Below are 72,089 nucleotides of genomic sequence, written 5' to 3' on the forward strand. Positions count from 1 at the left end.
TGTCCAAGAATTCGAAAGAATGGACTGGCTTCCTTTCATTCAGGTTGATAAGTACTTTTTTCCTCCACTCGTGCGTAAATTCTATAGAAACTTTCAGTTCATTAATGAAGATACAGTGAGGTTTCGACTCTATAACGCTCAACACGAGTATACTCTCCCACAATTCGGTGCACTATTGGGCGTTCCATTTGATGGTAGAAAGATCTATCATCCCGGTTTTGAACTTCAAGGTCTTCCTGATTTTATTCCAAAATATGAAATGACCACACTTCTATGCCATACTGTTGTTCCATACAGGACCATAGTAAATACGGGCATCATTGACGATTATCTTCGTCCTGAAGTTGTCACAAGAAATGCAATTATCACGAGTAACATGTACCACCGTGAACCAGATGTTGATAATTTATCAATGACTGAAGCTTGTATTCACTGGTGCATGACTCACAATATTAGAGTTAATATTGCTCATTTTGTCGCTTCCAGAATGAACGGGCTTTATAACTCAACAAGACCTCTTCCATATGGAGCGTTTCTGAATCGTTTATTTACTAATATTGGTGCAGTTAATGGTCGTTTAGGATCTCGTATGTTAAGTACGGTACCTATTACTGCTGAAACTACGACAACATCGAGCTTAGGTTCTGGAAATTCGTCCACTCGGTCGGATGCTCGTAGTCATCCTCGTCACCGTCGTTAGTAGTGTGATTTAATTTGTCATTCACAATCTTTGTATAATATTTAATTTCGTAGTGTGTTTTAACTTCATTGTGTGATTTATTTCCGGTTTGTCTTCTGTAGTGATTAATTCACAGTCTTTGTATAATATTGAATTCATGTGTGTTTACATGTGTGATTTAGATTTATTTAATTTCGTTTGTCCAGTGTTAATTATAGTAAATTGAAATAAAATGACAATTTTATTTGATATGTTATAAAACGATACATGGCCTACCAGAAAACTAGAAAATGACAATAAAACAAATGATACAACATAAAACGATACTAATATTACTAAACTTAACTAAACTTAACAGTTTAGTTGACCGAAATTAAAATACATTTCTTCATCTTCGAAAATCAAATGGAGAGAAATGCGATTGGAACGCCAGTTCAGTGTCTCTTTTATACCGTTCCACTGCTCTTCGGTACGGAGATACGTAGCGGACAATTCCGGAACATAGTCATCTTCGTAATACAACACATCCGTGTGTTCGAACGGAACCATTTCCTGCAAAAAGAAAAACAAGTCCTCTAAACTTGCGTGGCGAACGTCAATTTCTCTGAATATAGACTGAGAACTACGGGCATAATCGTAAACTCTCCTTTGATTACGGAATTCTCTTCCGTAATACACTTCCAACGAGACAATCATCGGCTCAAGGGTAGGCATTTTCGATGTTAATTTCGTATTTATATGGATAAAAATGATTTAGATATGTGTTTGTGTATAAAAATGGTGTGTATATATAGCAAAAAATTGGACTGATGAAGCTGATCGTCCGGAAAGGGTTTCCCAGACGATTTATCGTCCAGAAAGAAAAAGGAGCCAAAAAGGAGCCAAATATTTTCCAGCCAAAAAAAATAATAATTAAATAATATCTTCCGGGACTATTTGGAGTCGTCCGGGAAAGTGGGTCAAACATGCAGGTGCTAGTGGGTCCGTTTTTTGGCGTGTAGTAGCTCATATCGGACGATGGCCATCGTCCGGAAAAACCTCCGTCCATTAAAATCGATTTTCTAGTAGTGGAATAGCAGCAGCAGTTTCACCATGGTAACGGTTGTTTTATGGGATTTCCTCGGACAGAAAATAGAAGTGAGTATGAGGGTGGTGGGTTTGGTTTACAAGGTGGTAAAGGTGACCGTTGGTGAGTGTGATGGTGGGTTGATGGTTGAGTGGTCTTTTCCAGCGACATCAATTAATAGAAACGGGTAGATTGTGGGTTGCACAAGGTGATGGTGTTTGGTTGTTAAACTTAAACGTGTGAGGGTGGTGATCAAAGAAGGTGGTGAGGTGAGGGTGGTAACCGGCAGTTTAAGGTGGAGAGGGTGATTCGTGATGGAGGTTTATGGTGGTTTAAGCGGTCTCTCAAATTAAAAGAGTGGAGTGTGGAGTTGAGATTATGTACGTATGTATATATATATATATATAGAGAAATAGGTGATTCTTGGTTACAGTAAACATAAACATATAAATGATTTATTGGTTCATTTGGTGGGGTATCTTTTAAACATAGGAAACAAATTTTTTTTGCAAGTGGGTGTGAGGTTGGTTCATGAATGTATATATGTATCTCTAGTTGTGAGGATAAATCAAAAACAGTACTCCTAATCAATCTCATATACAAGTGGATTGATGATACAATATAAAAATATAAATGAAGTAAACGTGTGTTTAAGTTAGCCGTCGTCTATTACGGACTAAATTTCGTGATCCGTTGATAATCAGGGGCGGATAAAAGTCTTTTAAAAAATTCCATATTTTTAAATTAGCTATATTTATTTATTTTGGTCATTATGGTATAAAATTCGATCATTAACTATTAAATAAAAATTACATTAATTATTCACTCCCAACTCCAAGTAAAATATAAAAAGTTTTAAAATTCAACAAATAGTTCCTAAATACTTTTGTAAGCCTAAAATTTATATTACTCATTTTTGGATCACCGTTTATTTTAAAATCACCTAAGTTTGAACTTAACTTATTTAAATAACCATCGAATGATAAACGAGTGCTTCTATCGTTTACTAAATAAATTCTAAATCATATATATATATATATATATATATATATATATATATATATATATATATATATATATATATATATATATTCAATATACTTTTCATATATATATAGATTTATAGTAATATCATATATTATTTTATTTACACATATGAATTAAATCATATAAGTTTCTATTTATATTTAAATATATATGAATTTATTTACAGATAGTGGTTCGTGAATCGTCGGGAATAGTCGAAGGTCAAATAAATTCATGACATAGTTCAAAATTTTTGAGACTCAACATTACAGACTTTGCTTATCATGTCGAAATCATAAAAAGATTAAGTTTAAATTTGATCGGAAATTTCCGGGTCGTTACAAAACACAACTCCGATAGAGATTCTGGTCAGTATCGGAATTAATCTGTACTCTAAGATATTAACTTACTAGATCCAAATCGAATAAGGTTAATCCCATCGATTGTTTTACGCCCTTGAAATCCAGATTCTAAATCGGGGTTTGCACAATTATTAGAGATAAAACATTCGATCTACTCTTTTCCACAAATCACGCACTCAAACTCGAATCCATTTCTTCAATTACAATTTTGGTTTGATCAATGGGTTACTTCCATGTGTGAGTCAAATGGGTTGGGCTGTCCTATCATTGTTGTTTTAGTATTTATGAGTTATGATTAGTTATAGTTACTATTACTATTAAATATGATAATAAAAACAATATTATTGAAATAATGTTATAGTTTTATTAACTTAAAAGAAGGATTTTGTAGGGTTGTAACTTGTAAGCGATGGAATGCACTTTATTAATTTTTTGTTCCATTTGACCTCCAACCAAGGTTGAAAAAGACATAAGACGGAGATGAGTCGGTCAGGACCTTGAAAGGTCAAATTTGTGATCCGTCGATATGGACGTTGACCAACGTTGACATTATAATAAAAATATATAAATATAAATATTTCTAACATAAATATTTTTATTTGGATAAAGGGTTTTCACCCGGTAAATTTCATTGATAATACAAAATTACATGAATGTGTACAAAAAACAAACTTGCAAACAGGCCACAAACCAAAGCTACATCAAAGCAAACCAAACAACCACACAAAACCAACAACATCACACGAAAACTATATTTGCCATCTCATCCTCATTTTTCGAACATAATGTAAATCCTTAAACTTCACTGACATCAACTATAACCGTACGGTTCCAAAGATGATGTTGAACAGCTTGTTCCTGATCACGAGTCTCTTCTTTAAAAAGCCTAGCATTGCGCTCTTTCCAACTAAAGCAAACAACAGCTGCAAATAAGAATTTCGCCAACATAACACGAGCAACTCTTCTATGCGCAACAGGAAGCAATTGTTACAAAATTTCCTTCCAAGTGTCACCAATACCCGGAATCATGATATACCTCTTAATCTTGCACCAAACTTGCTTTGAAAATTACATTCAAAAAATAAATGATTATGAGAGTCTTGTTGTGACTTACAAAGCGTGCATAAGAGATTGCCTCGATTTTGACCACCAAAATCCCACGACCGCATCTTATCTTGTGTTTTCAGTTTTTCACCCGTTAACAACCACATGATAAACGAGTGTCGAGGAATACACTTGGGGAACCAAACAACCGAGAACCATTCAGCCGGTTGAGCATGTGACCTTAACGATTCCCATGCATTTTTTTTCAAAATTCTACCAACATAAATATTTTACACCTAAATTTTTAAAAAAATATATGATTTACAAATAAGATGATGTGGTGTAAGTTTAAACAATATTTTCTATAGTTATAGTGTAAAAATATGGATATGGATGAAGTTGTCACCTTAAATCATATATATCTGTTTTTTTTTTTTCTCTTCCAGGCCTCCGCTTTATTGGCTCTGCCTGTCTTCTTTCTGTTCCGAATTTTGTCGGCTTGTAAGTTTTTTAAATCTCGCATGTTTTATTTGTATATTAAATGAAATACTAATCACTTGTCCTGTTTTTTCTTCTTCTTATAATGCAGTGTAAAGACGAAGAAACCCACCAGAAATAGCAAGCCAACACATTCACGTCGCAAGGCTAAACGAGTACATTCAGACAAATAGTGAAAACTCTTATTTATTGAATTAAATTATTTAAATATTGTAAGAGTTTTTTGGTGGGAAGTTTTTGGTAGGAGTTTTTTGGTGAGAAATTTTTGGTGGGAGTTTTTTTGGTGGGAATTGTTTTGGAGGGAGTTTTGTGGAGGGAATTTTGGTGAAATTGTTTGACTATAAATATGTAGTCATTGTGTAAGAAGAGAAAAGTGGAGGAGGTAGAGATAAAAATAGAGAGTTTATGAGAGTCATATAACTCCATCCCGTTTGGTGGTCTCGGTGATTCAATAACGATGGGAGTGAATTCCGTTATTGTTTGTGAGAGTTGTTGAGAGGTACGTGATAATATTCAAGAGTGTTGTAATGAGCGTTCATTCTTGTAATCATCTCGAAAGTGATATGTGTGCGGGTTCGATCCCAACAAACTGGTATCAGAGCGGGGTTCATGGAGAAGAATCACATAATCGGGAGGAAGTCAATACGTGAAGAAAAAAGAGTTCGGTTCGTCACACACTGCGCAGTGTCATAAGAATTGACGGTATGGGTTCGTTAACCGTTGGATCGGTGTGAAATTTGGACTGTACGTTCATAAGAGGCAGTTACACGATCTGACCATTGCGATCTTTGATTAGAGTGTTCGTTCAAGAGATAATATTGTCTGAAGCCTGCTACAGTTAGGTTCGTCGATTTCAGCACAGTTAAGAAGAAATGGGTGCTGCAGATTCGTTAACCGTTAGATCGTAGTGATTTTTGGACAGCGGGTTCAAAACACTTCGATTTATATTGTGATCGATTTTTGTGGTGATCAAAGGAGTAGATTGGGAGATACATGTGTCTGAAGTTGCTGCTGAAATTGTATGAAATGAAGAGTTGTTGAAAAGAGGTTCAAGGTGAAGAGGCTCGATGGAGAGTTGATCATGGAGAGTTCCTTGTGTCGAAAGTCTTCCTAACAATGAGATTGTTTGGTGGCGTGTCCCGATTGAGATAAAGTCGGCGGCAACAAGATGAAGACTAACAATCCACGTTCGAGATCGAGATTTAAAGAATTTGATTCAAGGGGGGATATGTTATTTATTGAATTAAATTATTTAAATATTGTAAGAGTTTTTTGGTGGGAAGTTTTTTGTAGGAGTTTTTTGGTGGGAAATTTTTGGTGGGAGTTTTTTTGGTGGGAATTATTTTAGAGGGAGTTTTGTGGAAGTAATTTTGGTGAGAATTTTTGGCTATAAATATGTAGTCATTGTGTAGGAAGAAAAGTGGAGGAGATAGAGATAAAAATAGAGAGTTTATGAGAGTCATCTAACTTCGTCCCGTTTGGTGGTCTCGGTGATTCAATAACGATGAGAGCGAATTCCGTTATTGTAATCAACCGCTGTGAGAGTTGTTGAGAGGTACGTGATAAGATTCAAGAGTGTTGTAATGAGCGTTCATTCTTGTAATATTGTTCGTATATAGTGAAATTTAAGTGGCCGCTGGTCCCGTGATTTTTACTCTCCCTTTTAGAGGTTTTCCACGTAAAATGTTGTGTGCGTATTACTTTTTGTTTTGTCGTTTATTTTTGACTTATACATGGTTGTGTGGTTCTTAATGTAATGGGGATCGATCTCGAAAATGATATGTGTGCGGGTTCGATCCCAACAAAAACTAGAGGCTGACATGGCTGTATATTACATTATTTTTAGGTATGTAGGTTCCAATTTTTAGGTTGGTAATTAAAACATTTTCTTACCAAGTTACGAAGATCCTAAAGCTATATCATGATGTGATGAATTTTTTTGTCGCTTTTTTGGGTTACTATACTGCAGAGCTGACGTTCTATGTGATCTTCAACCGCAGCTGTCTGCAGATGTCTTCAACGTCTGCTTCACATAGGAAAAGAAAAAAGAAAAAACATCGTAGAGGCAAATGGTGTTTAAGAAATACGAGTTGGTTAGCACGGACATGTGTGTATTACTGCTCCTTATGTAGTTAATATGTTTGTACTATGTAACTTATCGTACATGATGTTGATTTTACCTTCACTAACATTCTTTTAATTTAATGTATGTATATATATGTATGTATTTTATCCTCTTATATGCTTGGTGCCTTGCTACAAGTTATCATGGCCAGGATCAATGAATTTCTAACTAAATTTTGTTAAATTTGTTGGTTGTTCATCTCCTCTATCATTTAAAACAAAGTCATGAATACTTGAGACTTTCCAAAATTTCATTTAGGAACAAATCCTTTAGCCTTTGGACAGTGTTCTAAAAGTAGAATTATTATTATTTTTTTTTTTGGCAGAAAAACTATAATCTCTTTTCTCTTTTATCTATTATAACAAAACTTAAAATACATCACATTTTTTCAAAAAATCCTAGGTGGCAAAGTAATCACCCTTGGATGAAAAATTAATTTTATATCTATACCGTTGATCTACATTGTTACGTATCATTATACGCACAAACGTCACTAGCAAAGTAGTTTTACAATTATACCCATCACAAACCAACCCTTGCTCTACTGCTAAACCTACTGTTCCCAAATTTATTTCACGAACATATGTTTTCAGTTTTCACCATGAAAGCGATTCTGAAACATAAATTTCTAACGGTTGACACTGAAATCCCCTATACAATTATCAGATCACTGCAAATTGGATTAAAGAAGAATATGTTTCATTTGTAGTATTACCCATCTTCCAATGAAACACAATGAGTTTTTCGTCGCTGATTATAAAGCATTTCGTGCCTGTTATCGACTAAAAGCTACCAAAGTTTAGAAATTGAGATGGAAATACAACGATTTCGATGCAAATCGTATTCATAACAACAATTTCGGTTGTCTATTATACCTATACTCTAAATGGCATAGGAAAAGTGAATACTCCACTTTCTAAATCTCACAAAATTACACTAAAGTTTTACCTCTTTACACTTCAAACACATAACATTACACTAAAGTTTTACCTCTTCACACTTCAACCACATAACTTCCAATTGTAAAAAAAGGTAACACCGTCTTTTCACCACCCCATCTTCCACACCCTTCCACGCCCTTCTTAAAATACTTTACCCACACTCACCTTCCAAAACTCTCTCTTCCTCCTCAAAAAATTCCTCCCACGCCTGCTAAACATTACATTCCATGGTTTCATGTTTAAACTCTAACTACGTTTCTTGCAATTACATGCCTTTAGCACGAACGTTGCTGGGTTGGAATTCTGCTGATGGATTTACTTCAGGGTCTCTTCCATCGACGCTTTCTTCTGCAGCAATCGTTATCACCATCGTTGTCGCCGTCTTCGCCTCCACCTTCCTCGCCATCTTCGTCAAACCAAAGAGAGGAAAAAAAAAATCCCTTCGACCTCCATGAACTCAGGTATGTTTCTTCTTTCTGATTTCGTCCTATTTTGCCTCATCCACCGGTACCACAATCTTTCACCCTCATCTGTTTTTCTGATTTCGATTTTTCATAGAATCAAATGAGGATTTCAATCAAAAATTAGGTTCTCGGGCGATGAACCTTTAATCCGCTTAAATTCCAATTGTTTATAGTTCGTGGAATGGATCTACGATATTAATTGTGATTTCGATTTCCTAATAGTTTTATTTATTTATTTATTTATTTATTTATTTATTTTTCAATTTTCAGAATCTACTAATTAAGAATCGACTAATGGTTATGGATGCAATATATTATGGGACTGATAACGATAATAAATCCTACGAAATTTGTAAATCAACGTCTTCCTGTTGTGTCCGACAAAAAAAGGTACGTCTCACGGCTGTTATTCCATTTTTTTTTTCTTGCTATTTTTATTAAACACAATCATGTTATATATTGCTGATTAAGTATTAGTTTCTGAAAGAGATAATTTATATGTAACCGTCAAGTGATTTAGTTACTTTATGAAAGCATCAATCTAACTCATTACTTTTTGTCTCTCAGGTTCTTCTTGCTGATTTTCGAGGTCTAATTCAACGGGCAGAACAACCATCCGCATAAAATGGTATATCTTTAATTTGTTGTGTTAATTCTGGAAGTATAATTTGTTTATATTTGTTTGTCTACTTATTATAGCTTCAGAGATATAGAGATCAGATTAAGACATGGATACAATCCAGTGAGATCAAGGATAAAAAGGTATTTTCCATTCTCTACTTCATTATTATTTGTTTTACTTGAAATTTTGAGTTTACAAATGTAGCAGCTTTTTTTATTGGATAGTTGTACTTTACTTCATTACTATATTCCTTATTGACATCAGGTTTTGCTTTCTCATACATGTTTACGTAGTTTAGTGCTTCTTATGACCATGCTTTGATGGAAGCTCGAAAGGAGAAAGACAAAAGCTTTTTCAAAGGAAGGCTTGGGAAAGCAGCCCAAAAAGGTGTACCTATTACTTTATTTTCCATCACAATGCAAGGATCTATATATACGTATACTATTGATGACTTGCAAATCCGTCGCAACGCAAGGGTTGCACCACTAGTTCGATTGAAAGGACGATAATCTTGAATTTAGATATCTTCATTGAAACCTTAAATTATATATGAGTTATTGTTGCTTATTGTCTATTAGAGTATTAAATTAGGCTAAACTGTACTTTTTGTAGGATTATTTGTTGAATCGATTAACTGGCCTAATTCATGTTGATTCTTACTTTTTGTAGGATTATTAGTTTAAACTTTTTGTATGAAATCGACTCTGATTATTTTTTGTGAAATCTTTGCTGTCTTGATTTGTGTGTAGGAGGACTTGATTTTATGATTAATGTTACAGGGTTCATACTGATACGTTGCAACACGAAAATGTCATCAAGGTATGTAAGAGTTTTTATGTTTACAATGTAACTTTTGCATTTTCATAAGGGCGTTTTGAAAAAACATGTCACAACCTTTCTTTTAGAAAGGCTACAACAGCAATTTCTTTTTTACAAACCGTAAATAATCACTTTTTTGCTATATTTTTTTTCATTTACTATTAGGGGTGACAGTTTGTAGCAGCGTGTACACAACCACCTACCTTGTGTTTTATCACTGAATATCTTTCAAAGGGTTCTTTGAGGGCTTACTTGCATAAACTCGAGGAAAGTAACGTAGAAGACAAGAGAATTTATCTTTCGAAAAGGTTATTAGGATGGCAATAGACATTGCTCATGGGATGGAATATGTTCATTCACAAGGCGTAATTCATAGGGTTTAGAGTCTGAAAACATACTAATCACCCACGATTTTCATTTTAATGTTGCAGATTCTGGAATAAGTTGTGAGGAGAGGCATTTTGATGTTGTATTTGATGATCCAGGAACTTATCGTTGGATGGCACCCAAGATGATAAAAAGAATCTGTATGGTCGTAAGGTTGACACGTGTGGATTTGGGCTCATTTTATGGCAAACGGTGGCTGGGACTATACCTTATAACAAATCGATTTGTAATCATCTATCTAGAAAGCTATTCGATATGTAACTACGAGTTCTTTTGCAGTGTCTTTTTCTGATTTGGGTTAGTAATAACATTATAAATGATAAAATAAAATAATGAAGCTTATATTTCAATAAGCAGGTATGTAGTAGTAGCTAATTTTAATAATTAAACTGGTCCAGTTGATTAGTGATTGTGTTAATTGGTCATTTGGGTCCTCATTGGATGCCCTCTTCCTGTCTTGCTGCAGCTATGTTTCTAATTTGTAGAAGTTGCTTTACAAAAAAAGGAGACTATCTTTTATATTCAGTTCAAAAATGTGTATTTACTATTTTTCATGCTACTTGACACCTTATGAATAAGTTCCGTACCTGACATGTGTTAGGTAACATATAGTTCAACATTTTTAGTGATATATTATAAAAGATATAGATAGTTACCAAAGTTTCTTAAAATCTTTACTTTATGCAGTGGATTTGTAGAATGTGCAATGGTTGATTATGTTGGAGAGCTATCCGTTCTAAATTTCAAGTAACTTTTCTAAAGCTTGATTAGCAGCTCAACTTATTGTCACAACTCTCACTGCTTACTACATATAGTAGAACTTTATGGAGTTATATGATAATGACATGTACTCAAACCTGGGTTATTCATTTTACAATGTTCAAGAATACATTTTTTAAACGTCCATGCAAATTCACCGATGTTTAAAAATCACCAATATTTAAGTCCAGCGAATTCGCGGGTTATAAACTAGTTTATATAAAAACTTGAAGAAAATCAACGAAAAGATGAAGCCTTGAAAAGAATACAACCAAAGGCATCAAAGCCGTCCAACGAAAAAACAACTCAAGCTACAAATACGACCACATTAAACTACCCGAGTCCTACGCTAACTAAGAGAATAACTGACCAACGCAAGAAAACCACTACCATCTCACAACATAAATACGTGACACGAAACAAAAACGCCAGATAACAACACAAACAAAAAACTATTTGATCACTCGTTAATGTGTCAAATCCTTTCAACATTAAACTTCCTGAACTCCTCACCATGAACCTTTCGGAACTTAGGTCTTCTTTTTTTTTTCTTCTTTGCTTTTGTGTTGACACCGCTCTCAAACTAAGCACTTACCCTTCAATCCAAGTATCTTTGAGATCTTTTCTAGCTTCCTCGAAAAAGTTAGCCTCTTTACCCAACGATGTACCAATGCCATATCCTCTAGGCAGCACCTCCAAAGAATCACCTCTGTTACGATCAACAACAATTACATCACTCATAGGCCCACCATCAATCGACCAGGCCTTCAGGCCCACAGTGTCAACCCGTCCATCCTCAGTCCTAGCACCCGAATGTCTCTCCCTTGGCTCTACATGGGCCAAACATGCCTCATGTGGGCATGATTATAAGCACAAACAAGGAATGTCAAAATCGGAGGGATTAATGCCACGTCCATCTTCAATCTCCTGCTCTTGACTCCCAAGTGAAGGAACCTCAAACTGAATCGAACCAACTTTAAACCGGGATTCAACCTGGATCTAATTACACCATTCTGATAAGTCGAAAGATAACTGTCATAAACCATTAACATCAAGTCCTGACCAGAGTCAAAACAAAACCATCATCATTGTTAACCTCTTCACTAACATGTAAACTATTCTACATCACCCCATCATCATTAAACCCGGCATTTTCAGGCACCTTCAGAATCGAATCGATGAAAGACTTAAAAAAATCCTTAGAAAAGGCATCCTTCTTCAATCTCTCAATGAGCGCCGCACATGCGACCTCATTAACCCATATGTGACCATTAACCAAAGAATATGAAATCATTTTTTCCGGCACAAGTTCGTGCAAATGCTTCACACATTTGGGTTTCAACGACAGCAAATGAGGATTTGGTGCTTAAAAGGGAACCCGAATAGCATGCCACCTTCAAAATCACACCAACGCGGCTCGCAATTTTCTTGATGCTATTGGCCGACACGAATTTTGTGGGAATGCCCCGTAATTCAAGCCATACAAAACGTAAGTAAGAGCACCACCAACTCGAAGTCTGAACCGTGGCATGAGCAAGAACCTTAAAGTAATTAACCAAATCACTACATATCGCAACACAACCATGGGGACCAAAAATTTAAATATTACATTATTTTTAAAACAATATATTAATTCAAATATATTTAAGAAATCCGATTATATAAATTAAAATCTCCTAAAAATTGTCTTCGAAATAAAACGAATCTTGGCTCAATTCTAGAAATCCATCACTATCGTACTCACGTTCAAGACTTTCATATATACATAAAAGATATAACTCAATTCTTTGATAGCGTAGCTTGACGCTTTATATGATTTTTGAGCATTTTTCTTTATACTTAGGAATGTTGAAGACCTTCGTGTCTTCTTCGAAATACAAAACATCCGAGCGGACGAAAGGTATTTTTCTTTAAGAAACTCGAACACCTTCGCTAAATGAAAGTCACGTAAATCAAAACCTTCAAATGATTTTGTTGTTCCATCTAAGTATGACTTAAAGTCATTATCACACCTCTGTAATATATGTCAATTGAAACAATAATCGGATTTAATACTTTATCCGTTTCAATTTAATATGTTTGTTTTCCTTTTTAGATAGCGTCAAACTAATAGTTCACTTTTAAAAATAGATAAGAATAATAAAGTAAAGTTCTTTTATACTATTACTTTATGCATGTAATATAAAAAAATAAGTAAAAGATAATGGTAAAAATATAAAAACCAAACAAAAGTAGGTAAAGACTATTAAATTAGTTAATCGAGTTGTATCGGATGGATTCCAACGCCGTTGGATCCATCGTGGCACCTAAGCAACGGGACAATTTGGAGTATCGGTGTGTTGGTTTAAAGCGTTGGTAAAGCTTCCGTTGGAATGCTACGGAGAAAGCAACTTCCGTTGCTTTGATTTTATTAATTTTTTATTATTCTAAAAATATTTTTTTTACTCCATTTATAATATTTACCCAATCATATTTTAACAACTCATCACAATACTCCTAACACATAACAAAAATCCATACCACCACTACTTCACACAAAAACCCACACATTCTAGTCATTAAAAAGGTACAAAAAGCAACTCACACCACCAACCCACGCCCCTCATCACTGAGAGTAAAGTACCATATACAAAAGATAAAATTGCGCGGATAGTCCATCATGTTTGTATCAAAATGTACGGTTAACCTTTATCTTTTTTTTCGACCTAGATGACCCTGAACTATCACTTTTCTGCACGAATGACCCAACCATTAAACCCGGTTAGTTTTTGGACGTTAAGTCCGTTCACGTGCCAAGCATGTGAGGGTAATTTTGTCCACACACGTTTTATTTGCAGCACATCTTCAAATCAACAAAATCTTCAATGAATTCAAGTCATTGTCATCTTCTACGTCATCATCATCAGATCCATCACTCTCATCATCATCTTCCTCACCTTAAACACATAATCATTGTCTGATGTCTGATTACAAGACGTGTTGTTTCAGTAAATGCTGTTTTTTTTAGGTCTGCATAATGATCTTAATAGAAAAAATGACCATTTTATCCTTTCTTCAAATCTTAACAAGATAATCAAATACAACAACTTAAGAGTTGATTCAAATGTTATAATACCATTATACAAAATACGAATAAAGAAATCAAAAGGATCTGACAACAATAATTATTACCCCTTTCATCAATTACTAAAAAAATTTTGATTTTTACTACAGATTGGCACCACAATCAAATACGAGTAACAAAAAATGTACAGAACTTTTACATGAAGACATTTAACAAATCTTTGAAGCTCAAAGTGAAACCTATAAAACTCGCAAAAAGTGTTGTTCCTTTGTAATCAATTTTGGATGTTGGTGGTGGTGAAGAATGATGATAACAGCGTCGTGAAATACATCGAGGATGTTATTACCGTACAGGACGAAAGATGGTATAGCGATGATGCCTTCAAATATAGTGACTTCGAAGATGGCGTTGAGAGGAAAGCAGTGGCGATTCTAGGATTAAAACGCAATGGGGTCCCGAAATTTTTTCCACTAATAATTATATTTGAATGTTGTTTTAGTGGTAATTTACTTTCAAAAAACATAAAACTCGAAAAATATATGGTGTCCGAGTAGTTAAATTTAGTGGTGTTCTAAACAATTTAAAAGAAAAACTGTAAATTTGAAAAATATATGGGGTCTTGCGTTTAAATTTAGTGGTGTCCTATATAATTTAAAGGGTATTTTTCTACTAAAAATTTTCAGACTAGTGGTGTCTCGTAACCCCGTAGCTATACAAATAAACTCGCCACTGGAGGAAAGACGATGGTGAAACGGTACAGAGAGACAAGTGAAAAGGGTTTGTGGATTTCAATGTTAAGGAGATATGAGTGAAAAAGGATTCTATTGTCAAAAAGTGGGTCTGTTTAGGGAGGACCGGAGGAGTGCTATTTTCGACTCCTTCCACAAATTTTTTTTTTTTTTAGGGTTAAGTGTAAGAGGGTTCTCATCGGTCCGCCTTCCCATCCGTCTTTGCCATCCGTCATCAAAGACTCCAATGTTAGCAACCCGTCATGGGGTTAGTCTTTGATGACCCGTGCTTCTGATTTTCATGGGATGACAATTTGGAGGACGGATGGTGTGTATTAAATTGTTGTACATTTTGCCTCATTACTTGTACCCGTAAATAATTAATTAATTTAGTGGGTGTAAGGAAGTGTGTGATGAGTATGTCATGGATGTTAGCGTTTAGTCTTTGGTATGTTATGGGATGAAGGAGGAGAGAAGGTGCTGATGTGGCGTTGATGTCACGCACTTTATCCATGACGGAGTGTCATGGATAAGAGTGGTCTAAAAGAAACAAGAATTTATTCATATATGGATATGGATGAGCTGGTTGTAAAAACTGCAATAAGTGAAAAAGAAACGGCCGATGAAGTAAAAAAGATTTTTTCTTCTCCACTATTTTGTGCGACAAAAAAAACGTGTGTGGACAAAATTGCCCTGACAAGCATTGTCACGTGAGCGGACTTAACGTCCAAAAATTAACGGGGTTTAATGGTTGGGTCATCTATGCTGAAAAGTGATAGTTCAGGATCATTTAGGTCGAAAAAAAAGATAAAGGTTAATAATGCATTTTGATGCAAACATGATGGACCTACCACACAATTATACTACATATCTAATTGCGATAGTCCACATGAATAGTACTATTTGGACTATCTCAATCTCACACTAAAGACCCCAAACTTTGATCAACGTACAAATATTCATTTGGACTATCTCAATCTCACACTAAATACTCCAAACTTTGATCAACGTACAAATCGGCCCCCTCCTCAATCTTACTAAAAAAAACCCCACACCCCCTAGAAAATACAAAAATGGTATTATACTACATATTTAATTGACATAGTCCAAATGAATAGTACTATTTGGACTATCTCAATCTCACACTAAGGACCCCAAACTTTGATCAACGTACGAATCGGCCCCCTCCTCAATCTTACTAAAAAACCCCACACCCCCTAGAAAATACAAAACACCCCCCAACTCTACCCCTTACCCCGACCCGACCCGACTTGCCTCTCCGTTATTATAACTATAATAATATTACTCCGTATATAATATATTTCGTCCTTTCACATTTTTTTATTTTTTTTGTTTTCACATTTTTTTTCCTTTTTCCAAAAAATCCCCAAACTTTGTTCAAAAATTAAAACCGGCTCTCCAAACAGGGGGTAAAGTGTCAAATAACCATTTTCATAAAAAAAATCTTTACTAAACTCCACCAAAATATTCAAAGGGTCATATCTTCTCGCTCCCAACGAGTTAAATTTTTCCGACACCATCGTTAAACTCGAAATAATTTTAGGAACACAATGTCACTAACTATAAGCAAAATGGACTCTTTTTAAAAGACGCTAAATATTTGAGGTACTTTTCATACACGTTGATTTTGCGTTAAATTTTTAAAAGTCGAAAATTCCATAGCGAAACGCAGAGATGCACATATATAGTTAATTTAAAATAACATTTAAATCTTTCACGGATTATACCTTTTAGTTCGACTCGAGTTGCGCTTCAACGACATCACTTTAGCCACGAAATAATTTTACAAACTAAACGCACTAAAATACATTGAAAACCGAACCCCGGCGCGAAGCGAGGGTTCTTTTGTCTATACAAAATATATAAAGGCCACAGTCCGTAGCCCAATAGAGAGGTTTGGATGGATATATTCGGGTTGAGTTAACGGATCCGGGTAACCGGGTTAACGAAGCCTCTAGCGTAAAAAAACCCCAAAACTTGTATAGGGAAACAAATACACATTCTCACGCCTCTCTTTTTTTTCTCATATAAATACAAACAACGCTCTCAAATACACAGACACACACAGTCGAACCACCCAATTCACATTCAAAATCAATAAATCGCGCAATTCGTTTATACACATCGATTAATATATCTATTTTTATTTTTTTCTGCTTCAATCGTAACCTAATTTATCACCTGAACACCGTATTTCTTGATAATGGAGGCGGCTGCCGACGATATTCAATCACAAGGACCAGCGGCGCCACCGCCACCGGAAGAACCGATTCCGGCGGTGGAAGAAGACGAAGATGACGAGGAATACGAAGGGGAGGAAGAAGAAGAGGACGATGATGATGATGAAGATGAAGAAGAGGAAGCTAATAATGAAGATGAAATATTGATATTGAAAGCTCAAGGACTGATTGATAAAATTACGGCTTCTCCTGATAACCCTAAATATACTTGTCTCCATGCCTTAGCTACTATTCTTGAAACACAAGAAGCCAGGTTTATATATATTCATAATTATAATTTATATTTATGTATAATTGTTTATATTTACGTATAATTGTTTATGAATAAATTAGGTGTGATGTATTATATTTATAGTGTGTTCCTTTTGTGGCTAATATGAAAGCCAATTTTAATTAGTTGTTTATTTCGTCTGCCTGACCTGTGTTTAACGCATTTTAAGAAAGAGAGCTATATGTTACCTGAATATTTGAAATTCAAGCATTAGATTACATTTTATTGTTAACTAAATGAGGGGAATTTGCACATTCAAGGACCAGCGGCGCCACCGCCACCTGAAGAGATGTTTACGTCATTTTTTCTGCACATTCAAGAGAAGGCGAGAAGCTAAATGAGGGGAATTTGCATGAAAATTGTTAGTAACAGCAAAAAATACTCTTTAAGTACAGTATCTAATAGGCTTTCTGGTGTTGCTGATGTATGTTATGAATATATTAGTTGATTATCTTGTTTTAAGAAGAAACATTTAATAACTAGTGTAAATCTAAAGGTATGTTATAATGTATGTATATTTGTTCAATTTTTGTGTGTGTGTGTGTGTGTGTGTGTGTAAATGAGCGCTTCTTGTTGTTATTCTATTTATTCAGTGTTATAGAACTGCTATGTTGTTTCGTTCTCCAGCACATCTGCAGTTTTAATGGTATGAGTAGAAGTAAGCAAGATTATTTTAGTACTTTAGTTCAAGATTTCTAGCACGAAACAGGTACAATATTTGAATACATTAAGAAATCTGCAATTGAGTGTATTATACAGCTTGTGAACTTGGGTGGGCGCATAATTTTATGTAGGTTGCTAAGACCACTCCCTATGGTTCCATTATCTGTCATTACCCGCTAGTTACCCGTAGTTATCCGTAATTGACCAAGGCACGGCTTAGTTACCCGCGTTAGTTACCCGTTTTCACCATGAATCTGGCGAGAGCTCTTAGATATAGTGGGGTCCATTCGCTTTCAATTGTTTTTATTTGATGCTTTATTGCTTGTACATTGTATATAAAGAGGAGTATTGTTTTAGCCATGATAGGGAGTGTTTAGTTATGGGTTAGTTACAGGATTTTGGTGTTGATGTGGCGCTGATGTGGAAGGTTAAGAGGATGAATAGCTTAGCCGAGTGGCTTAATAGTTATAATCTCATATTGGGTCTATGATAAAATAGTGACATGTCATATAGAGATTGATATACCTGCTAGGTTATATTATATGTTAAGGAAAACAACAGTTTGGATCTTTGAGAGGTTTTCTATTAATGTGAATTATAACAATTTTGGTGACTTTTTGATATGTAATAGTTATAGTATTTTGTTAGTGAGTTCTACCTCCATTTATGTTATATTTGAGCCCAAAATGTTGAAAGACTATTATTAGTTGCTAATAAATTCTCATGCATTTGTATGTGTAGGTACATGGAAGAGACTGGCCATACATCTTTAAACAATGGTCGGGCTTCCCATAACATAGGACGTTTAGGGAACTTAATTCGGGTATTTTATGTTCTTTTTCCTTATTTTTTTTTTTTTTTTAGCATTTTACAGTAATTTTTATTATTCTAACTGCCGTCTATGGTTATCCAGACAAAGTTGTGCAGTCTGTTTTCATTAAAGTATTTTTTAGTAAGTAATTATTTCATTTGAGAAAATGACCAAGTGTTTTCTACAGGACAATGACGAGTTTTTTGAATTGATATCTGTGAAGTTTTTGTCTGAAACTCAATATTCAGTTGCTGTTCAGGCAGCTTCATTACGACTTCTCTTCAGTTGCTCGTTGACTTGGATGGTATGATCTATAACTTTAAAGATGTATATTCTCATGATTTAGTTTCTTTATTAAACGTTTTCTAATGTGTTTTGTTGGAATACCTAGTATCCACATGTTTTTGAAGAAACTGTTCTAGATAAAATAAAGGGATGGGTTATGGATGGATCAATAAGGCCTTCTACTGAAGGTAATAAGGGAAAGAACGGGTCTGGTCTAAGGCAAGCATCAGATTCTGAAATGTTGAAGACTTATTCTACTGGACTTTTGGCTGTCTGTTTGGCTGGGTATGTTTTTGCTTTTACTTGCATGTCATCTGCTTATGAATAACATATTTTACCTGATAAACTTTGTTGACTTTTTGCAATGTTGACTTTCTGTAATGTTGACCGCAGTGGAGGTCAAGTAGTTGAAGACGTTCTTACATCTGGATTATCAGCCAAGCTTATGCGGTATCTTCGTATCCGTGTTTTAGGAGAGCCAAGTCAAAAAGAATCTAACTATCACTTAGAAAACAAAAGTTCATCAGCTGCTACTTCTGTTAGATCTAAAGAAGATAGTCGAGGTAGGTTCAGACATGTTTCTGAGACATCTCAGTTAGAACCTCCTAGAATAATCGAGGAGGGATCCTCAGACGATCAAGTTTCTGAAAGGGATCATATTAAAAGGTGGGCTGAACCTCCTGATGGGTTCGATGATGATAATGAAACTTATGAAGCACATGATAGCAAGATAAAGGTAAGTGACAGAAGTAAATCTGTACGTGAAGATGAATACAGGGCGAATCGTGGGTCAGTAAGATATAGAGGAAAAGGGAAGATTAATGAAGGTGTTACAGAGAATGAACACATACTGAGCTCCCCTGTATCTGGAATTAGATTTGGAGGACAAGGAAGGAGTAATAAGGATAAAAGTTCAACAAAAAGTCTAGAATCAAAACGTGGGCCCGACATCAAAAAGCCGTTAAAGATAGGATCTGAAACTGTGATTCTTGAACGAGATGATAATGATGATTGTTTTCAAGATTGTAAAGTTGGATCAAAGGATATTTCTGATTTAGTGAAAATGGCTGTAAGAGCTGCTGAGGCTGAAGCTAGAACAGCAAATGCTTCTGCAGAAGCTGTTAAAGCTGCTGGTGATGCTGCTGCTGAACTTGTTAAAACTGCTGCAACTGAGGTGTGTTTCTTAAAGTTATTATTTTTTTATTTTTGTTTCATTTTTATTATTTTTTTGTTTTGTTTTGAAGTTCGTTTGCTTACTAATGTGATATACAAAACTAGGAATTTAAAAAGACAAACGATGAAGAAGCTGCGGTTTTATGTGCTTCTCGAGCTGCCTCTACGGTAGTAGATGCAGCTAATGCTACCGAACTTTCTAGGTTGGTAATTATTGTTTTTTTTTGCATTGAGGGCATGTTTGACAACAAGCTTTTTGGAGCTTTTAGGAGCTATTAGCTTCTAGCTTTTATAAAAAAAGCTTCTATCAAGTAAAGTAAAAAGCTCCATTTGGTTACAAGAACTTAAAGCTTTTTGAGGGAGGGAAAAAGCTAGAAGATAAAAGTTAATTGAACTCGTTTGAGAAAAGCTCCTAGTTTTTTGTCATTTTACTATTTATTTTAATTGATACAACTAGTGCCAGACACTTAAATACATATAAAAAGCTACCAGCTACAAGTCAACAGCTACAAGCTAGTTTTGGCAAACATACCCTTAATGATTTCATTTTTTAGATTATAGCAGCTTGATGGGATTTACTTCAATTTATTGTTTTTAAAAAAAAAAAAATATTATGGCTGATTGTAGGACTCAAAGTAGTGGAGTGGGTGAGTCAGGTAATTCAAAAGAGCCAGAGCCAGAGCCCGAGGACAATGAAGAGGTTGAGGAGTACATTATTCCCGATAGTGAATCATTAGCAAAGCTAAGAGAAAAGTTCTGTATTCAGTGTCTGGAGATTTTGGGAGAATATATCGAGGTTCTTGGTCCCGTGTTACATGAAAAAGGGGTAGACGTCTGTCTTGCCTTGCTACAACATAGTTCCGATCTTAAAGAACCATCACAGATTGCAGTCCTTCTACCCGATGTATTGAAACTAATCTGTGCGTTGGCTGCCCACCGGAAATTTGCTGCCTTATTTGTGGATCGTGGCGGTATACAAAAGCTTCTTGCACTCCCGAGAGTGGCACTCACATACTTTGGCCTCTCTTCCTGTTTATTCGCAATTGGTTCACTTCAGGTACTCTTGGACAAAAAATAGATACAGCTTTTTTTTACACCTTGTGGTTTGTAAATTGGGCCAAAATCTGTTCGTGTCGAAACAACTAGTTTTTGGGATGCTGTGAAACAGAAGTTTGTTCAGTTTACCTGGCACAAATTTTCCCAGTTTCTGATTCTTTTTTTTATAGAGATAAGTGTGTCAGTATTAACTATTAAATACAAAAGTTAGTTATGCTATTAACAATCTAGTTCTTTGATAATTTTATTTTGGAAATTAAAATACATTTTGGGCTGTTACTGTGTTTGGTTAACATTTTTTATTCTCTCCGTTTGACCAATAGAGATATAACATGAGCCAAATTCACCGATTGTAAAGCAACCGGGTTGAGATTACCATCTCTAGGCGCATCTAATACTAGATTCTCTATGTGCATCTTGATTTCTGTCTGCTAAATAATATGTTGATTATGTATTAGGGAATCATGGAACGTGTATGTGCTCTACCTGAAAAAGTCATTGATGATCTAATCGAATTAGATCTTCAACTTCTAGAATGTTCTCAAGACCAAGCAAGAAAAAACGCAGCTTTATTTTTCGCCGCCGCTTTCGTTTTCAGAGCTGTATTAGACTCTTTCGATAAACAAGACGGTCTTCGTAAACTATTAACACTCTTAGGTGAAGCAGCATCCGTAAGATCAGGTGTCAGCTCAGGGACAGGGGCCCCTCCCAATTCAGGGGCACTTCGAAACGACCGAACCCCTCCAGAGGTGTTGACATCATCAGAGAAGCAAATTGCTTACCACACTACTGTTGCACTGCGCCAGTATTTTAGAGCACATCTTTTAATGCTTGTGGATTCTATTAAACCTAGTAAGAATACTCGAAGTGCTGCCCGGAATATTCCGAGTTCCAGGGCGGCGTATAAGCCACTTGATATTAGTAATGAGGCTGTTGATGCTGTGTTTCGTCAAATACAGAAAGATCGTAAATTGGGTCCCGCGTTTGCGAGAGCTCATTGGCCTGTAGTTGATAAGTTTTTTGCTTGCAGGGGGCATATTATCATGTTAGAGTTATGTCAGGTGCTCTTTTTTCATAGTTTTAGATTTTGCTTTATTATTTCTTTATCACATACTTACTGAGATAGTCCTTGTGGTTGCACCAAGTTGCTGAAATAGTCCCTAGGGTTTTTTTGACCGAGATAGTCCTCTTAGTTTTCAAAATGTTGCTGAGATAGTCCTTTTTTGGTGAAACCACAAGGACTATTTCAGTAACAAAAGGACCATCTCATCAACATTTTGAAAACCACGAGGACCAAGTAGATTTTAAAAAAAAACCCTAGGGACTATTTCAGCAATTTGAGTGAAACAACATGGACTATCTCAATAATTATGTCTTTCTTTATTTTCTTCCACGTTGAGATGATTAACTCTTTCTATATTATTACCATCAGGCCCCACCTGTCGAGCGTTATTTGCATGATTTGCTTCAATATGCATTAGGCGTTCTGCACATCGTGACATTGGTTCCGTCCAGCCGCAAACCGGTTGTAACTGCTACTTTGAGTAACGACCGTCTGGGTATAGCAGTCATTCTTGATGCTGCAAATTGTGCTGGTTTCGTTGACCCCGAGGTATGCACCTTTATAAATCATGAGTTTTCGTTTCTTTTTTTTTTCTATGATGGTGACAGATGGGTGGGCAAAAGCCAATATCGGGTATGAGTCAAAATAGCTTAGGTTGTCCAACCCGGGACACTTGCTCTCCTTTTTCTTCTAATTTATTCCTGAATATAAAGTATCTAGCGTGTCATCTATGATTACATGTTCCGTTTTGAATCCAATGACATCGTTGGATATATGCTTCACAAACATTTTGGACAACTTTTGCCTAGTTGACCCATCACTTAAAATGAATGTGGAATTAGTCTTGTCCTATTGTTCCTCATACTTTCAACTCATACATTGTAATGATGTATATCCACAGATTATTCAACCAGCACTGAACGTTCTAGTCAATCTTGTTTGCCCTCCACCTTCAATCAGTAATAAACCACCTATGCCCGCACACGGACAAACATCTTCTAGCCAACCGTCAAACGCTACTACCGAGATACCCGTCAGTAGTGTCAACAACCTTAACGAGCCACGAGAACGAAATGGAGAAACTAGTGCGGTTGATCGTGGGATCAGTAGCTCATCTACCCCGTCTAGTTTAGTCGGTGATCGTAGAATATCTTTAGGTGCTGGTGCAGGTTGTGCGGGCCTCGCTGCACAAATGGAACAAAGTTTCCGTCAAGCACGAGAAGCGGTTCGGGCCAATAACGGTATCAAGGTCCTACTCCAACTTCTTCAGCCACGAATAATAACACCGTCCGCTGCGTTAGACTGTTTGCGTGCTTTGGCATGCAGAGTCTTACTTGGTTTAGCAAGAGATGATACAATTGCTCACATTTTAACCAAACTTCAGGTTTTGTAATTTATCCCTTCTATACAAGGCTAGCATGATGTTTGTTATATGATTTTTTTTGGGATTTATTTAAATTATTTGTTTTGTTTTAGGTTGGGAAGAAGTTATCGGAACTTATAAGGGATTCTGGCAGCCAGACGCCAGTTGGTGAACAGGGTAGGTGGCAAACAGAACTTTCTCAAGTGGCAATTGAGTTGATGGCGGTATGTATATTATTAATATTAGTCATTAATTTTCTATGATCATATATTAATAATTGGGTCGGTTGTAATGGTTTTGTTCTTATTTATAATTTTGGAACAATCATGTTTACTTTTTGTATTATAGATTGTAACACATTCAGGGCGAGCAAGTACATTAGCTGCTACTGATGCTGCCACTCCAACTCTCAGGCGTATTGAGAGAGCCGCTATTGCTGCTGCCACGCCTATCACATACCATTCTAAGTACCTTTTTTTTTTTATTTTTTTTTTAAGAAAACTTTTTTAAAATTTTCACACCCATCTTATTCTTCTCATAAATTTTCTGATATATTGTGACCGATTCTTTTCGAAATTTTGTAGGGAACTTTTATTGCTGATTCATCAGCACCTACAGGCGTCTGGTTTATCGACAGCTGCATCTGCACTTCTTAAAGAGGCTCAATTAACACCTCTTCAATCATTATCCGCTCCATCATCTATACCATATCAAACATCTGGTCAGGATAACTTATCAGTGCCGATTCAATGGCCCTCTGGGCGCACTCCTCGTGGTTTTCTTGCGTCCGAAAAATCTAAACCGCAAGAAGATTTAAATTTAAAACAGGATTCATCTTTGTCAGCAAAAAGACGACCCTTAATTATATCATCTGCACATGGAGGCCAGTCAAAAATGACCTCGTATTTCCACGAGCATCCTTCTCCATCGAGCAACAGAATCAATAATTCTTCAAAAAAACCACCCACGGCTCCTGTCACACCAGAAGAAAACCAGGTCGATTCAGATAGTGTTATAAAAACTCCAATCATATTGCCTTTAAAGCGTAAACTGACCGAATTTAGAGACGTTGGGCAATCACAATCGAGCAAACGACTAAACACTGGCGAACTAGTTTTCCGTTCTCCCGGGTGTCCAACGCCAAACACGGTTCGTAAAACCGACACCCCTCTATTCTCCACATCAAGTTCATTTAAGGATCATTTGTGTAAAACACCAGCAAGTATCGGTATCGGTGTACCCGACAGTTCAGACGAAAATCATAACGTACAGAACCACGGTCTTTCACTCGACCCACAATCGTTTAATCCCGAGTCGTTAACTTTGGATTCAATTGTAGTGCAATATCTTAAACACCAACACCGCCAATGCCCGGCTCCAATAACCACATTACCACCCCTTTCTCTTTTACACCCACACGTTTGTCCCGAATCAAAACGTAGCCTAGATGCACCTTCAAACATAACCGCGCGTCTCAATAGACGTGAATTTAGAAACGTGTACGGTGGGATCCACGGCAGTCGTAGGGACCGCCAGTTCGTCTACAGTAGATTCCGACCTTGGCGGACATGTCGGGATGACACCGGTGTCCTGTTAACCTGCATTGCGTTTCTTGATGATTCGTCCCAAATTGCTGCCGGTAGCCACTCCGGGGAGCTAAAAGTATTCGATTCGAATAATAATAATTTGTTGGAAAGCAGCCCGGGCCATCATTTTCCTTTGACTATGGTCAAATCGTTCTTTTCTGGGGACACCCAATTACTTCTTTCTTCAAGTTCACATGATGTGCGATTGTGGGATGCGCCTTCGGTGTCGGCGGGACCCAAGTACTCGTTCGATGGTATCAAGGCTGCTACGTTCAGTCATTGTGGGACCATGTTTGCAGCGTTATCTTCTGAGTTATCGAGACGTGAGATTTTGTTATATGATGTGCAGACGTGTAAATCTGATTTGAAACTTACGGACCAATCTTCTGTTGCTTCTAGCAAAGGACATGCTTATTCTCAGGTTCACTTTAGTCCTTCAGACATTATGCTTTTGTGGAACGGTGTATTATGGGATCGTCGAGTTGCAGGCCCCGTTCACCGTTTTGATCAGTTTACTGATTATGGTGGTGGTGGTTTTCATCCTGCTGGTAACGAGGTATGTTTGAATTGTTACTATAAAATAGTTTTTAACATTACATGTGCTAATTGGGCAATCGTTCAAAAAGAACAATGTGTTGAATTTGATTACAATTATTATATCAGTATGATATTCATCTAATCTTCGTGTCATCTCCAAAGTTTTGAGCCATACCGTAAAATATCATTTTTGTAGTTATCAAGTTATATGTTATAGGGATTTCAAAGTTGGTTCGATAATTCAATGTTAGTGGTGTCTTTTTCTTTAAGTTTTCAGATTAATTTGCTTTAAGGTATGAAATTTCTAACCTTCTTGTCATCTCACATAAGTAATGGCAACATAAACTTATAAAATTTAATATCTCTCTCTATTTCCCCCGTTTATATATCTTGTTTCTCGCACGTGTATGTTTTCGTATGCCACTGCATAATGTGATCTAGAAGGATGTATAGATGAAAGATACACTTAGGGTTACTTAAAATTTGTTTTCTTTGTTAACTTCTGATTCTGGTGACATTATTTCCACCTAATAATTAACTGTGCATTGCTTGCATCACTTGTTTACATATAATTACTATTCTCTAAAGTTGACTCTCTTAATTTCAGGTAATTATAAATTCAGAAGTGTGGGATCTTCGAAACTTTAGGCTTCTTCGCAGCGTACCATCATTAGATCAAACAGTAATAACTTTCAATGCTAGTGGTGATGTCATATATGCAATCCTAAGGAGAAATTTAGACGAAGTTACAACCGCATTCCAAACTCGACGTGTTAAGCATCCTCTCTTTTCCGCTTTCCGTACATTAGACGCGGTCAACTACTCGGACATTGCCACTATTCCCGTTGACCGTTGCGTGCTTGATTTTGCTAGTGAGCCGACCAACTCGTTTGTCGGGTTGGTAACAATGGACGATCAAGATGAAATGTACTCTTCCGCTCGAGTCTATGAAATTGGTAGACGAAAACCCACAGATGATGATTCGGATCCAGATGATGCTGAAAGTGAAGAAGAAGAAGATGAGGATGATGAGGATATTGATGAAGATGTGTTATTAGGTAATGATGAAGATGGTGATGATATGAGTAATGATGAAGACAGTTTGAGTGATCTAGATGATGATGATGATGAGGGGGATGATGATGATGATGGTGACTTTGTGATGGATGGTGTTGACTTTGGTGGTGGTGGGATATTTGAGATTATGAGTGATGGTGATGACGGCGGTGATGATGATGACGATGATGAGGACGAGCTGATCGAGTCTTTGAGCAGTGGTGACGATGGAGATTTTTTTGGAGGATTTTAAATGTGTATTCTTAAATGAGTGTGTATTATAGTTATATTTATTTTGGTAAAACCGTTCTTAGGACAGAACTATGTGTGTATTATAGTTATATTTATTTTGGTAAAACCGTTCTTAGGACAGAACTAAACATAATGCCTTTCCTGTCTCCAATTTTTGACACATGGTTATGAAAAAATGCAGATGTTTAGAACCTTTGGATAGATGTTTAAAATGGTCTTTTAGACAAAAAAGGAACTTGTAGATTTTAGTCTACTGCTTAAGTTTGCTCGGTCTAATTAGCCTGATCTATATTTAATGTAAACAGTCGACGAACATTTTGGTCTATCTATGATGGCTAAACTCCTACTTTGTTAAAGCAGTTTAACCAAAGCTCTGTAGCAACAAGAGTCAAGGTGCAGCTCATGAAATTGCAGCAGATGCAACAATCTGGATACGCTTCTGTAAACCGGGTTTAGTTAAATATCAAAAACGAGTTTATATATAGTTTTAAAAGACATACTTAAACTCTCGTAAGCTTTTTCAAGTGTTGCAAGCCCCAAATAAATTTTTGTAAACCTGGTTGGTTTCTATGAAGTAGATCTGTAGTCTTAAAAGAACCATAGTTTTAAAGCATAAGCTTAAACTCTTGTAATCTTGTACTCCATTCTCTCTCACTTAAAAACCACATAATAAGAATACATTACTATTTATATCTAATCCAAAAGAATTGTTTCTCACTCAAAATAACATTGAAAAGCCGTTAAAATTTTAACTATACACTATAAATGGAAATGTAATATCCCTTCCGTCTCCAAAATTATTGTGGGGTTCGACTTTGTTTAATTTAAAATAGATTTGCTCTTGATTTAATGAATTACTAGATTATAACCCGCGATTTTGCGGGATCTATATAAAAATCAATTTGCACATATTTTTAATAACTTTTTGAATACGAATAAAAGTACATGTGAAGTTTAAATTGAGCGATATTACATAATCATGTAATCGAATACACCATAAAAATAATATGTAAAATGGTTTGAATTTTGACTTTTAAAAAAACGCTTTGATTATTGTAATTGTAATTCTACAATATAATGTCTCTTAAAGTAGTCTTTTATAGCAGTATTGATCAAGTGCAGCGGCGATGATATATTCATGACCCATCTATGACCCGTCAATGAATAAAATTCTTTACTCGACCCGTACCGATGTTCAGTGGCGGACCTTAGTGTTATCCAAAGGGGGTATCCGCCCCACCCGAATTTAACATGAAAAAAAAGTTTACACTAAAAATAAAAATTCTACTAAAAAATGAGGTTTTTATTAGTGTTTACCCCCGTTGGAAATGAAAACTTTATTAAATATTCGCATCCGCCCCATCTGTTTTTGAGTTCAAGTTCCGCCACTGCCGATGTGTAATATTTTTATGTAAACTGTTAACATACGACAACATTTTAAATATTAAGTAAACATTACATATGTTAATATCACGTAACCTATGATATTATTATTGTTATAATCAAATATAATATTGTGTGTATATATATATATATATATATATATATATATATATATATATATATATATATATATATATATATATATATATATATATATATATATATATATATATATATTAGAGGGATCAAATGGGAACATTTTTAGAATGAGAACTCTGAGAACTAAGGTAGTCGAGCAAAAATTTGGACGCGGCCGAACAAAAATTGTTCTAGCCGAACAATTTTAATTTTTTGTCTTTTAGATGCATTGTTTCTTGGTTCTACATTTTATGTAGAACATGATGTAGAACACATGTAGAACATGCTGTTCTACACTTGTTTTACATCAATTTTCATCAAATTAAGTTAGGGTTTAGATTTAGGGTTTAGATTTTAGGGTTTAGGGTTTAGATTTTAGGGTTTAGGGGTTTAGATTTAGGGTTTAGAATGAGTTTTTTACACGAACGGTTTAGAGTTTAGGGTTTAGGGTTGAGGGTTTACGGAACCCTAAACCCTAAACCCTAAACTCTAAATCGGGCTAAATCAAAAAAAAAAAAAAAAAAAAAGAAGAAGTTGATTTTGATGCAGAACGTGTGAAATTCGAACAAAAATGGTGAAATTTGAACTAATTTGGAGAAATTTGAACTTATTAATGTTCTACAAAATTATAATTAGAAGAAAATCAGGTCTAATTTGAAAAAAAATGAAAATTTGAACATGTGCTACATCTTTCTATTCTACATTTTCCTGTTCTACATGCATGTTCTACATGCATGTTCTACATTTTCACTAGCCAAAAAATTGCTCAACCATGAAACTTTTTGTTCGGCCGCGTACTTTTTTGCTCGACTATGAGTTCTCAGGTTCTCACAAGATTGGAGTTCTCAGGGGATCCCTTCCCTATATATATATATATATATATATATATATATATATATATATATATATATACAAGGTTGAAAAAAAAGCGAGACGGGGCCGAAACGGTAGCAACCTCAAAATGTCGCAACGGAAAAAACGGAGCCGAAACGAGGTCGAAACGGATGTTGACTAATGTTGACTTATATATATAAATATATATTTACACATATTTTAGAGCTAAAAAACTTTGTTGACAAGTTTGTACCTATAATTACTATTAGCGTTAATATAATACAAAATGGAATACTAAATTAAGTCAATTTTGATTGATTTGACCGACTTATGACCGATTTTAACAGAATTTCTGACTTTTGACCCAATTTTTCCTGCATTTGACCTGACTTTTGACCGTTGACCGGCTTATAAGAAAACGAGACGGGGTCGAAACGGTTTAGTCACCAAAACGCCGCAACGGATGCAACGGACGCTGTCTACAACAGTATGTATATATATATGTGTATATATATATATATATATATATATATATATATATATATATATATATATATATATATATATATATAATACGGAGTAATTGTTAATGCTATCTAACATTTTATTAATTATTTAAGAAGATTTGTAGAAATCTACTATTACTTACGTGAGTATTAAATTAAATTTTTTATTACGTGAGGGTGTATAGTTGATAAAATTTGACTGTGTGTTACTAGTAAAAAGACCCGTGAAATCACGGGTTTACTAAATGACAAATCTTTAAATAGTCAATTTTTTACAAACAGCACAACATTTGGTGTGCCAAAAAACTTGCATCATAATGCATCTCATCTCATCTCATAAGAGAAAATAGAAAAAAAAAAAAAAAGTAAAATAAAAATTACATCATAAAGCATCTCATTACAATTCATGTCATTAGGTTCATCCTCGTCTTCACATCTCTGCAATCATAATTTTTACCCATATATCCACATTCCAAATTTCCCAGCAAATCACAATACATCTCATTTGCACTCTCTTTTTATTGACTCTAAAAAGTCAAACCTGCAACATCTCCTTGCAGATCATTGATCGCATTGAATATATACTTACAAAATTCTATAATTTTCTTACAGAAACATGTAAAGTTAAAATGGGTTAAATTGATGGTTAAAACTTAAAAAATAAATTACAAAAATAAATACATTAAACTGCAAGATGAATATAATTGGAGGTAAATGCATGCTAAATTTAGAAAATACATATCTAAATCCATCTAACTTTTGGTAGTCACTTATGCTTGTTTGCTATACGACATTTCACCAAGTCGGAATCGAGAATAATCACTTCAATATATCCAAAACAATACTTTGCAACACTATTAAGCACAAAAGAAAAAAATGAAACTAACAACCATAATGGTGGTCAAGGCGTAGATTTTCACTTTACTAAAAACCACTTATCAATTTTGCAAGGACAAAAATGAGGTTTCTTAATGAACACATAATCCTAATCATTGGTTTGTGCTCAATGGTAATAATGATGGTCAAGTTACTTCTGGTACAATGGGTAAGATTCAATATTCGTAGATCATTAAAACCAACATTTTTTGGTCTAGTTTAAAAGTTGCAATTGTTACTAATATACTTCCTAAAAATCGCTCACTTTACACTAATAAAATTGCATTTTACCTGGGATCGTCTCTAGAAACAGTGAGCATCATCCTAAAAAGAGTAACACGATTAGATTGTATAATACCATATAAAACTTATAGATAATAAAAAGAGCAACACGATTAGGCAAAAGTAGCACTGCTGAGAGGAGGAAGAAAACCACTATACTAAGTAGAAACTCTGCAATATTGCATTACTGAAATCTGAAACTTAGACATGATGTAACAAACTCAATACAAGTGTAAAATTGCATACCTGTTGAAGTCTTCCTACACGGGTCAAATTGATCAATACACCACTGGCTTCACTGCGATATAGAACTCAGAAGTTACTTATACGAAGTGGAATTTTAGTAAAATGTAAATGATGAAGAAACACCACAAACTGTTAATTCGTGGTAGAGCTGTTTCAATGGGAAGGCCAGGCAACATGTTAAAGTTTGTTCAAATTGATACATTTCATTTCGATGTAACATGCAAAATAATATGGGCCGGGTAAGGTTGAGTCGTAGATACTTTGAAGCCCATTTTCTATCTCTGCTAAGAATATTTATAGCATCGATAATGTGCACAAAAGAATCAAATATTACTATTGATTTATATGGTCTCGACCTCTTCCATAAAACTCAAACCAAATCAAATAGAAACGTAAAACTGACTGAGAAATAAACTCATCCAAAGTAATGAATTAGACCGTATTTTTTTTATAATTTGTATGTTCATGTGTGTCTTTTTAAATTGTAGATTCGTCTGTACAATGATCACAACCTTGCAGTTCCAAGCCATAATTGTAATTTTATAATATACTATATTCTTAGAACAAATACTGGATAGGTGATCATAAGCATTAAAATTAATGAACACACTATTTAGTGAAATGAGTCCGAATGTACCTGCTTACAGATTGGTTTACGCTTCTACCCAATTTGTATATAATGTGGTCAATGAAATTGTCTTGTGTCCCGGTCCATCACTCATATATAACCTTCAATATAACACTTGAACAATTATAAATTTAGTATTCATCACTCAAACATAACCTTCAAGACAACATTTGAATATATAGTCTAATAAATTATAAATAATATACGTACATGTATATTCAGGGGCTGTTTCGCCAATAAAATTAAAATTGCATACATAACATAATCTGAACCCTCAAATTAGTCAAATGCACCAAAGTCGGACCCATGTAACCTGTAGTATTTAAAAGATAATGCCGCAATTGAATTACAGTTCACATCTAATTAATTAATACGTTCGTAGAAAATATAATTACATACAAACAGAAAGCGGAAAGTAGTGTATGAACACCATTGTAACTCTTTTGGTTATTTAATTCTTCGTAAGCTACTTATACCCAAGTTACACTTTGGATTAATTAGCATTGGCATCTAAATAAAACAGAGAATATAACTCTGTGGTAACAAAAAGCCATTATAATTAAAAATATAACAATAAACTACCAAACTACAATGAAAATACATAAAGCAACTGATGAAATATGGTTACGATAATCAAGTACTAATTACCTCCACTGAATTAAGCTCACCAGCATCCCAAAACACTTGCGCCAAATTGCTGACGTAATATCATTTCTTTGAGACATTTCATGCAAACGCTTAAACTTCAAACAACAACAACAACAATAACAAATGAAAAAACCTAAACTTTGAACCAACAAATTCAAACGAAAAAACCTAAACTAATTAAATCAGAAAAAGAAATATGGGATTAAAACAAAGATATATAGAGTCCAAGATAAGATTTTTGAAGTCCCGATTACAAATTCACGGATTGAAACCCTGGAAATCACCAAATCCAATAAATGTTGAAAGAAAACAAAAGAAGAGTAAATAAAAACCAAAAATCGGATCTGAAAAGAAAATTACCTGAAGAAAAACTTGATTATATCCAGCCCATCATTTAATCTGAAGCAAAACATATTCTTCTTTTGAACATCCATTCAGATTCATTCTAAAAGAATAGGCATTTTCTCGAAGCATCAAAAACAAATATAAACACACAACTAACATATACAAACAAAACTTCAAATATAAATAGATTGGACTTTGAATACTAACCTTGATTATGCAAATCGCAAAAAATCCTATAAATGCATACGCAGAACGGAAGCAGTGGTGGTTTAGGCGATGATGATAGTCTTGAATTTTTTTTAGGGTTTGATGAAAGAGGAATGGCGATAGAGATGAAAGAAAAAAGCAGATGAAGAATTAGTAAACCCTAATTTGAGAAGATGATGTGTGCGAAGGGATTGAGGTTGGGGTTTAGATAGAAAAGCAAGCGTTTCAAATGCGGGGACTAATGGATCCTTAGCAACCATGCGCAACAATCTAGTTCCACAAAAACTTGGCATCTCCATTTGGCGTTCCAAGCTTAATAGGTTACCGGTTCTTAGTGAGTTAGACAAACGAGGAGTGGACCTAGATTCGGTGCTTTGTTCAATTTGCAGCAGTCACATTGAAACCTCAGAACACATACTGTTTCAATGCACTTTCGCGGTCGATATTTGGTCTCGTGTTTCAAGATGGTGGTCCTCTACTCCTTCTTCTACTTCGAATTACAGTGCCTTGTTTTCGGGTACCGCTAGCTCGTCAAATCCAAACATCTACTCCAAACTTTGGCAAGCAATCGAGTGGATCACCGGCTACCTATTATGGAAAAATAGAAACGACATGGTCTTTAAAAAGAAAAAAGGTAACGGTCCCTTGTTGCTAAGTGAAATTCAAACCAAATCTTTCGAATGGATCTCAAATCGTTCTAGAAAACTTTCGTTAACTTGGCTGCAATGGTTGACAAATCCGAGCTCATTCAACGATATAGGATAAATGTTCAGTCTTTAGTTTGCATGTTTCTATCGTTTTCTAGTTTTTTATGCATCTGTTTCTCTTTGTAAATGGCATTATCTAATATGCCAAGTTGTATCCCTTTCTATTTTATTAAAATTTCTATTGGTCTTTCAAAAAAAAAAATGCGGGGATGTAAAAAAGTAATTATTATAAATATATTAATTCTTTATAATTAATGACATCACTAACCCATCTCAAATTTTTACTTTTTTATTTTGATTTTTTTTTATGAAAGAAAAATGTCTATTTATGACATCATCATGTTAGTATTTTAATATAATTTATAGATATATTAGCAAATATATCATCAAAATTTGATCTAATGGTAATAATTCAAAGTTACTTTTCAATCTAAGAGTTATCTCTTTGCCATGTAATGATTTGATCAAAATGCTCACTGCGGATGTGTAATATTTTTATGTAAACTGTTAACATACGACAACATTTTAAATATTAAGTAAACATTACATATGTTAATATCACGTAACCTATGATATTATTATTGTTATGATCAAATATAATATAATAATCTATATTAAAATAATACGGAGTATTGTTAATGCTATCTAACATTTTATTAATTATTTAAGAAGATTTGTAGAAATCTACTATTACTTACGTGAGTATTAAATTAAATTTTTTATTAAGTGAGGGTATAAGGTATAGTTGATAAAATTTGACTGTGTATTATATATTAGCAAATATATCATCAAAATTTGATCTAATGGTCCTAATTCAAAGTTACTTTTTAATCTAAGAGTTATCTTTTTGTCATGTAATCATTTGATCAAAATGCTTTCCTAATATTGCTTTTGTTATAATATATATGGAGATATGGAGATATGGAGATGGAGATGGAGATGGAGATATATGGAGATATATGGAGATATATGGAGATGGAGATGGAGATATGAAGATGAAGAATATGGAGATGGAGATGGAGATATGGAGATATGGAGATGGAGAAATGGAGAATGGAGAATGAAGAATGGAGATGGACATGGAGATGGAGATATGGAGATGGAGATTTTAGTAGCGTAAACTACAAATAATATGATTGATTTTATAAAAAGGGATAAATATAATATTAACTAGCTGTCATATTTAATTTAATTTAATTTTGATATATCCAATAATAGAAAAGAACATGATTAAAACTTTAGTGGATTTTTATTATTATTTTCAAAAAAGAGATTTTTTTAGAAAACAAAAATAGTAAGTTGGACAATTATTTTAGAACGTAAAGAATAATTACATAACCATATCTTTTACATAGCATTCCCGCGAAAGAAAAGTAGAAAAATTGAAAAAATATAATAAAATAACACAATTTTATGATTATATCATTTGCAATAATTCAACTAAATTAATTTGTAAATCAATTATATGATTAGTTTATCGTATATATAACATTGTGGTTAGTTTGAGCCTCATCGTAGATAAAATGATAGTATGTGTGTATGTGTTTGTCGTTCAAAAAAATACATGACTAAATATTGACAGTTCTTATAAACAAATTATTATTATTATTATTATTATTATTATTATTATACATATTATCAATTTGGAAAGGCTTGAATATAAGCTTGGGTGACAAGTGGCCGGTTCGGATTGGTAGATAAGATTTGGAGTTACTATTTCATACATCACATCAAGCTATTTTTCTTAATTCCGTTATTTACACTTTGTCCCCTCCGACTTTGTCCGGTTTTAATCCTCGCTAAAATTTAAGTTTCAACCTCGTTATTTTTTAACCGATTTTAGCCTTCCATATTTTTCAGTTTTTCCTCCTTATTTAAAAAAAATTAAAATCCTCTCACTACAATAATTTTTGCCAACCTTTTTTATAATTTTTTAACAATTTATTTTTAATTTTTTCTTACCCACATTATATACCTATATCTAAAAGATAATGGCCAAATGAATAGTACTATTCTTTTTCTCACTTCTCGCAAACTTAACCCCCCAACTTTTGTTAAAATACAAATCGCACCCCCACTTTATACTCTTATTAAAATACAAATCGCACCCCCACTTTATATGTATATTTTTTCTCAAATTTCACAAACTTAACCCCCTAACTTTTAGGCAAAGGCCAAATGAATAGTACTATTCCTTTTTCCACTTCTCGCAAACTTAACCCCTCAACTTTTATTAAAATACAAATCGCACCCCCACTTTATACTCTTATTAAAATACAAATCGCACCCCCACTTTATATGTATATTTTTTCCCAAATTTCACAAACTTAACCCCCTAACTTTTATTAAAATACAAATCGAACCCCCACTTTACTAACTTTTTTTTTTATTACTAATATTCAATTTTCACAAACTTAACCCCCAAACTTTTATTAAAATAGAAATCGAACTTAACCCCCAAATGAATAGTACTATTCCTTTTCCCACTTCTCGCAAACTTAACCCCCCAACTTTTATTAAAATACAAATCGCACCCCCACTTTATACTCTTATTAAAATACAAATCGCACCCCCACTTTATATGTATATTTTTTTTCCAAATTTCACAAACTTAACCCCCTAACTTTTAGGCAAAGGCCAAATGAATAGTACTATTTCTTTTTCCACTTCTCGCAAACTTAACCCCCAACTTTTATTAAAATACAAATCGCACCCCCACTTTATACTCTTATTAAAATACAAATCGCACCCCCACTTTATATGTATATTTTTTCCCAAATTTCACAAACTTAACCCCCTAACTTTTATTAAAATACAAATCGAACCCCCACTTTACTAACTTTTTTTTTTTATTACTAATATTCAATTTTCACAAACTTAACCCCCAAACTTTTATTAAAATAGAAATCGAACTCCCACTTTATACGTATATTTTTTTCAAATTTCACAAACTTAACCCCCTAACTTTTATTAAAATACAAATCGAACCCCCACTTTACTAACTTTTTTTTTTAAATAAAACCCGGACGCTAAAAGAAGCAACTTTCACAAAAGGAACAACCCTTCAATGTTAGATGTCGAAATTTTTTTTTTTTTTACAAAATAGATCAAGACTTTTTTTTAACTCGCATTCAAAACGGAGCCCCCACCGCGAAGCGAGGGCTCCACATCTAGTTAGTATCAATTGGGAAAGACTTGGATATATGTTTGGTTGACAAGTGGCATGTTCGGATTTGTCTACAAGTTTTGGAGTTATTATTCCATACATCACATCAAGCTGTTTTTTTTTTTTTTTTTTTTTTTTTAATTACAAATTGCCCCTTCTGACTTTGTCCGGGTTTACTCCTCTAAATTTTCAGTTTCAACCCCCATTATTTTTTAACCGGATTTTAGTTCTCCATATGTTTCAGTTTTTCCCCTTCTAATATTTTTAAAAATTTAGATCCTCTCACTACCATGATTTTTGTCAACCTTTTCTATAATTTTTTAACAATTTTTTTTTATGTTTTTACTCATATTATATTATAGTGTATATATATATATATATATATATATATATATATATATATATATATATATATATATATATATATATATATGTATATATATATAAATAGTTGGTATATAATCAAAAGGATAAAAACATCAACTTTTTACAATTTTTTTAAACCTATTTTTTTCTTTACCCGCAGTGTGTGTGTATATATATATATATATATATATATATATATATATATATATATATATATATATATATAGTGGTAGGATCAAGAGGGAAGTAACCAATTGGAGGGAAGCAAAAACTTTTTTTTTTCGTTTTTCGAAAAAACTTTGTTCACGAATATTATAGATGGGTTGAAAATATGAACATTTACTAAAGACACTTTGTGATAAATGTTTTTATTTTGGCGAAAAAACGCTCGAAGAAGTGATATATAACAATTATCGTGTTTTTCGAGCGTATGTTGAGGTTTTAGCTATTGGGGTTTAGATATTAGGGTTTAGATTTATGATTTATAGGGTTTAGGTATTAGGGTTTAGAAATTTAGGGTTTAGGGTTTAGGGTTTAGATTTAGGATTTAGATTGAGTTTTTAACACGAACGGTTTAGAGTTTAGGGTTTAGGGTTTAGGATTTAGGGTTTATGGAATAAACCCAAAACACCAAACCCTAAACCCTAAACTCTAAATCGGGCTAAATTTTACTTCACAAAACATGAAGAAAAAAAACGTTCATATTCTTCACGAACAATATTATCTTGAATGTTATTTTTGTCGATCGTTTTTCAGCATAAATAATAACATTCATCACGAAGTGTCGCTTCTAAATGTTCATATTTTCGTGTGATCTTGATGCCGGAAAAAAATTCCAGAAAAAATGAAAAAAAATAAAATTTGCTTCCCCCGAATGGTTACTCCCCATTGATCCTGCCCATATATATATATATATATATATATATATATATATATATATATATATATATATATATATATATATATATATATATATATATATATATATATATGCGCGTTCGAATGAGAACGTTCTCATTATAACTTTTCGTGAGAACAGATCTAGACTACACATCTTAATTAATTACATGATTTAAATCACTATATACATTAAAAGAGAGCCTCGATTAGCTAATAAATGTTTTCAAAACCACATTAATTACCATTAGATTAGAAAATTATATTATAATACCCTTTATCCAAGAGTCCTTAGTCATCCAATAAAAAATTAGGTAATAAATCACCATCAGCTAAGCTATTTGTCCTTAATACGCTTCAAATTAAAATAAACACGGAGCTTTGAAAATTAGGGTTTCAAACATTGTGTGTTTATTTCACACCCTTCAACCCTAGCTCTCCATACGTAACAAAAAACCCAGACGTTCATCCTCTTCCTCTGGATTCGTTCATCACCATATAATTCATTATGTTAGGGTTTAGATTCCCTCTTTTTCAAATTAAGGGTTTAGATTCCCATAATTTGAGCGTACTTCGTGCAATTGTTTTAACCCTTTTCCTTAATCGTTCCAGGTTTTTTAAAATAGGTTAGAGGTTGTTCTTTTTTCTTTTTTGTTAGTACGCAGTTCTCAGTATCAAAGTAAAAAATTAGATGCTCTAATTCATTTATCGTTCCATGTTTTTTAAAATCGAATGTTTATTTATGTTCATCTCCATTAACGATGATCATTGCACGTCTCTTTGCTCAATAAATCATACCCCATAATTTTCAATTATATGATTGATTCAGATGGTTCTGTTTGGTACTTTTGTTTACAATTTAGGTTTATTAAACCCTAACGAATGGTTGTTAAGGAACCACCAAATCGGATACTTGAGGAACCACCAAATCTGATTTACATATTTGTTTAAAACACTTATTTATTTGAGACTGTTTATATAATATGTGGAATCAATGAAGATGCAACATATTCAAGTAGGATTCAATGTAAAACATCTGTTAACTTATATATTGCTTTTTTGATTATGAGTAATTGATTTATACTTCTTGTAATGTTTGAAAGTTGCTTTCTTCAACGTTATGTTACTGTAAATAATATTAACCAAATTTAGTAATGCTTAGTTTGGGTGATGTTTGTTTTGGGTATGTTTTTGTTACTAATTCATATTTAATTGAATTGGAAGTCAAAAACTATATGTGGATTGATTCGAACTTCCCATACTTTTAGTCTTAATCAATCCCTGTTATATATCCATGATTTTAATATAAGAGTTGTCTTTGATTTTTTCAAGAAGCAAAGCAACCGCATCAACAACAACCTAATTGAGCTCGCAAACTGAAAATAGTTTTTTTGGGACTGCTGTTAGCGCTGAAGCTACTATTCCACTGAAGTTCAGACATTTATTTTTGACTGACCCAGGTATAATTTTCCATATAGTAACTCCTGTTAATTATATAGAAGATAAAATAAAAACAATAGACGAAGTGGTCGATTTGGTAGATTATCATATAAAAGAATACTACATCTGTTTAAAAAGGGGTTTGATTGTCAATCGTAGCGAGTCATTCATTGTGATTTATAGTTTAAAAGATTATTAGGGATAAAAATGCAGATTTCAGTACTATTCTTTGATGTGTCAGAATACCCTTTTATTTTGCTATCCAAGTAATTTGTTTACAGTTTCCATCAAGAATAGAAACAGGGCATTACTTGAAGGACGATAAAAGACAGTTATGACTGGATAGACCAAGTAGAAGAGGCTTTGGGGTTTCACAAAAATCATACCCAGTTACAGTCTTCATATCAGATAAGGTGCTAATCACATTTTTTCTTACTTAAGAACTATATTTTTTGCTTTTTTAGATAGCCGTGCAACGCACGGGCTCATCGTTTTCTATTTTTTTATTAGAAGTTTTATGATGATTTATTATAAAGGACCAATTGTTAGCAGGACCGTCACTAGGAGAAAAAGTGCATCCTGAAGATTGCTTTGGGTTTTAACTAATGAGTGTTGAGTTCTAAATTTACTCTCATAGAGATTTTACACTTAGATGGGACTCATGTTTTAAAAGAAGATTGTTGAGGTATGCGAAAGAAGATTGTTGGGTGGATGTTATGAGATTGCTTGGGTACATTACAGGGGTCAGCAACTCGACTTAACTATGTAGGTCAGTTTTGGCTTGAATCACTTTGCCAACTGAATATTATAAATGCTCATAACATAATCAGCTTAATTTCTGTACACTTCAACTTGACATATCTTTTTGAACATTTCCAGGTCACGTACAGGCTTACACACCCACTCTCTGGGTTTTTGAAATATTTTAGGCGAATCATAAGACAATATATATTTTGAATTTATTGTCGTAGATAATATGTATATTATTGTTGGCATTAATCAACTTTATTCTGTAGGATGTCACCAAGGCAATTTATATTATTGAAAATGTAGTGATCCGAAGAGGATTGAAAACCCATGGAAATTTGATTCTACCATTTTCACGGCGTCTATTATTATTTTTATTTTAGTAATTTTTCTTAAAAAAAAAAAAAACTTTTTCCTACTTAAAGGCCGGAGGTCCTCTCGGAAGCAATCTCTTTATTCGTCGAATAAAGAGAGGGATGACTTTCTCTACTCTTGAGAGTGTTTCACTCTGGGTGGAGAAATGACTTGTTTTTATTCTCGGATAGGGGAAGGATTGTCTACATCTCACTTCTCCCATACACCACTCATTGTGGTATTGGGTTTTGTTGTTGTTGTTGTTGTTGTTGTTGTTGTTGTTGTTGTGACCCGAACTTTTCCATGATTATATATTAAATGAAAATTATATTTACATGATTAAATGTTTCCAACATGTTAAGCAATCAAACTTGTTAAAACTTGATTATTTGAAATGAGTTCCATGTAGACAATTGACCACCCGAGTTGATCGGCGATTCACGAACGTTAAAACTTGTAAAATATATATATATATATATATATATATATATATATATATATAGTTAACATGATATTATGATAAGTAAGTATCTCACTAGGTATATTAACAATGAGTTATATACATAAAAAATGAGATTACTAAGTTAAGAAACTCGAAACGATATATGTAACGATTATCGTTGTAACGACATTTTAATGTATATATATCATATTAAGATATATTCATACATCATAATATCATGATAATGTAATAATTTAACATCTCATTAGATATAATAAACAATGGGTTAATTACATTAAATGAGATCGTTAACTTAAAGGTTTCAAAACAACACTTACATGTAACGACTAACGATGACTTAACGACTCAGTTAAAATGTATATACATGTAGTATATTAAGATGTATTAGTACACTTTTAAAAGATTTTCATGACACATATCAAAGTACTTCTACTTAACAAAAATGCTTACAAACACTTTCATTCTTCAATTTTCTTCATCTAATTAATCTCTCTCAAGTTCTATCTTCAAGTTCTAAGTGTTCTTCATAAATTCTATAAGTTCTGGTTTCATAAAATCAAGAATACTTTCAAGTTTGCAAGTCTACTACCAAGCTTTCTAATCCATTCCAAGTAATCATCTAAGATCAAGAAACCTTTGTTACTTACAGTAGGTTATCTTTCTAATTCAAGGTTGATAATGCTAAAAACGAACATATATTTCATAGCATTATTCCTCAAGAAAGACAAGCTTTTAGTTGCAATTGTTCTATTTACAAGCGATATTCCTTTAAATAATAAAAGGTGAAGACAAAAGACAGATTCGACGAATTGAAGACGCAAACGACCAAAAAGCTCAAAAGAACAAAAGACAATCAAAAAGGTTCCAATTATTGATAAGAAACGTCTCGAAATTACAAGAGTACAAGATTCAAAACGCAAAGTACAAAATATAAAATTGTACGCAAGGACGTTCGAAAATCCGGAACCGGGACCAGAGTCAACTCTTAACGCTCGACGCAACGGACTAAAAATTACAAGTTAACTATGTATATAAATATAATATAATATATAATTAATTATATTAATTATATATATATTATATATATATTATAAAACCGTCGGCAGAGAAAGACTCCAAGGGTGTGAGCTGTAAATTCATTCTCCGCGACTCGCGGAGTTTGAAGAGGATTTTGCCGCGAGTCGCGGAGCCCCAAAAAACGAAAATCCCTATAAAGCCAACCGAATTCTGATCACAATTCATAATAATCTATTTCTCTCTTCTCTCATATATACGATAAATATATATATATAATTTATATTTTAATTTTAATTTTAATTATAATTCTAATAATAAGGGTATGTTAGCGAATGTTGTAAGGGTGTAAGTCGAAATTCTGTCCGTGTAACGCTACGCTATTTTTAATCATTGTAAGTTATGTTCAACCTTTTTACATTAATGTCTCGTAGCTAAGTTATTATTATGCTTATTTAAAACGAAGTAATCATGATGTTGGGCTAATTACTAAAATTGGGTAATTGGGCTTTGTACCATAATTGGGGTTTGGACAAAAGAACGACACTTGTGGAAATTAGACTATGGGCTATTAATGGGCTTTATATTTGTTTAACTAAATGAAAGTTTGTTAATGTTAATATAAAGATTTACAATTGGGCGTCCCTATAAATTACCATATACACTCGATCGGACACGATGGGCGGGGTATTTATATGTACGAATAATCGTTCATTTAACCGGACACGGGAATGGATTAATAGCCACTAGAATAATTAAAACAGGGGTGAAATTACATTCAAGGGTAATTGGTGTAATTGTTAGCAAAGTAGTAAAACCTTGGTTTACACGCAGTCGATAACCTGGTGTATTCATTAAACAAAGTATTAAAACCTTGTTACAATTCGAATCCCCAATTAGTTGGAATATTTAACTTCGGGTATAATAATAATTTGATGAGGACACTCGCACTTTATATTTATGACTGATGGACTGTTATGGACAAAAACCAGACGGACATATTAAATAATCCAGGACAAAGGACAATTAACCCATGGGCATAAAACTAAAATCAACACGTCAAACATCATGATTACGGAAGTTTAAATAAGCATAATTCTTTTATTTCATATTTAATTTCCTTCATTTTATATTTAATTGCACTTCTAATTATCGCACTTTTATTTATTGTTATTTAATCGCACTTTTAATTATCGTACTTTTTAATTATCGCAATTTTATTTTATCGCACTTTTATTATTCGCAATTTCATTATCGTTATTTACTTTACGCTTTAAATTAAGTCTTTTATTTATTTTATATTTTACATTAGGTTTTAACTGCGACTAAAGTCTTAAAATCGACAAACCGGTCATTAAACGGTAAAAACCCCCCTTTATAATAATAATATTACATATATATATATTTGTATTTTTATAAAAGTAAACTAATATAGCGTTGAGCTTTGTTTAAAGATTTCCCCGTGGAACGAACCGGACTTACTAAAAACTACACTACTGTACGATTAGGTACACTGCCTATAAGTGTTGTAGCAAGGTTTAAGTATATCCATTCTATAAATAAATAAATATCTTGTGTAAAATTGTATCGTATTTAATAGTATTTTCCTTGTAAAAATTAATAGTATTTTATACCCCTCTGCTTTGACATCAAGTATTTTTGGCGCCGCTGCCGGGGACACTCTTAAACGCCGGAAGCGCAACGCTAATAATAATAAAATAAAATAAAAAAGATTTTTTAGCTTACTTCTATTAAAAATTCGTTTTTGTAAAAATACGTTTTAATTATTCAAAAATATAAAAAGAAAAACAAAAATATAAGTATTTTTTTTTTAGATTTTGTTAAATATTTAAGTTTTATAAGTTTCTTTATTTTTAGTTTAGTTTATAAAAATATAAGTTTTATTTTAATATCTTTTATTTATATAAAAATAGAAAACAGAAAATAAAAATAAATAAATAAAGAAAAAACGCGTCGAAGATTAAATCTGTCAACTGAATTTCTGAACCCCGCGAGTGGCGGGGTTTGAAGCATTATATACCGCAAGTCGCGGAGCTTCTCTGACACGCGAACAGGAAGCCCTAATTCAGCATTAATTACGGTTTATTATTAATTATAATTATTATTTAACCCTAATTATTATTATTATTATTATTAATTTTATTTTAACTTTTACTTTTTATTTAATTTATGTATTTAGTATTAATTAGTTTTATTAAATTGTAAAATTAGTAGTTTTATTAAATAAATAATATAAAATAATATTTTTATAAAAATTGTACTTTTTACAACTTTTTGTATATTTTTATATTTTGTCCCTTTTTAATCATTGTAGCGTAATATTTGTATTTTTAGCTCATATTTAATTTTAAACTTAGTTTTTGCTATAGTTATTTTTACTCCTAGATTTTTAGGCTTTGCCGTAGAATTCCTTAAGTGCTTTTTCTTTAGACTAAGATTTAGGTACTTTAAAATTTTGCGACGCCTTTTTAAGTTTTAGTTTCTTTTTAAGTTATTTCCATTTGGGATTTAGTTTTTCCTGTAAGCTTTAATATTTTTAGACACTTTTACTATGTATCAATTATCATTCCAATTAGTAATTTCAATTTGCGATTATAATTTTAAGTTAGTTGTAGTAATAAGGTTAGGTTAGTCAAGTATTTTTAAGTTTTTATAAGTTTCTTTTATTTTTCCGTCACCTTTTATTTTTCAACCATTTTTCGTTTTTCGACCTTTTTCGACGAACTCTTTTTCTCTCTTATTTCTCGCCATTCTAGTTTTTAGGACTTAGAATTTTATTCTACTTCTTATCTAAATTTCTTAAAATTACGAAAATTTATTTTAAGTGGTTAAATTGATAGACATCAAAATTTTCTAGTTCGTAGTAATAGTTGGATTTGTACGTGGACCGGGTTATTGGAGCCAAACAGTCCTCAATTATATTGAGACCAAACGAATCCTGCCCCTCTGCTGCATCTTTTGGCTATTCGAAACGTGGGCAAAATCAGAAAAGTCTATTAATTGGATAACTTATTATAATTTTTCTTTCCTTTTAAAAACTAATAGGATATTCAGTGAATGCACCGAGCAAGACGTTCATCACCTTTTATACGTTCACCACCTGTAACTAGATCAAGACATTTAGCAAATATAACCGCCGTTGATTTTTCTTTAGAATCGTCATCCAGTCGACCAAGTACTTCAGTTCAAATTTCCGATAATCCATTTTTTGAACCCGACCTCACAATTGAGAATCCGGAGAATATTCAGGAACGGTTCGTAGATCCTGAACCATTAAACTTTCCTCCGGAGCCACCAATCATTCAAACAGAGATTGTTGAGGAACGAACCATTAAATCAGAATCATCTAGTGATACCGATTCAACAAATTCAATTATGGAGAATCTGGAACCTTTAAGTATGGAAGACCGAATGAGAGCTAAACGCACTGGCCAAGGTCACGCAATTACTCATCCAGACATTAATGCGCCAGATTATGAAATCAAAGGACAAATTCTACACATGGTGACTAATCAATGCCAATTTAGTGGTGCGCTGAAGGAAGATCCAAATGAACATCTACGTACCTTTAATAGGATCTGCACACTATTTAAAATACGAGAAGTGGAGGATGAACAGATATATCTCATGTTATTTCCCTGGACTTTAAAGGGAGAAGCCAAAGATTGGTTGGAATCGTTACCTGAAGGGGCGATTGATACATGGGACGTTTTAGTTGACAAATTTCTTAAACAATTCTTTCCTGCATCTAAAGCCGTAAGACTTCAAGCAGAAATTGTTACGTTCACACAGAAACCAAATGAAACTCTATATGAGGCGTGGACAAGATATGGAAAGTTATTAAGAGGATGTCCGCAACATGGTTTAGACACCTGTCAAATAGTACAAATATTCTACCAAGGATGCGACATCACTACAAGAAAAGACATAGATATAGCAGCTGGTGGTTCTATTATGAAGAAAACCGAAACTGATGCTTACAAAATTATTGATAACACTGCTTCCCACTCACATGAGTGGCACCAAGAAAAAGATATCATTAGATCATCTAAAGCAGCTAGAGCCGATTCTAGCCATGACTTAGATTCCATTTCCGCAAAGATAGATGCTGTGGAGAGACGAATGGAAAAGATGACTAAAGATATTCACTCAATACGAATTAGTTGTGAGCAGTGTGGAGGACCACATTTGACAAAAGATTGTCTCAGTATTGAATTAACAATGGAACAAAGAGAGAATATTTCATACATAAACCAAAGGCCTGGAAATAATTATCAGAATAATTATCAACCGCCAAGACCGATTTACAATCAAAACCAGAATTATAACCGAAATATTCCATACAACAACCAACAAGGTCCTAGCAATCAACAAGTATCCAATAATACTTATAATCAGCAAAGACCGAATTTTCAAAACAAACCACCACAACAAACCGATGATAAAAAACCGAATTTAGAAAATATGATGACGAAGCTAGTTGAAACTCAAACGCAGTTTTTCACATCTCAAAAACAAGCAAATGAACAAAATGCTCAAGCATTTAGAAATCACAAGCTTCTATTCAAAATCTGGAACAAGAAGTGAGTAACCTAGCAAGGTTAATAGGTGAAAGAAAACCGGGAAGTCTACCTAGTGTTACAAATGCTAACCCCAGAAATGAAACAGCTAAAGCCATTACCACAAGAAGTGGTACAACACTTAAACCACCTGAAATACCTGTAACTTCTGATGAAACTATTCCTACTCCACAAGAACCACAACCTGATCAAGATAAGGAAAAAGAACCGGTAGTTGAAAAGGTTAATGAAGATAACACAGTTAAGGATAAACCTTATGTTAAACCATACCAACCACCACTTCCTTACCCGAGTAAAATGAAGAAAGAAAAACTTGAAGCCGAGCAATCCAAATTCTTGGATATGTTTAAACAGATAAATGTAAATCTTCCTTTCATTGATGTGATTTCAGGAATGCCAAGATATGCTAAATTCTTGAAAGATCTAATCTCAAATAGAAAGAAAATGGAAGAACTCTCGGCTGTTACTATGAATGCTAATTGTTCAGCAGTGCTGTTGAATAAGATACCAGAAAAACTATCTGATCCAGGAAGTTTCACAATTCCATGTTTTCTGGGTAGTCTTAGTTCAATAGAAGCATTGGCAGACTTAGGTGCTAGTATAAATCTAATGCCGTATTCACTATACGCTAAACTAGACCTTGGAGAATTAAAACCAACCAGAATAAGCATACAACTAGCCGATAGATCAATAAAATATCCTAGAGGGATAATGGAGAACATGCTAGTTAAAGTTGGTACTTTAGTATTTCCAGTAGATTTTGTTGTTTTGGACATGGAAGAAGATTCTCAAGTTCCTCTCATATTAGGAAGACCATTCTTAAACACGGCTAAAGCAATGATAGACGTGTTTGGTAAGAAATTGACCCTAAGTATAGAGGATGAGAGTGTTACCTTTTCAGTTGATAGAGCAATGCAACAACCACAATCTGCAGATGATACATGTTATTATATTCAAACTATAGATGCACATGCAGAATTATTAGAAGAATTTCCAGAATTACAAGGAACAGGAGAATGTTCTTTAGGAGAAGGTAATGAACCAATTGATGAAGCTGAAATGTTAGCTACACTAATAGCTAATGGATATGAACCAACAACAGAAGAAATTCAAATGCTAAAAGAAGAAGACAGATATCGATATAAATCATCGATAGAAGAACCTCCGAAATTAGAGTTAAAGCCACTTCCAAACCATTTGGAATACGCTTATTTACATGGTGAATCTGAATTACCTGTAATAATATCGTCTTCTCTTACTGAAAATGAGAAATCACAACTCATTTCTGTGTTGAAAGCTCATAAACCAGCCATTGCATGGAAGATTCATGATATTAAAGGAATAAGTCCTTCGTATTGCACACATAAAATCCTTATGGAAGAAGGTCATAAAACGTATGTGCAACGCCAACGAAGACTAAATCCTAATATGCAAGATGTAGTTAAGAAAGAGATTATTAAACTGCTAGATGCAGGTTTAATTTATCCAATCTCTGATAGTCCATGGGTAAGCCCAGTTCAATGCGTACCTAAGAAGGGTGGCATGACTGTCATTACAAATGAGAAAAATGAGCTTATTCCTACTAGGACTGTAACAGGATGGCGTGTATGTATTGATTATAGAAAATTAAATGACGCCACCAGAAAAGATCACTTTCCCTTACCTTTCATTGATCAAATGTTGGAAAGATTAGCCGGAAATAGTTACTATTGTTTTCTAGATGGATTTTCCGGATATTTTCAAATTCCAATAGCACCCGAGGACCAAGAGAAAACCACATTCACGTGCCCTTATGGTACTTTTGCTTACAAACGCATGCCATTTGGACTTTGTAACGCCCCTGCAACCTTTCAAAGGTGTATGATGGCGATTTTTCACGACATGATAGAAGAATGCATGGAAGTATTCATGGATGACTTTTCAGTCTTCGGTGATACATTTAAATCATGTCTAGTTAATCTGGAACGAATGCTAATTAGATGCGAAAAATCAAATCTAGTACTTAATTGGGAGAAATGCCATTTCATGGTTAAAGAAGGCATCGTTCTTGGACATAAAATTTCAAAAGAAGGAATTGAAGTGGATAGAGCTAAAGTAGATGTAATTGCTAAACTTCCACATCCCACCAATGTTAGAGGAGTTAGGAGTTTTCTAGGGCATGCCGGTTTTTACCGACGTTTCATAATAGATTTTTCAAAAATTGCCACTCCTATGAATAAACTCCTAGAAAAGGATGCTCCATTCATCTTTTCAGATGAGTGTATCAAATCTTTTAATATTCTTAAAGAGAAACTCACTAATGCACCGATCATGATAACACCAAATTGGAATCTACCATTTGAACTATTGTGCGATGCAAGTGATTTTGCAATGGGAGCCGTTTTAGGATAAAGGATTGAAAAACGATTTCAACCTATATATTATGCTAGTAAGACATTACAAGGAGCACAAACAAACTATACAACTACTGAAAAAGAACTCCTTGCTATTGTCTTTGCTTTTGATAAATTTCGATCATATCTCGTTCTAGCAAAAACGGTGGTCTATACCGACCATTCTGCTCTTAGATACCTATTTTCAAAACAAGATGCTAAACCAAGATTAATCCGTTGGATCTTACTCTTACAAGAGTTTGATATTGAAATCCGAGATAAAAGAGGAGCAGAAAATCTCGCCGCTGATCATCTTTCTCGTCTTGAAAATCCTGAGTTAGAAGTTCTAAATGAATCAGCCATACAAGACAACTTTCCTGATGAATATCTATTGAAGATAGATTATAAAGAAATCCCATGGTTTGCAGACTATGCAAACTACTTAGTTTGTGGATTCCTTGAAAAAGGATTATCGTACCAAAGACGAAAGAAATTCTTCAGTGATATAAAACACTATTTCTGGGAAGATCCACATCTGTTTAAAAGTTGTCCCGATGGAATAATACGCCGATGTGTATTTGGAGATGAAGCTAGTAAAATTTTAAACCATTGTCACACAGGACCAACAGGAGGGCATTATGGGCCTAAACTAACAGCAAGAAAAGTTTATGAAGCTGGATTCTATTGGCCTACAATTTACAAAGACGCACACCTTCTTTGCAAATCCTGTGATGCATGTCAAAGGGCCGGAAAAATAAGTCAACGTGATGGAATGCCACAAAATGTCATCCAAGTATGTGAAGTATTTGACATTTGGGGTTTTGACTTTATGGGTCCATTTCCAAAATCTCATAATAATCTATATATACTCGTAGCCATTGATTATGTATCTAAATGGGCGGAAGCACAAGCTCTCCCAACTAACGATGCACGAGTAGTAGTCAACTTTTTAAAACGTCTTTTTGCAAGGTTTGGAACACCGAAAGCTTTAATAAGTGATCGGGGTACTCATTTCTGTAATAATCAACTTGAGAAAGTTCTTAAAAGATATGGAGTAACTCATAAAATCTCCACCGCATATCATCCACAAACAAGTGGACAAGTTGAAAATACCAACCGAGCCTTAAAACGTATTCTAGAGAAAACTGTAGGATCAAATTCGAAGGAATGGTCCATTAAATTGGAGGATGCACTCTGGGCTTTTAGAACAGCCTACAAAACTCCAATTGGAACCACACCTTTTAGACTTGTTTATGGAAAAGCATGTCATCTTCCAGTAGAAATTGAACACAAAGCATTTTGGGCTTTGAAGACATGTAATCTTGATTTACATGAAGCCGGACGTCTACGATTAAGTCAACTAAACGAATTAGAAGAATTAAGACATGAAGCATACGAAAATTCGTTAATCTATAAAGAAAGAACGAAGAAATGGCATGATAAAAGAATCAGAAGTTCAAAAGAATTTAAAGAAGGAGACAGAGTTCTTCTTTTCAATTCACGATTCAAGCTATTTCCTGGAAAATTGAAATCAAGATGGTCTGGACCATTCATAGTCAAAAGAGTTTTCCCATACGGAACGATAGAATTAATAAATTCAAATGGGCTTGAATTTAAAGTTAATGGTCACAGAGTTAAACATTACATACATGGTCCGATGGAAGTCGACAACGAAGTTAATCACAATTTCGACACCACAGCTAACTAAGTGTGGGGAGAATCAAGTCTTTAAAGGATAATATGTATTTCTGTTAGAGTTAGATTGTCTGTTTTCGTGTAGTTCTCGAAAATGGAACCCGAATGGTCTTTCCCTAGCAGACCCTAAAGAACTAGTCTTCTCCCCCCATTCTGAATTTTTATTTTTTTAGGTTTTTACAAAATGAAGACTGCCTGTGAACTAAACCATGGTCTAATGCTACACGCTTTGATCACTAAACGTAATAATGACATACTACCGAGTGAAATAGTATCAGTAATCAGAGAAAGAATGGACGGAGTTAGAAAAGAATCCAGATGCGAAGATAATAAGTTACAATTTGGTAAAGGAAAATCAAAATCCGCAGCGAAAAGAAGAGCACGACACCTAGAACGATGTCACAAATGCGGAAAATGGTCACATGGAGGTAAATGTTCAAATAATCAAACCTATTCAAATACTGAATTTGTTACTTTATGCAGAGACGGACCGTTCATATGTTTAGAAGAAAAGATACTGAATGCTCGAGGTTACGCCTATGTAGCCATGGAAAACCAATTAAACCGACTATCTTATGAATGGAATAGATCATATAACTAAGAAATCTATTTCACAGGTATGTATGTACAGTTTTTATTTTTATTTTTATTTTTAACCTTTTGATAATAAACGCTAATTTGTTCGCTAAAAAGTATTAAATTGGTATTGAATAAAATTAGGTTTGGCGACCGAAATTATTGATATCATTCAAAAATTTATTACATCACTGCGAAATTTAACGTTTATTCTTAAGGTATAAATATCTTTAAACAATCAACCCAAAATATTTCAAAAATTCGTCATGAGTTAAATTAGGTCTTGAAACCGAAATTACTTTACCGAAAAGAGGGGCGCATATTTTTGATAATATTTGATTGATTAAAGTGGGATAAAAAGACAAAAAGATTTTTAATTTTATTTTTACCATGTTTTTTTTTTAAAATTAATATTTGAACCCTTTATAAATATTGTAAACTTTGTAAAAACAATATATTTAAAATTGTAAATATTTGAAAAATTAATATAAGTTTGGTATGAATTTATAATATGAATTTTTAAGTTAAGTTTGGTGTGAATTTTTAATTTTTAAAATATTAATTTTTAATTTTATGCATTTCAAATTTTAAGTTTGGTGTGAATTTTTAATTTTTAAAATATTAATTTTTAATTTTATGCATTTCAAATTTTAAGTTTGGTGTGAATTTTTAATTTTTAATTTTTAATTTTGAATTTTATATTTAAGTTGTGTGAATTTAAAAACAAAAATTTACTTTATCTCATTAAGTTAAGAATATGATTTTTAAAATTCGTCGTAAGTTGAAGACTAGGTCTTTGAACCGAAATTGCTTTACCCGAGGAAGGGACGAGAACTTTTATTATCATTATTTTTAATCTTATTGAATTAAAGTATGCCAAAAACATTGAAAAAACCCAAAAATCTTAGCTTTTAAAACAATCGCTACAAAAAGACAAATTTTAAAATTTTGTCGAAGGACGGACTAGGACATCGATCCGAAATGACCTCGTCCTAAATAACAAGGGAAACAAAATTTTAAAATTAAATACTTAATTGTTTTATAAGTTAAAGATTATAAAAAAAAAAAAAAAGCAAACTCCGCGACTCGCGGAGTTTGAAAGGGAAATCTCCGCGACTCGCGGAGGGACCAAAACCTAGAAAAAAAATAAAACGTAAAAACAGATCAGTTTACTCCCCACAAAAACACACTGCGAAGAACACAGCGAAAAAACCCCAAAAATATACGAAAAACACCCCCAAAAATCCCAATTCTTAACCGTTAATCACCAAATTTTTTGCTAAAATCATGTTGAGAAGGATGCTATCTAAGAATTACTCAAGAAAAACGGTAAATTTCTACACCTAAACACCATCTAATCCGAAATTTGGTGTTCTTGAGCTATTTTTTTCCCCAATTTGATTTTGATGCTTTTTAGTGTAATTATGCTTAAATTGTTTATGTATTATGCTTGTATAACCTAGATTGATGCTGTTTAACATGATTAGAAGCCTTAAACTTCAAATTTTGAGTAATCTAGGGTTTGTGTTCTTGAGCAATTTGGGGCTTTTTGATATAAACAGGTTATGGCCGATTTTTGTCATAAATTGTTGCTAAATTAAGTAGTGTAACATGTTTAGGTAGTTAAATGATCCAAACTTTGAGCCTAAACATGATTTTGAGAATTAAAGTGGACTTTTTCAAGTCTAAAATTCATGAACTTGATTTTTGAAAGATAATGCCATTTGAGACTTGTTTAATTGCTAGTAATGATTATTTTGACATGTTATTTGAGTTGAATGCTTATGAACTTGGCGAACATTTTCGTATATGCTTATTTGAAAAAGTGTAGATTTGATAAAAATGTGAAAATGAGCTTAAGTTTGATATAAATTGATAATGTCATTGTAATTATTTTGATTGATGATTTTGCTGACACTAATGCATATTTGGATGCACAAAAATTGTGTTTGATGTGTTTTGCAGAATGAAAGGGGTGAATCTTCATCCCAAGCCCGCAATGCTCCTGCTGAGAATTTGGAACAACAGGAGGTGGATAACTACTACAAGCAGGATATACCTCATTGATGTCAGAGCAGAGGGGTATAAAATACTATTAAATTTTAGCAGAAAATACTATTAAATACGATACAATTTTACACAAGATATTTATTTATTTATAGAATGGATATACTTAAACCTTGCTACAACACTTATAGGCAGTGTACCTAATCGTACAGTAGTGTAGTTTTTAGTAAGTCCGGTTCGTTCCACAGGGAAATCTTTAAGCAAAGCTCAACGCTATATTAGTTTACTTTTATAAAAATACAAATATATATATAAGTGATATTATTATTATAAAGGGGGGTTTTTACCGTTTAATGACCGGTTTGTCGATTTTAAAACTTTAGTCGCAGTTAAAACCTAATGTAAAATATAAATACAAGACTTTAAATTAAAGCGTAAAGTAAATAACGATAATGAAATTGCGAATAATAAAAATGCGATAAAATTAAATTGCGATAATTAAAAGTACGATAATTAAAAGTGCGATTAAATAACAATAAATAAAAGTGCGATAATTAGAAGTGCAATTAAATATAAAATAAAGGAAATTAAATATGAAATAAAAGAATTATGCTTATTTAAACTTCCGTAATCATGATGTTTGACGTGTTGATTTTAGTTTTATGCCCTTGGGTTAATTGTCCTTTGTCCTGGATTATTCAATATGTCCGTCTGGTTTTTGTCCATAACAGTCCATCAGTCATAAATATAAATTGCAAGTGTCCTTGTCAAATTATTATTATACCCGAAGATAAATATTCCAACTAATTGGGGATTCGAATTGTAACAAGGTTTTAATACTTTGTTTAATGAATACACCAGGTTATCGACTGCGTGTAAACCAAGGTTTTACTACTTTGTTAACAATTACACCAATTACCCTTGAATGTAATTTCACCCCTGTTTTAATTATTCTAGTGGCTATTAATCCATTCCCGTGTCCGGTTAAATGAACGATTATTCGTACATATAAATACCCCGCCCATCGTGTCCGATCGAGTGTATATGGTAATTTATAGGGACGCCCAATTGTAAATCTTTATATTAACATTAACAAACTTTCATTTAGTTAAACAAATATAAAGCCCATTAATAGCCCATAGCCTAGTTTCCACAAGTGTCGTTCTTTTGTCCAAACCCCAATTATGGTACAAAGCCCAATTACCCAATTTTAGTAATTAGCCCAACATCATGATTACTTCGTTTTAAATAAGCATAATAATAACTTAGCTACGAGACATTAATGTAAAAAGGTTGAACATAACTTACAATGATTAAAAATAGCGTAGCGTTACACGGACAGAATTTCGACTTACACCCTTACAACATTCGCTAACATACCCTTATTATTAGAATTAAAATTAAAATATAAATTATAAATATAAATATATATTACTCGTATATATTGAGAGAGAGATGAAAATATGATGATAAATTCGATCAGAATTCGGTTGGCTTTATAGCCAGAAGTGAATTTTGGGGCTCCGCGACTCGCGGCAAAATGGCCTTCAAACTCCGCGAGTCGCGGAGAGGTATTTTCAGTTTACACCCTTGGAGTTTCCTGCTGCCGACGGTTTTAAATATATATATATAATATATATATAATTAATATAATTAATTATATATTATATTATATTTATATATATAGTTAACTTGTAATTTTTAGTCCGTTGCGTCGAGCGTTAAGAGTTGACTCTGGTCCCGGTTCCGATTTTTCGAACGTCCTCGCGTACAATTTAATATCTTGTACTTTGCGTTTTGAATCTTGTACTCTTGTGATTTCGAGACGTTTCTTATCAATAATTGGAACCTTTTTGATTGTCTTTTGTTCTTTTGAGCTTTTTGGTCGTTTGCGTCTTCAAATCGTCGAATCTGTCTTTTGTCTTCACCTTTTATTATTTAAACGAATATCACTTGTAAATAGAACAATTGCAACTAAAAGCTTGTCTTTCTTGAGGAATAATGCTATGAAATATATGTTCGTTTTTAGCATTATCAAATATTCCCACACTTGAGCGTTGCTTGTCCTCAAGCAATATCGTCTTGAAATACTAGAATCACTTTTTTATTCTTCACACTTTGTACATCAGTGATTTCTATACGGCGGTATAAACAATGGTAGTAACGATATGGTTTACAGTCCCACATGACTATAAAAATTTAGATCCATTAAGGAAATTGGATCTTTATGAAAACATTTGATCTTTTGAAAATTAAATCTAGTTTTTACCCTAGATAAATTTTCCGGAATAACCCTTTACCGGTGTTTGCAAAATATTTTTGTGGGTTTGGTGGGTTTCAGATTTGAAAATTTTAGCTCAAAACTTGCGGTTTTGTGTCACCCACTTGCTAACCTTGTATTTGGAAAGCAACACGTCCAGTTTACTTGTTCCGTATATTACCTTTCGGCAAACTACCGTCCGGTTGTAAAGGAAAGCGTTGAACAAGCAACTGTTTAAGGCAATGTCCCGTGACATGCTTTTGATTATGGTCTATAACGTGTCGGACGCAATTACTATCCTTGGTAGGAGCAATAGTAAAGCTCACCCTTATAATTTGTCGGTCTGGCACAAGGTCCTGTCTTTGACCATGTTATGCAACCACCGTTCTTACGGTTGACACCCGATTTGATTCAGGTGACCTAATGAATTCCAGGTGAATTCCTAGGATTTTACGTTCAATGGTAATGAACGCATTGAAAATAGGGTTTTCAGAAAACAAATCGGTTTATAATTTTGATCAAAATATTTTTTCGTTTAAGCTCGAGTTTAGATATCATTGAATTCCATGAGTTTGAATTCTCAATCTTTAAGGTCAATCTCTAGGATTGAGTAATATCAGTCTTAAAAGCTGATTTTTAATCTTTAAGGAGATTATCCTTTCTGGGGATCTGATTCATTAGTCTTATCCAGCTAATTTGCACGGTGCCTCCCCATTGTACGAGATAAATCCTTCTCATGGTTAGGATAAATCTGACCACTTGACGACCCTGTTTAATGCTGAGGTCCGTGGATTTCCTGCTGATTTTAGTGATGATTTTTCTAGATTTTTCGTCAACCTACAGCTGGTCTGAACGACAACTTCATGACCTAAATCAAGAAGCGCGTGTCTTTTTCGGAAGACTTTACTTCCTTTTAATGATGGAATTGATTCATCGTGTAGATCCATCTCTTCTTTTCTTTCATTGGGTAAAACAGTTTAGTTTAGTTCAAAGCAAAAGTATTTTCAGTTATTTGTTACAAATATATGTGACATATGTTTAAAATAACTTGGTAAATTTTCCCACACTTGGCTTTTTATTTTTCTTTTTATCGTCCTCTATTCCATTTTAAATGAATTTTAACATTTTAGTTTGTTTCTCAATTTATGTCCTTTCCGAGGTAACAATAATTTCGGTGTTAAAACCTAGTTTTATCGTTCATAAATATGTATAAACATGATTTTGAAAAAATTTTTTTAAAAATTTTACTAGAATTGGGTAGTCAGTATATAAGACCAGGGCTGTTCTTTATTATCAGAGAGCACTAGATTCTAATACAACTACTGCTTTACTAGTATTTTTAATGGTAACCAAGTGTTTAATATAAAAATTTTAAAATCCGAAAGAATTTAATCCCTTCCCACACTTAAGATCTTGCAATGCCCTCATTTGCAAGAAATCAGTAACAATTTAAATTATTGAGGGTGATTTGTGTGAAAATGATTAAGAAATTAATTTTTTTTTTTTTTTTTTTTTTTTTTTTTTATAATCTTTAACTTATAAACAATTAAGAAATTAATTTTAAAATTTTGTTTCCCTTATTATTTAGGACGAGGTCGTTTCGGATTGATGTCCTAGTCCGTCCTTCGACAAAATTTTAAAATTTGTCTTTTTGTAGCGATTGTTTTAAAAGCTAAAATTTTTGGGTTTTTTAATGTTTTTGGCATACTTTAATTTAATAAGATTAAAAATAATGATAATAAAAGTTCTCGTCCCTTCCTCGGGTAAAGCAATTTCGGTTCAAAGACCTAGTCTTCAACTTACGACGAATTTTAAAATCATATTTTTAACTTAATGAGATAAAGTAAATTTTTGTTTTTAAATTCACACAACATAAATATAAAATTCAAAATTAATATTAAAAATTCACACCAAACTTAAAATTTGAAATGCATAAAATTAAAATTCATATTTTAAAAATTAAAAATTCACACCAAACTTAATTTAAAAATTCATAAATTCATACCAAACTTATATTAATTTTTCAAATATTTACAATTTTAAATATGTTGTTTTTACAAAGTTTACAATATTAATTTAAGATTTAAATATTAATTTTTAAAAACATGGTAAAAATAAAATTAAAAATCTTTTTGTCTTTTTATCCCACTTTAATCAATCAAATATTATCAAAAATATGCGCCCCTCTTTTCGGTAAAGTAATTTCGGTTCCAAAACCTAATTTAACTCATGACGAATTTTTGAAATATTTTGGGTTGATTTGATTAAAGATATTTATACCTTAAGAATAAACGTTAAATTTCGCAGTGATGTAATAAATTTTTGAATGATATCAATAATTTCGGTCGCCAAACCTAATTTTATTTAATATCAATTTAATACTTTTTAGCGAACAAATTAGCGTTGATTATCAAAAGGTTAAAAATAAAAATAAAAATAAAAACTGTACAGACATACCTGTGAAATAGATTTCTTAATTATATGATCTATTATATTCATAAGATAGTCGGTTTAATTGGTCTTCCATGGCTGCATAGGCGTAACCTCGAGCATTCATTGTCTTTTCTTCTAAACACATGAACGGTCCTTCTCTGCATAAAGTAACAAATTCGGTATTTGAATAGGTTTGATTATTTGAACATTTACCTCCATGTGACCATTTTCCGCATTTGTGACATTTTTCTAGGTGTCGTGCTCTTCTTTTCGCTGCGGATTTTGATTTTCCTTTACCAAATTGTAACTTATTATCTTCGCATCTGGATCCTTTTCTAACTCCGTCCATTCTTTCTCTGATTACTGATACTATTTCACTCGGGAGTATGTCATTATTTCGTTTAGTGATCAAAGCGTGTAGCATTAGACCATGGTTTAATTCACAGGCAGTCTTCATTTTGTAAAAACCTAAAAAAAATAAAAATTCAGAATGGGGGGAGAAGACTAGTTCTTTAGGGTCTGCTAGGGAAAGACCATACGTGTTCCATTTTCGAGAACTACACGAAAACAGACAATCTAACTCTAACAGAAATACTTATTATCCTTTAAAGACTTGATTCTCCCCACACTTAGTTAGCTGTGGTGTCGAAATTGTGATTAACTTCGTTGTCGACTTCCATCGGACCATGTATGTAATGTTTAACTCTGTGACCATTAACTTTAAATTCAATCCCATTTGAATTTATTAATTCTATCGTTCCGTATGGGAAAACTTTTTTGACTATGAATGGTCCAGACCATCTTGATTTCAATTTTCCAGGAAATAGCTTGAATCGTGAATTGAAAAGAAGAACTCTGTCTCCTTCTTTAAATTCTTTTGAACTTCTGATTCTTTTATCATGCCATTTCTTCGTTCTTTCTTTATAGATTAACGAATTTTCGTATGCTTCATGTCTTAATTCTTCTAATTCGTTTAGTTGACTTAATCGTAGACGTCCAGCTTCATGTAAATCAAGATTACATGTCTTCAAAGCCCAAAATGCTTTGTGTTCAATTTCTACTGGAAGATGACATGCTTTTCCATAAACAAGTCTAAAAGGTGTGGTTCCAATTGGAGTTTTGTAGGCTGTTCTAAAAGCCCAGAGTGCATCCTCCAATTTAATGGACCATTCCTTTGGATTTGATCCTACGGTTTTCTCAAGAATACGTTTTAAAGCTCGGTTTGTATTTTCAACTTGTCCACTTGTTTGTGGATGATATGCGGTGGAGATTTTATGAGTTACTCCATATCTTTTAAGAACTTTCTCAAGTCGATTATTACAAAAATGAGTACCCCGATCACTTATTAAAGCTTTCGGTGTTCCAAACCTTGCAAAAAGACGTTTTAAAAAGTTGACTACAACTCGTGCATCGTTAGTTGGGAGAGCTTGTGCTTCCGCCCATTTAGATACATAATCAATGGCTACGAGTATATATAGATTATTATGAGATTTTGGAAATGGACCCATAAAGTCAATACCCCAAATGTCAAATACTTCACATACTTGGATGACATTTTGTGGCATTTCATCACGTTGACTTATTCTTCCGGCCCTTTGACATGCATCACAGGATTTGCAAAGAAGGTGTGCGTCTTTGTAAATTGTAGGCCAATAGAATCCAGCTTCATAAATTTTTCTTGCTGTTAGTTGAGGCCCATAATGCCCTCCTGTTGGTCCTGTGTGACAATGGTTTAAAATTTTACTAGCTTCATCTCCAAATACACATCGGCGTATTATTCCATCGGGACAACTTTTAAACAGATGTGGATCTTCCCAGAAATAGTGTTTTATATCACTGAAGAATTTCTTTCGTCTTTGGTACGATAATCCTTTTTCAAGGAATCCACAAACTAAGTAGTTTGCATAGTCTGCAAACCATGGGATTTCTTTATAATCTATCTTCAATAGATATTCATCAGGAAAGTTGTCTTGTATGGCCGATTCATTCAGAACTTCTAATTCGGGATTTTCAAGACGAGAAAGATGATCAGCGGCGAGATTTTCTGCTCCTTTTTTATCTTTGATTTCAATATCAAACTCTTGTAAGAGTAAGATCCAACGGATTAATCTTGGTTTAGCATCTTGTTTTGAAAATAGGTATCTAAGAGCAGAATGGTCAGTATAGACCACCGTTTTTGCTAGAACGAGATATGATCGAAATTTGTCAAAAGCAAAGACAATAGCAAGGAGTTCTTTTTCAGTAGTTGTATAGTTCGTTTGTGCTCCTTGTAATGTCTTACTAGCATAATATATAGGTTGAAATCGTTTTTCAATCCTTTGTCCTAAAACGGCTCCCATTGCAAAATCACTTGCATCGCACATTAGTTCAAATGGTAGATTCCAATTTGGTGTTATCATGATTGGTGCATTAGTGAGTTTTTCTTTAAGAATATTAAAAGATTTGATACACTCATCTGAAAAGATGAATGGCGCATCCTTTTCTAGGAGTTTATTCATAGGAGTGGCAATTTTAGAAAAATCTTTTATGAAACGTCGGTAAAAACCGGCATGCCCTAGAAAACTCCTAACTCCTCTAACATTGGTGGGATGTGGAAGTTTAGCAATTACATCTACTTTAGCTCTATCCACTTCAATTCCTTCTTTTGAAATTTTATGTCCAAGAACGATGCCTTCTTTAACCATGAAATGGCATTTCTCCCAATTAAGTACTAGATTTGATTTTTCGCATCTAATTAGCATTCGTTCCAGATTAACTAGACATGATTTAAATGTATCACCGAAGACTGAAAAGTCATCCATGAATACTTCCATGCATTCTTCTATCATGTCATGAAAAATCGCCATCATACACCTTTGAAAGGTTGCAGGGGCGTTACAAAGTCCAAATGGCATGCGTTTGTAAGCAAAAGTACCATAAGGGTACGTGAATGTGGTTTTCTCTTGGTCTTCGGGTGCTATTGGAATTTGAAAATATCCGGAAAATCCATCTAGAAAACAATAGTAACTATTTCCGGCTAATCTTTCCAACATTTGATCTATGAAAGGTAAGGGAAAGTGATCTTTTCTGGTGGCGTCATTTAATTTTCTATAATCAATACATACACGCCATCCTGTTACAGTCCTAGTAGGAATAAGTTCATTTTTCTCATTTGTAATGACAGTCATGCCACCCTTCTTAGGCACGCATTGAACTGGGCTTACCCATGGACTATCAGAAATTGGATATATCAAACCTGCATCTAGCAGTTTAATAATCTCTTTCTTAACTACATCTTGCATATTAGGATTTAGTCTTCGTTGGCGTTGCACATACGTTTTATGACCTTCTTCCATAAGGATTTTATGTGTGCAATACGAAGGACTTATTCCTTTAATATCATGAATCTTCCATGCAATGGCTGGTTTATGAGCTTTCAACACAGAAATGAGTTGTGATTTCTCATTTTCAGTAAGAGAAGACGATATTATTACAGGTAATTCAGATTCACCATGTAAATAAGCGTATTCCAAATGGTTTGGAAGTGGCTTTAACTCTAATTTCGGAGGTTCTTCTATCGATGATTTATATCGATATCTGTCTTCTTCTTTTAGCATTTGAATTTCTTCTGTTGTTGGTTCATATCCATTAGCTATAAGTGTAGCTAACATTTCAGATTCATCAATTGGTTCATTTCCTTCTCCTAAAGAACATTCTCCTGTTCCTTGTAATTCTGGAAATTCTTCTAATAATTCTGCATGTGCATCTATAGTTTTAATATAATAACATGTATCATCTGCAGATTGTGGTTGTTGCATTGCTCTATCAACTGAAAAGGTAACACTCTCATCCTCTATACTTAGGGTCAGTTTCTTACCGAACACGTCTATCATTGCTTTAGCCGTGTTTAAGAATGGTCTTCCTAATATGAGAGGAACTTGAGAATCTTCTTCCATGTCCAAAACAACAAAATCTACTGGAAATACTAAAGTACCAACTTTAACTAGCATGTTCTCCATTATCCCTCTAGGATATTTTATTGATCTATCGGCTAGTTGTATGCTTATTCTGGTTGGTTTCAATTCTCCAAGGTCTAGTTTAGCGTATAGTGAATACGGCATTAGATTTATACTAGCACCTAAGTCTGCCAATGCTTCTATTGAACTAAGACTACCCAGAAAACATGGAATTGTGAAACTTCCTGGATCAGATAGTTTTTCTGGTATCTTATTCAACAGCACTGCTGAACAATTAGCATTCATAGTAACAGCCGAGAGTTCTTCCATTTTCTTTCTATTCGTGATTAGATCTTTCAAGAATTTAGCATATCTTGGCATTCCTGAAATCACATCAATGAAAGGAAGATTTACATTTATCTGTTTAAACATATCCAAGAATTTGGATTGCTCGGCTTCAAGTTTTTCTTTCTTCATTTTACTCGGATAAGGAAGAGGTGGTTGGTATGGTTTAACATAAGGTTTATCCTTAACTGTGTTATCTTCATTAACCTTTTCAACTACCGGTTCTTTTTCCTTATCTTGATCAGGTTGTGGTTCTTGTGTAGTAGGAATAGTTTCATCAGAAGTTACAGGTATTTCAGGTGGTTTAAGTGTTGTACCACTTCTTGTGGTAATAGCTTTAGCTGTTTCATTCCGGGGGTTAGCATTTGTATCACTTGGTAGACTTCCCGGTTTTCTTTCACCTATTAACCTTGCTAGGTTGCTCACTTCTTGTTCCAGATTTTGAATAGAAGCTTGTTGATTTCTAAATGCTTGAGCATTTTGTTCATTAGTTTGTTTTTGAGATGTGAAAAACTGCGTTTGAGTTTCAACTAGCTTCGTCATCATATCTTCTAAATTCGGCTTTTTATCATCGGTTTGTTGTGGTGGTTTGTTTTGAAAATTCGGTCTTTGCTGATTGTAAGTATTATTGGATACTTGTTGATTGCTAGGACCTTGTTGGTTGTTGTATGGAATATTTCGGTTATAATTCTGGTTTTGATTGTAAATCGGTCTTGGCGGTTGATAATTATTCTGATAATTATTTCCAGGCCTTTGGTTTATGTATGAAATATTCTCTCTTTGTTCCATTGTTAATTCAATACTGAGACAATCTTTTGTCACATGTGGTCCTCCACACTGCTCACAACTAATTCGTATAGCATGAATATCTTTAGTCATCTTTTCCATTCGTCTCTCGAAAGCATCTATCTTTGCGGAAATGGAATCTAAGTCATGGCTAGAATCGGCTCTAGCTGCTTTAGATGATCTAATGATATCTTTTTCTTGGTGCCACTCATGTGAGTGGGAAGCAGTATTATCAATAATTTTGTAAGCATCAGTTTCGGTTTTCTTCATAATCGAACCACCAGCTGCTATATCTATGTCTTTTCTTGTAGTGATGTCGCATCCTCGGTAGAATATTTGTACTATTTGACAGGTGTCTAAACCATGTTGCGGACATCCTCTTAGTAACTTTCCATATCTTGTCCACGCCTCATATAGAGTTTCATTTGGCTTCTGTGTGAACGTAACAATTTCTGCTTGAAGTCTTACGGCTTTAGATGCAGGAAAAAATTGTTTAAGAAATTTGTCAACTAAAACATCCCATGTATCGATCGCCCCTTCAGGTAACGATTCCAACCAATCTTTGGCTTCTCCCTTTAAAGTCCAGGGAAATAACATGAGATATATTTGTTCATCCTCCACTTCTCGTATTTTAAATAGTGTGCAGATCCTATTAAAGGTACGTAGATGTTCATTTGGATCTTCCTTCGGTGCACCACTAAATTGGCATTGATTAGTCACCATGTGTAGAATTTGTCCTTTGATTTCATAATCTGGCGCATTAATGTCTGGATGAGTAATTGCGTGACCTTGGCCAGTGCGTTTAGCTCTCATTCGGTCTTCCATACTTAAAGGTTCCAGATTCTCCATAATTGAATTTGTTGACTCGGTATCACTAGATGGTTCTGATTTAATAGTTCGTTCCTCAACAATCTCTGTTTGAATGATTGGTGGTTCCGGAGGAAAGTTTAATGGTTCAGGATCTACAAACCGTTCCTGAATATTTTCTGGATTCTCAATTGTTAGGTTTGTTTCAAAAACTGGATTATCGGAAATTTGAACTGAAGTACTTGGTCGACTGGATGACGATTCTAAAGAAAAATCAACGGCGGTTATATTTGTTAAACGATGTCTTGATCGAGTTACAGGTGGTGAACGTACAAAAGGTGGTGAACGTCTTGCTCGGTGCATTCACAGAATATCCTATTAGTTTTTAAAAGGAAAGAAAAATTATAATAAGTTATCCAATCAATAGACTTTTCTGATTTTGCCCACGTTTCGAATAGCCAAAAGATGCAGCAGAGGGGCAGGATTCGTTTGGTCTCAATATAATTGAGGACTGTTTGGCTCCAATAACCCGGTCCACGTACAACTCCAACTATTACTACGAACCAGAAAATTTTGATGTCTATTAATTTAACCACTTAAAATAAATTTTCGTAATTTTAAGAAATTTAGATAAGAAGTAGAATAAAATTCTAAGTCCTAAAACTAGAATAGCGAGAAATAAGAGAGAAAAAGATTGCGCGTCGAAAAAAAATCGAAAAAGAAAAATAATGGTTGAAAAATAAAAGTTGACGGACAAATAAAAGAAACTTATAAAAACTTAAAAAAATACTTAACTAATTTAACCTTATTACTACAACTAACTTAAAATTATAATCGCAAATTGAAATTACTAATTGGAATGATAATTGATACATAGTAAAAGGTCTAAAAATATTAAAGCTTACAAGGAAAAACTAAATCCCAAATGGAAATAACTTAAAAAGAAACTAAAACTTAAAAAGGCGTCGCAAAATTCTAAAGCACCTAAATCTTAGTCTAAAGAAAAAGCACTTAAGGAATTCTACGGCAAAGCCTAAAAATCTAGGAGTAAAAATAACTATAGCAAAAACTAAGTTTAAAATTAATTATGAGCTAAAAAATACAAATATTACGCTACAACGATTAAAAAGGTACAAAATATAAAAATATACAAAAAGTTGTAAAAAGTACAATTTTTATAAAAATATTATTTTTATGTTATTTATTTAATAAAACTATTAATTTTACAATTTTAATAAACTTATTTATACTAAATATAACAAATTAAATAAAAAATAAAAGTAAAATTAAAATTAATAATAATAATAATAATAATTAGGTTTTAATAATAATAATAATTAAAAATAACCCGTGATTAGGGTTTTGTCCGTGTGTCAGAAGACCTCCGCGAGTCGCGGCAAATAAAGAGGAAAACCCCGCGAGTCGCGGGGTTCAGGAATTCAGTTGACAGCTTTTGTTTTTACGCGTTTTTCTTTATTATTTTTTTTTTTTATTGTTTTCTGTTTTTTAATTAAATAAAAGATATTAAAATTAAAACTTATATTTTTATAAACTAAAATAAAAATAAAGAAACTTATAAAACTTAAATATTTAACAAAATCCTAAAAATACTTATATTTTTGTTTTTTCTTTCTTTTTTTGAATGATTAAAACGTAATTTTTACAAAAACGACTTTTAATAAAAGTAAATAAAAATCTTTTTTTTTTTTTATTAGCGTTGCGCTTCCGGCTTTTAAGAGTAATTCCCCGGCAGCGGCGCCAAAAATACTTGATGTCAGAGCAGAGGGGTATAAAATACTATTAAATTTTAGCAGAAAATACTATTAAATACGATACAATTTTACACAAGATATTTATTTATTTATAGAATGGATATACTTAAACCTTGCTACAACACTTATAGGCAGTGTACCTAATCGTACAGTAGTGTAGTTTTTAGTAAGTCCGGTTCGTTCCACAGGGAAATCTTTAAGCAAAGCTCAACGCTATATTAGTTTACTTTTATAAAAATACAAATATATATATAAGTGATATTATTATTATAAAGGGGGGTTTTTACCGTTTAATGACCGGTTTGTCGATTTTAAAACTTTAGTCGCAGTTAAAACCTAATGTAAAATATAAATACAAGACTTTAAATTAAAGCGTAAAGTAAATAACGATAATGAAATTGCGAATAATAAAAATGCGATAAAATTAAATTGCGATAATTAAAAGTACGATAATTAAAAGTGCGATTAAATAACAATAAATAAAAGTGCGATAATTAGAAGTGCAATTAAATATAAAATAAAGGAAATTAAATATGAAATAAAAGAATTATGCTTATTTAAACTTCCGTAATCATGATGTTTGACGTGTTGATTTTAGTTTTATGCCCTTGGGTTAATTGTCCTTTGTCCTGGATTATTCAATATGTCCGTCTGGTTTTTGTCCATAACAGTCCATCAGTCATAAATATAAATTGCAAGTGTCCTTGTCAAATTATTATTATACCCGAAGATAAATATTCCAACTAATTGGGGATTCGAATTGTAACAAGGTTTTAATACTTTGTTTAATGAATACACCAGGTTATCGACTGCGTGTAAACCAAGGTTTTACTACTTTGTTAACAATTACACCAATTACCCTTGAATGTAATTTCACCCCTGTTTTAATTATTCTAGTGGCTATTAATCCATTCCCGTGTCCGGTTAAATGAACGATTATTCGTACATATAAATACCCCGCCCATCGTGTCCGATCGAGTGTATATGGTAATTTATAGGGACGCCCAATTGTAAATCTTTATATTAACATTAACAAACTTTCATTTAGTTAAACAAATATAAAGCCCATTAATAGCCCATAGCCTAGTTTCCACAAGTGTCGTTCTTTTGTCCAAACCCCAATTATGGTACAAAGCCCAATTACCCAATTTTAGTAATTAGCCCAACATCATGATTACTTCGTTTTAAATAAGCATAATAATAACTTAGCTACGAGACATTAATGTAAAAAGGTTGAACATAACTTACAATGATTAAAAATAGCGTAGCGTTACACGGACAGAATTTCGACTTACACCCTTACAACATTCGCTAACATACCCTTATTATTAGAATTAAAATTAAAATATAAATTATAAATATAAATATATATTACTCGTATATATTGAGAGAGAGATGAAAATATGATGATAAATTCGATCAGAATTCGGTTGGCTTTATAGCCAGAAGTGAATTTTGAGGCTCCGCGACTCGCGGCAAAATGGCCTTCAAACTCCGCGAGTCGCGGAGAGGTATTTTCAGTTTACACCCTTGGAGTTTCCTGCTGCCGACGGTTTTAAATATATATATATAATATATATATAATTAATATAATTAATTATATATTATATTATATTTATATATATAGTTAACTTGTAATTTTTAGTCCGTTGCGTCGAGCGTTAAGAGTTGACTCTGGTCCCGGTTCCGGTTTTTCGAACGTCCTCGCGTACAATTTAATATCTTGTACTTTGCGTTTTGAATCTTGTACTCTTGTGATTTCGAGACGTTTCTTATCAATAATTGGAACCTTTTTGATTGTCTTTTGTTCTTTTGAGCTTTTTGGTCGTTTGCGTCTTCAAATCGTCGAATCTGTCTTTTGTCTTCACCTTTTATTATTTAAACGAATATCACTTGTAAATAGAACAATTGCAACTAAAAGCTTGTCTTTCTTGAGGAATAATGCTATGAAATATATGTTCGTTTTTAGCATTATCACTCATCCAGTCATGACCTTTTCTGATATGCACTTGGAAGAGTTGCACCCGAACCTGAGATTTGACAGACTTTGGATAGATTATCCAAAATATCAAAGGGGTTTGCATACTCTTCATTCTAAGGTTGTTGAGGTACCGAGGGTCATAGAATGGGGACCCTTAGAAGCTGTAGAATTGGCCGGGCCAATTAGGGAATTACTTGTACAGAGGTATGGTAATTCTTCTTTTAATGACTGGATATGTTTATTCACCATACGTAGACCTGTATATAAAGTATGGTGTGAAGAATTGTTATGTAGTATAGAGTTGAATGATCGGGTAGTTAGTTTAACCGATCGTTCTTTTATTAGATTTTTGTTAGGCGGTTCGATGCGCCACATGTCTTTACTAGACATGGCTCAGGCTTTACGTATATATACGCCTGAGGAGTTAGCGTCTGCCGATTGTAGAGGATTGATACTAAACGGTAGAAAGATAGATGAGAATTTTGATACACACGGTGTGTGGAGTCAAATGACAAGCCATCACCGTTTCAAAGGGGGAAATTACTCTTATTTAGATATAGATAGAGCCGAATTAAGAGTGATACATAGGTTTTTAGCTAATTCGATTACACAAAGGGGTAAGAACAAAGAAAAAGTAAATGAACAGGATTTGTTTTACCATATGTGTATTCAAAACCCACAAAGCGCTGTAAGTATACCATATTGTGTGGGTTATTATTTATCAGCTATGGTTCGGGGGATGCGACCACATAGCATAATAGGAGGTGGTATTTTTATTACTTTGATTGGTGAATATCTCGGTGTGGAAATAAGTCGGGGGGGATTATTACTAGAAGAGCCGGAACCCCGCGATACTATAGGTTTAAATGTATACCATGGTGCGAAAGTTTTGAAGAGGCGAAATAACGCCGCAGTACGATACCATGGTAGACATCCACAGGTGGAAAGAAACCAACAACAAGGTAATGTAGGAGGGGGGAATGAGATGCAAGAAATGCATAGGTTTATAGCTTCTCAGGAATACGAAAATGCTAGACAGAGAGCATTTGAAGATTGGCAAGTTCATCAGAACCAGATCATAGCTCATTGCCAACATATAGGTAGAAACTATATTCCTACACCGAAACCCATCTTCCCTCCCTGGTCTATAGAGATGCAGCCACCATATCCTACGTATGACCCTGCCGAAGCATTCTATAGCACTTATGGTTATGCCTGGAACCCCTATTAGTACCAATATCATCCTTAGTTTACTTATTATTTTTTATTTTATTTTGTAATTTGTAATTATTGATACGTTTAATACTTTTGTTAATATTGTAATCATTTTTATAATCATCTAACTTTTATTCTTAGATTTTAATAATTTTTGAATGTGGGGTAATATACCAAACTTCAAAAATATGTATATATGTTTGCAGTTTATCTTATGTACACAACAGGGTAAAACAACGCATTTTCAAAGACTGGCATTAAGTTCAGCAAAAGCAACTAATTTTGACGACAAGATGCAAAATATATGTGAAATAACAACAAGACGGAATGAACAAATGATGTGCACCATTTATCATTCAGCAAACAAACGCCAATATATTTGGAAACTTTGGTAAAAATTTAATCATTTTCACACAAATCACCCTCAATAATTTAAATTGTTACTGATTTCTTGCAAATGAGGGCATTGCAAGATCTTAAGTGTGGGAAGGGGTTAAATTCTTTCGGATTTTAAAATTTTTATCTTAAACACTTGGTTACCATTAAAAATACTAGTAAAGCAGTAGTTGTATTAGAATCTAGTGCTCTCTGATAATAAAGAACAGCCCTAGTCTTATATACTGACTACCCAATTCTAGTAAAATTTTTCAAAATTTTCAATTAAATGAATTCAAAATCATGTTTATACATATTTATGAACGATAAAACTAGGTTTTAACACCGAAATTATTGTTACCTCGGAAAGGACATAAATTAAGAAACAAACTAAAATGTTAAAATTCATTTAAAATGGAATAGAGGACGATAAAAAGGAAAATAAAAGTCAAGTGTGGGAAAATTTACCAAGTTATCTTAAACATATGTCACATATATCTGTAACAAATAACTGAAAATACTTTTGCTTTGGACTAAACTAAACTGTTTTTACCCGATGAAAGAAAAGAAGAGATGGATCTACATGATGAATCAATTCCATCATTAAAAGGAAGTAAAGTCTTCCAAAAAAGACACGCGCTTCTTGATTTAGGTCATGAAGTTGTCGTCCAGACCAGCTGTAGGTTGACGAAAAATCTAGAAAAGTCATCACTAAAATCAGCAGGAAATCCACGGACCTCAGCATTAAACAGGGTCGCCAAGTGGTCAGATTTATCCTAACCATGAGAAGGATTTATCTCGTACAATGGGGGGCACCATGCAAATTAGCTGGATAAGACTAATGAATCAGATCCCCAGAAAGGATAATCTCCTTAAAGATTAAAAATCAGCTTTTAAGACTGATATTACTCAATCCTAGAGATTGACCTTAAAGATTGAGAATTCAAACTCATGGAATTCAATGATATCTAAACTCGAGCTTGAACGAGAAAATATTTTGATCAAAATTATAAACCGATTTGTTTTCTGAAAACCCATTTTCAATGCGTTCATTACCATTGAACGTAAAATCCTAGGAATTCACCTGGAATTCATTAGGTCACCTGAACTAAATCGGGTGTCAACCGTAAGAACGGTGGTTGCATAGCATGGTCAAAGACAGGACCTTGTGCCATACCGAAAAATTATAAGGGTGAGCTTTACTATTGCTCCTACCAAGGATAGTAAGTGCGTCCGACATGTTATAGACCATAATCAAAAGCATGTCACGGGACATTGCCTTAACAGTTGCTTGTTCAACGCTTTCCTTTACAACCGGACGGTAGTTTACCGAAAGGTAATATATGGGACAAGTAAACTGGACGTGTTGCTTTCCAAATACAAGGTTAGCAAGTGGGTGACACAAAACCGTAAGTTTTGAGCTAAAATTTTCAAATCTGAAACCCACCAAACCCACAAAAATATTTTGCAAACACCGGTAAAGGGTTATCCCGGAAAACTTATCTAGGGTAAAAACTAGATTTAATTTTCAAAAGATCAAATGTTTTCATAAAGATCCAATTTCCTTAATGGATCTAAATTTTTATAGTCATGTGGGACTGTAAACCATATCGTTACTACCATTGTTTATACCGCCGTATAGAAATCACTGATGTACAAAGTGTGAAGAATAAAGAAGTGATTCTAGTATTTCAAGACGATATTGCTTGAGGACAAGCAACGCTCAAGTGTGGGAATATTTGATAATGCTAAAAACGAACATATATTTCATAGCATTATTCCTCAAGAAAGACAAGCTTTTAGTTGCAATTGTTCTATTTACAAGTGATATTCGTTTAAATAATAAAAGGTGAAGACAAAAGACAGATTCGACGAATTGAAGACGCAAACGACCAAAAAGCTCAAAAGAACAAAAGACAATCAAAAAGGTTCCAATTATTGATAAGAAACGTCTCGAAATTACAAGAGTACAAGATTCAAAACGCAAAGTACAAAATATAAAATTGTACGCAAGGACGTTCGAAAATCCGGAACCGGGACCAGAGTCAACTCTTAACGCTCGACGCAACGGACTAAAAATTACAAGTTAACTATGTATATAAATATAATATAATATATAATTAATTATATTAATTATATATATATTATATATATATTATAAAACCTTCGGCAGAGAAAGACTCCAAGGGTGTGAGCTGTAAATTCATTCTCCACGACTCGCGGAGTTTGAAGAGGATTTTGCCGCGAGTCGCGGAGCCCCAAAAAACGAAAATCCCTATAAAGCCAACCGAATTCTGATCACAATTCATAATAATCTATTTCTCTCTTCTCTCATATATACGATATATATATATATATAATTTATATTTTAATTTTAATGTTAATTATAATTCTAATAATAAAGGTATGTTAGCGAATGTTGTAAGGGTGTAAGTCGAAATTCTGTCCGTGTAACGCTACGCTATTTTTAATCATTGTAAGTTATGTTCAACCTTTTTACATTAATGTCTCGTAGCTAAGTTATTATTATGCTTATTTAAAACGAAGTAATCATGATGTTGGGCTAATTACTAAAATTGGGTAATTGGGCTTTGTACCATAATTGGGGTTTGGACAAAAGAACGACACTTGTGGAAATTAGACTATGGGCTATTAATGGGCTTTATATTTGTTTAACTAAATGAAAGTTTGTTAATGTTAATATAAAGATTTACAATTGGG

The 72,089-nt window shown here is 33.4% G+C and overlaps 1 protein-coding gene and 1 long non-coding RNA gene across 2 annotated transcripts; both read left to right on the plus strand.

Annotated features, from left to right (window-relative positions):
* Nucleotides 1-8,050: 8,050 nt before the first annotated feature.
* On the plus strand, nucleotides 8,051-9,212 carry LOC139898897 (uncharacterized). The gene is made up of 5 exons (XR_011777205.1): nucleotides 8,051-8,202; nucleotides 8,476-8,595; nucleotides 8,773-8,833; nucleotides 8,905-8,967; nucleotides 9,092-9,212. It is a non-coding gene; the product is annotated as an uncharacterized lncRNA (long non-coding RNA).
* A 7,471-nt stretch (nucleotides 9,213-16,683) lies between these two features.
* LOC139902911 (DDB1- and CUL4-associated factor homolog 1) lies at nucleotides 16,684-27,027 on the plus strand. Its single transcript, XM_071885599.1, has 14 exons — nucleotides 16,684-17,098; nucleotides 18,521-18,602; nucleotides 18,778-18,894; nucleotides 18,982-19,160; nucleotides 19,269-20,049; nucleotides 20,154-20,251; nucleotides 20,676-21,105; nucleotides 21,563-22,165; nucleotides 22,537-22,716; nucleotides 23,069-23,551; nucleotides 23,644-23,754; nucleotides 23,879-23,997; nucleotides 24,115-25,672; nucleotides 26,261-27,027. Exons 1-14 carry the CDS (start codon nucleotides 16,809-16,811, stop codon nucleotides 26,960-26,962), a joined length of 5,733 nt encoding a protein of 1,910 aa, XP_071741700.1. The 5' UTR covers nucleotides 16,684-16,808; the 3' UTR covers nucleotides 26,963-27,027.
* The last annotated feature ends 45,062 nt before the right edge of the window (nucleotides 27,028-72,089 follow it).

Source organism: Rutidosis leptorrhynchoides, chromosome 3, assembly GCF_046630445.1.
Source record: "Rutidosis leptorrhynchoides isolate AG116_Rl617_1_P2 chromosome 3, CSIRO_AGI_Rlap_v1, whole genome shotgun sequence".
NCBI lineage: Eukaryota > Viridiplantae > Streptophyta > Magnoliopsida > Asterales > Asteraceae > Rutidosis > Rutidosis leptorrhynchoides.

Excerpts from the sequence above, each read along its gene's own strand:
- LOC139902911 (XM_071885599.1), top strand. The coding sequence starts at position 16,809 with ATGGAGGCGGCTGCCGACGATATTCAATCACAAGGACCAGCGGCGCCA. Across the intron at positions 21,106-21,562 it reads TCGCAATTGGTTCACTTCAG|GGAATCATGGAACGTGTATG; the intron begins GTACTCTTGGAC and ends ATTATGTATTAG. Across the intron at positions 22,717-23,068 it reads CTGGTTTCGTTGACCCCGAG|ATTATTCAACCAGCACTGAA; the intron begins GTATGCACCTTT and ends GTATATCCACAG.